This window comes from Rhinoraja longicauda, chromosome 30 (genome assembly GCF_053455715.1).
Source record: "Rhinoraja longicauda isolate Sanriku21f chromosome 30, sRhiLon1.1, whole genome shotgun sequence".
In the NCBI taxonomy this organism is placed as follows: domain Eukaryota; kingdom Metazoa; phylum Chordata; class Chondrichthyes; order Rajiformes; family Arhynchobatidae; genus Rhinoraja; species Rhinoraja longicauda.
The window spans coordinates 27,116,098-27,171,317 of NC_135982.1; the positions used below are offsets into that span (position 1 = coordinate 27,116,098).

General features: G+C 49.7%; 2 protein-coding genes across 6 annotated transcripts; one reads left to right on the forward strand and one right to left on the reverse strand.

The window, feature by feature from the left end:
• Positions 1-4,002: 4,002 nt before the first annotated feature.
• On the reverse strand, positions 4,003-30,752 carry zbtb17 (zinc finger and BTB domain containing 17). 4 transcript variants are annotated; one of them, XM_078425075.1, is made up of 15 exons: positions 30,584-30,752; positions 26,648-26,862; positions 24,361-24,573; positions 22,972-23,133; positions 21,052-21,168; positions 19,967-20,229; positions 18,049-18,191; positions 16,763-17,063; positions 15,923-16,010; positions 14,042-14,158; positions 13,137-13,257; positions 11,377-11,507; positions 9,045-9,269; positions 6,822-6,911; positions 4,003-5,352 (listed from the first exon to the last, which is right to left on the reverse strand). In XM_078425075.1, the coding sequence occupies exons 2-15, from the start codon at positions 26,850-26,852 to the stop codon at positions 5,075-5,077; spliced, it is 2,454 nt and encodes an 817-aa protein (XP_078281201.1). In that variant the 5' UTR covers positions 26,853-26,862; positions 30,584-30,752; the 3' UTR covers positions 4,003-5,074. The 4 variants fall into 4 exon arrangements, with proteins under 4 accessions (XP_078281201.1, XP_078281200.1, XP_078281199.1 ...); XM_078425074.1 differs by lacking the exon at positions 30,584-30,752 and adding an exon at positions 29,742-29,812 and having other exon boundaries at positions 18,049-18,179; XM_078425073.1 differs by lacking the exon at positions 30,584-30,752 and adding an exon at positions 29,742-29,812.
• A 427-nt stretch (positions 30,753-31,179) lies between these two features.
• Positions 31,180-48,992, forward strand: szrd1 (SUZ RNA binding domain containing 1). 2 transcript variants are annotated; one of them, XM_078425043.1, is made up of 4 exons: positions 31,180-31,311; positions 36,532-36,581; positions 42,814-43,062; positions 44,617-48,992. In XM_078425043.1, exons 1-4 carry the CDS (start codon positions 31,261-31,263, stop codon positions 44,717-44,719), a joined length of 453 nt encoding a protein of 150 aa, XP_078281169.1. In that variant the 5' UTR covers positions 31,180-31,260; the 3' UTR covers positions 44,720-48,992. The 2 variants fall into 2 exon arrangements, with proteins under 2 accessions (XP_078281169.1, XP_078281170.1); XM_078425044.1 differs by lacking the exon at positions 31,180-31,311 and adding an exon at positions 31,837-31,968.
• The last annotated feature ends 6,228 nt before the right edge of the window (positions 48,993-55,220 follow it).

A 55,220-nucleotide genomic window follows, 5' to 3' on the forward strand; every position in this document is an offset into this window, starting at 1 on the left:
GTCCTGTTCCCGTGCTGTATGATTATGGAGAAAGTGGCAAAAAGAACACGGTTCTTATCTGTGAACAAGATTCTTCTGATTTTCATAACTGCATAAAATCATAAGTTAAAAAATCCATGTATCCAGACTAGAAACTAAAATGTGGCAGCATCACCCTCATCCACTGAGCTAGTGCCATGACTTTATAGTGCAAGAACTGATAAGTCCCTTTGCTTCCTGACTTGGCCTCCACAGCCATCTGTTGCAATGGATTCCACAGATGGCTCGAAGGGCCGAATGGCCTACTCCTGCACCTATTGTCTATTGACCACCCTCTGACCAAAGAAATTCCTCCTCATCTCCTTCCTAAAGGAACAGCCTTTAATTCTGAGGCTGTGACCTCTAGTCTGAGACTCTCCCACTCGTGGAAACATCCTCTCCACATCCACTCTATCCGGGACTTTCACTATTCTGTAAGTTTCAATGAGGTCCCCCCTCATTCTTCTAAACTCCAGCGAGTACAGGCCCAGTGCCGACAAACGCTCATCATAGGTTAACTTACTAATTCCTGGGACCATTCTTGTAAACCTCCTCTGGACCCTCTCCAGAGCCAGCACATCCTTCCTCAGATATTGCAAGCACTGGTGCAGGATGCCAACCAAGCCTGGACCTTCTGTCTAGTAAGGGGTTTACTCACAGTTCTGGCACTGAAGACCAACAGGTACTGGAGAGCGTTCCACTGGGCTCTGGGCTTGTTCCTTGTAGATGGGGGAGAAGGCAGGAGAATCGAGTTGAGAGGGAAAGATAGATCAGCCATGACTGAATGGTGGATAGGTTCGATGGGCCGAATGGCCTAATCCTGTCCCTAGAACTGATGAACAATAAATCTCCCAGACCGTGAAGGACGTTGCCCATTCGCTTTCGTGATTAAGGGTATCTCGCTCGGTAATTTTCTTCAATAAGCTAATTTGCTGATTAACCTGCCGTCAGATATGTAACATTTGTAAATGTCCTTCTCATCTGTTCCCTGATGGGCAGTCTTCATCTAATATAGACAAAATTGAGGGCGTGCAGCGAAGGTTTACTAGGTTAATTCCCAGAATGGTGGGACTGTCATATGTTGAAAGACTGGAGCGACTAGGCTTGTATACACTGGAATTTAGACGGATGAGAGGGGATCTTATCGAAACGTATAAGATTATTAAGAGGTTGCACACGTTAGAGGCAGGAAACATGTTCCCAATGTTGGGGGAGTCCAGAACAAGGGGCCACAGTTTAAGAATAAGGGGTAGGCCATTTAGAACGGAGATGAGGAAAAACTTTTTCAGTCAGAGTTGTAAATCTGTGGAATTCTCTGCCCCAGAAGGCAGTGGAGGCCAGTTCTCTGAATGCATTCAAGAGAGAGCTAGATAGAGCTCTTAAGGATAGCGGAGTCAGGGGGGTATGGGGAGAAGGCAGGAACGGGGTACTGATTGAGAATGATCAGCCATGATCACATTGAATGGCGGTGCTGGCCTCCTCCTGCACCTATTGCCTATAAAATGCTGGAGTAACCCAGTGGGTCAGGCAGCATCTCTGGGCAGAAGGAAGAGTCGAGATCCTTCTTAAGAAATGTGAAGGGTCTCGACCCGAAACGTTACCCATTCCTTCTCTCCCGAGATGCTGCCTGACCTGCTGAGTTACTCCAGCATTTTGTGTCAATCATCTGTGTAAACCAGTGTAAATCTGCATTTTCTCCCGACAGCTTGCATCCACTATTGTAGATGGCCATAGTTTCTGGCCCTGCCACATCTCAAATGCACTGACAACACCGCCGCCATGGCAGCTTCACAGCCGTGAATTCCGTCATCGTTTCTTGAGTTGAATATGCCCAGAGGCAAGACAAAAACTTCCCATAACCTGGGATATTGGGTTTGCATTGAATGGCTATCCATTCCACAGATCTAGACCATCTGCCCTGACTCTCAGACAAAAGAAGGGTCTCGACACGAAACGTCACCCATTCCTTCTCTCCAGATATGCTGCCTGTCCCGCTGAGTTACTCCAGCATTTTGTGTCAATATTACAGAAATAAACCTCGTAGAATTAATACCTTCAACGTCCCAGATCAAAGGTTCCGATGTGAACAGAAATGTAGCGAGGCGTTTGCTAAAAGTCCCGAGGTATTTGTATAAATAGCATTTGAAGTTAAAAGCCTTGGTGTCAAACAGGGTAAAAGCACCCCCGCTTTAATTATGAGTCAGTTCAGCAGCATCTGATGTTCACAGATGAAGGAAGATCCCTTGTCCTGTACCGCCTACTACTGGCCACGGACAGGCGGTGCAGCAAGATCACTGCACTCACACAAAGAGAACATAGTCATTGTGGACAAACACAACGTGCCGGACTTTATTCCTTTGTAACGCAGGGGGCTGAGGGGAGATCTAATTAGAGATGTAGAGACATAGTAAATAAGTGCATGAGTAGGCCACTCGAGCCAGCCAGCACCGCCATTCAATGTGATCATGGCTGATCATCCAAAATCAATCTGAAGGGTCAGGCAGCATCTCAGGGTGGAAGGAAGAGTCGAGACCCTCCTTCCTTCTCTTCCCCTCCCCAGATCTCCCTCCCAGATTGTCCCCCTCCCTTGACATCAGTCTGAGGAAGGGTCTCGACCCGAAACGTCACCTATTCCTTCTCTCCTAGATGCTGCCTGACTCCAGCATTTTGGGATACCTTCAAAATCAGTTCCCCCTATCCCTCGATTCCTCAGGGAAGGTTCATGGTAAAAGCACAATGGGACAGGCAGCATCTCTGGAGAACATGGGACAGGTGGCAATTCGGGCCGGGCCACTTTTCAGTCTCCCATGTTCTCCAGAGATGCTGCCTGAGCCGCTGAGTTACTCCAGCACTTTGTGTCTTTGAAAACTAGACCTGCAGTTCCTTGTGTCTTGATCAATCACTGCGTTGAGCTGTGGGACACGTTTACAGTTGGGACGTAATCTGGTTGGGACGTCTTCCATAATCCATATAAAGTGACTTGTGCACATAAAAATGTGTGGGATGCTGGTTTACACTGAAGATGGACACAAAATGCTGGAGTAACTCAGCGGGACAGGCAGCATCTCTGGAGAGAAGGAATGGGTGACGTTTCGGTTCGAGACCCAAACGGATCCAAACGTCACCCATTCCTTCTCTCCAGCGTTACTCCAGCACTTTGTGCCTGACTCGTAGTTTTTCGAGTTTATAATGTCTGGACAAAATGTTATTTCTCTTTCCATTCTGCATAAAAGCACCACCGTGTGGCCAGCCAGCGTTTGATTAGGAAAACAATCACAGCACACAGTGCTGGAGTAACTCAGCGGGTCAGGCAGCATCTGTGGAGGGAAATGGACTGACTACGTTTCTGGACCTTTCTCAGTCTGCAGAAGCATCCTGACCTGAAACATTGCCTACCCATCCCCTCCACCGATGCTGCCTGTCTGTTTAATTTTAGTTTAGAGATACAGCGTGGAAACAGGCCCTTCGGCCCACCAAGTCTATGCTGATCAACGATCACCCCGTTCTCTAGCACTATCCTACCCGCTAGGAACAATTTATAATTTAACCAAAGCCAATTTATCTACAAACCTGTATGTTTTTTTGGAGTGTGGGAGGAAACCGGAGCACCCGGAGAAAACCCACGCAGGTCACGGGGAAACCGTACAAACTCCGTACAGACAGCACCGGTCGTCAGGATGGAACCCGGGTCTCCGGCAACTCTACCGCTGCGCCACCGTGACGCCGAGTTCCTCCAGCACTTTGTGTTTTGCTTAAGATTTACAATAGGCCAATTGTCCCACAAACCCGCACGTCTCTGGGATGTGGGAAGGAACCGGAGCACCCGGAGAAAACCCTCGCAGGTAACGGGGAGAAGGTGCAAACTCCACACAGACAGTACCCGAGGTCAGGATTGAACCCGGGACTCCAGCCACGGGGGGCAGCAGCTCTACCCGCTGCACCACTGCGCCGACCCAAGCGAGATACAAACACCTACATAGCACCGGTGGAGCCAGCGTCCACTTTATTACGGGTGGATAGCACCTGCCTTACATAAATAAGTCCTGCTGACCAGATCCCATTAGTGAAGTGCCTGCGTTGGGCCTCCCTGCCACAGGGGCCATTATTAACTGGCCATTGAAGGCTGGGACCCCAGTTTGTGTTGGGTCTGCCTGGAGCAGCAACTTGTCCATCGACTGGGCAGCCCAGCGGTGGCGGCCAGGCTAATGGTCACTGGTCCTCATACGTACGAGGTTCATTCGCTCCTCACTAACAATACATTGGAACGATCCTGTGGAGTGCATAACGTTGGCTTCTAATTCAGACCGATGCGGGGTCAGTCTCGAGAGATCTACAAAGCGTGATTCCACCCTCTCCCCTTGTCCAGCACAATCCTCTGCACTTGGTGCATCCGACCCGGACAGAGCAGACCAGAGGCGATTGTAACAGGCCCATACAGTCAGTGGCGATCTCCACACATCCCACCCGTGTCTTTATCCAGCTCCTCCTCACTGACCGCGTACGATGTAGTTTACGATGCGATTTGATTGTAGAGCCCACGTACAGTCTCCTCGCTCGACCTGTTGTGTTGCCAGCTGTGCAGCATGGAACTGCAGATGCTGGTTTACACCGAAGACAGACACCAGAGTCTGAAGAAAGGTTTGCGACCCGAAACGTCACCCATTCCTTTCCTTCGCTCCAGAGATGCTGCCTGCCTGTCCCGCTGAGTGACTCCAGCACTGTATGTGTGTGTGTGTGGGTGGGTGCGTGCGTGTGTGGTGTGCGTGCGTGTGTGGTGCGTGTGCGTATGTGTGTGCGTGGTGGGTGTGTGGGTGCGTGCGTGTGTGGTGTGTGTGGGTATGTGTGTGGTGTTTGGTGCGTGTGTGTGTGTGTGTGGTGTGTGTGTGTGCGTGTGTGTGTGGTGTGTGTGTGGTATGCGTGTGTGGTACGTGTGTGGTGCGTGTGCGTGTGTGGTGTGTGTGTGCGTGCGTGCGGATGTTGTCAGGCTGGCCGCTCTTGTCATGGGCGGGCAAGTTGTGGGCGTGTGGGGGTGGACAGACCAGACTGTGGCCGGCTCTCACTGCGAAGGGTTCTGGCAGCTCAGTACTTGAGTCTGTTCGGCCGCGGCGATGGGAAGCTCGGCGCCGTCACGGCCCCGGAAGAGCAGCTCCGCCGGCTGGATGACGTGCTCAGCTTGCCAGCTGCCGTTACTGTACTGCTGGTAGAAGTCCGTGTCGGCCTGGAACATGACTAGTGCCTGGGCCGTGTGGATCCGCACGTGCTGGGCCAGGCTGTGGGCGTCCAGGAACTTCTCCCCACAGGAATCACAGGCGTACAGGATGTGGGCATTGGGATCTGGGCAGCAAACACATTGGACAGAAACCGTTAGCTCTAACCTCCACCAGCCTTAACTCTAACCTCCACCAGCCTTAACTCTAACCTCCACCAGCCTTAACTCTAACCTCCACCAGCCTTAACTCTAACCCCCACTACCCAACTAAACAAGTCCCACAGCCCAACTGAACAAGTCCCACAGCTACACACACAACTACAGACACAGTTAACTCTAACCTCCACCAGCCTTAACTCTAACCTTTACCACCCACCTAAACAAGTCCCACAACTACACACACACACACACACACACACCCAACTACAGACGTCCTTAACTCTAACCTCCACCACCCACCTAAACAAGTCCCACAGCTACACACACGATGCAGATGCCATTAACTCTAACCTCCATGATCCAACTAAACCAGTCCCACAGCTACACACATAACTGCAATGCTGCAGTCTTGAGGAAAACACAAAGTGCTGGAGTAACAGCGGTTGCTATTATTATTATTGTGCCGGTCTCGACCCGAAAAGTAAAGAAGGGTCTCGAGCCGAAACGTCACCCATTGCTTCTCTCCAGAGATGCTGCCTGTCCCGCTGAGTTACTCCAGCGTTTTGTGTGTAACAGCGGGTCAGGCAGCATCTCTGGAAAACAGGGATAGGTGACATTTCGGCTTGTAACCCTTCTTCAGACTGAACTATCCATGTTCTCCGGAGATGCTGCCTGACCTGCTGAGTTACTCCAGCACTTCTGCATCTATCTTTGGTTTAAACCAGCGTCTGCAGTTCCTTGTGGTCTGTGTGTATCACCTGTGCTGATTGTGGAAGTTTTACCTTAGTTTAGTTTAGTTCAGAGATACAGCGCGGAAACAGGCCCTTCGGCCCACCGGGTCCGCGCCGACCAGCGATCCCCGCGCACTAACACTATCCTACACACACTAGGGACAATTTACAATCTTCACCAAAGCCAATCAACCTACAAACCTGCACGTCGTTGGAGTGTGGGAGGAAACCGGAGCTCCCGGAGAAAACCCACGCAGGTCATGGGGAGAACGTACAAACTCTGTAAAGATAGCACCTGCAGTCAGGATGGAACCCGGGCCCCTGGCGCTGAGAGGCGGCAACTCTACAGCAGATTTTCTTTCAGCAAATTGAGCTGCGTTGGCCATGTTGGGAGGTGTCGCTGGTGGGGGGTGTATGGGGAGTGTATGGGGGTTGTGGGCAGGTGGGAAGCTGGGATACAACGCAGAGACAGTGGAGGGAGTGGGGGCGGAGGTGGGAGGTGACCATGTTCACTCAACAGCTTGTTCACAAGTGACAGGAGTGGAACTAGGCCATTCGGCCCATCAAGTCTACTCCGCCATTCCACGGTGGCTGACCTACCTCTCCCTCCTAACCCCATTCTCCACCTGACTTAACACCCAACGACACGGCCCTGATCACCCCCCCCCCCTCGCCCCACCACCCCCCACCCCACTGCTGCTCACCTGCTTCCTGAACCTGCTCCACTGCTTTAGTAATCTCTGCCTTCAGGACCTCGGTCTCGTCCGCAGTTACTGCCGCTGCCACCGGCACCACTGCAACAAAACAGCACCGTCAATCTGCAGCTGCACCGCTGCAGCACCACGCAAACAGCCGGCCCCGGCCCCGACCCCGACCCACCAGCTCAGGCTAGTTTATCGTCACCTGTGCCGAGGTACAGTGAAAAGCTTTTGCTGCGTGCTGACCAGTCAGCGGAAAGACAACACAGTGTTCCATGCTCACCAGTGGTGTCAGCACATCCACATCACAGCCTTTCCCAGTGACTGTCTTGTCCAGGTGACTTTAGAGATACAGCACAGACACAGGCCCTTCGGCCCACCGAGTCCGCACTGACCAGCGATCCCCGCATGCTACCATTATCCTGCACACACCAGGGACAACTTACAATATTAGGAGCCAATTAACCTACAAACCTGCACGTCGTTGGAGTGCGGGAGGGAACCAGAGCACCCGGTGAAAACCCACACAGGTCGCAGGGAGAACGTGCAAACTCCGTACAGGCAGCACCCGTGGTCAGGAGTGAAGCCAGGCGCCTGGCGCCGTGAGGCGGCAACTCTACCGCTGCGCCCACTGAGGCGAAAGTTGACTGAAACATTGTAGGAAAGAAAACTGCAGGTGCCGGTTTAAATCGAAGGCAGACACAAAATGCTGGAGTAACTCAGCGGGTCGGGCGGCATCTCTGGAGAGAAGGGATGGGTGACGTTTCGGGTCGAGACCCTTCTTCAGACTGATGTCAGGGGATGGGGCGGGCGAAATGTCACCTGTTCCTTCTCCCCAGAGATGCTGCCTGACCCGCTGAGTTACTCCAGCATTGTGTGTCTATCTTTGGTTTAGACCAGCACTTGCAGTTCCTTCCTGCTGGAACGATAACCTGATTTACTTATTTACAATGCTTGCAACAATGTTCTGAGCTGGGTCAGGTCGCAGCGTCTGATTGTAGCGTGGTTCCTCGCTGCCCGTGACTGTGCGCCTGATCTAGCTACAGGCGCGGTTACGTTGTGCTGTACGGGGCCAGACTGTGCGGCTACAAGCGCGGTTACGTTGTGCTGTACGGCGCCACACTGCGCGGTTACGTTGTGCTGTACGGGGCCAGACTGTGCGGCTACAAGCGCGGTTACGTTGTGTTGTACGGGGCCACACTGTGCGGTTACGTTGTGTTGTACGGGGCCACACTGTGCGGCTACAAGCGCAGTTACGTTGTGCTGTACGGGGCCACACTGTGCGGCTACAGGCGCGGTTACGTTGTGTTGTACGGCGCCACACTGCGCGGTTACGTTGTGCTGTACGGGGCCACACTGTGCGGCTACAGGCGCGGTTACGTTGTGCTGTACGGGGCCACACTGTGCGGCTACAGGCGCGGTTACGTTGTGTTGTACGGGGCCACACTGCGCGGTTACGTTGTGTTGTACGGGGCCACACTGTGCGGTTACGTTGTGTTGTACGGGGCCACACTGTGCGGCTACAAGCGCGGTTACGTTGTGCTGTACGGGGCCACACTGTGCGGCTACAGGCGCGGTTACGTTGTGTTGTACGGCGCCACACTGCGCGGTTACGTTGTGCTGTACGGGGCCACACTGTGCGGCTACAGGCGCGGTTACGTTGTGTTGTACGGGGCCACACTGCGCGGTTACGTTGTGTTGTACGGCGCCACACTGAGCGGTTACGTTGTGCTGTACGGGGCCACACTGCGGGTACAGGCGCGGTTACATTGCGCTGTACGGGGCCACACTGTGCGGTTACGTTGTGCTGTACGGGGCCAGACTGTGCGGGTACAGGCGCGGTTACGTTGTGCTGTACGGGGCCACACTGAGCGGTTACGTTGTGCTGTACGGGGCCACACTGTGCGGGTACAGGCGTGGTTACGTTGTGCTGTACGGGGCCACACTGTGCGGTTACGTTGTGCTGTACGGGGCTACACTGTGCGGGTACAGGCGCGGTTACGTTGTGCTGTACGGCGCCACACTGTGCGGTTACGTTGTGTTGTACGGGGCCACACTGTGCGGTTACGTTGTGCTGTACGGGGCCACACTGTGCGGGTACAGGCGCGGTTACGTTGCGCTGTACGGGGCCACACTGTGCGGGTACAGGCGCGGTTACGTTGTGTTGTACGGGGCCACACTGTGCGGGTACAGGCGCGGTTACATTGTGCTGTACGGCGCCTCACTCACCTGTCAGCTGGGTGACGGCCGTGGCCGCCAGCTCCTCGGTCGCCAGGGTGACCACGGTGTCCGTGGTAACCGTGACCACGCTCCTGTCTTCCTCCTCATCCTCATCTTTGCACTTCAGCTTCTTCAGGCCGGTCTTGCCCTGGTGCACGGTTTTCACGTGCGAGCGCAGATTGTCCACGCGATTGAAGCCCCTCCCACACGTGTCGCACAGGTACGGCTTCTCACCTGCGCCGGAAGGTGGAGGTGCAGAGGAGGGTGGGAGTTAAAGAGTTAATGTCGCGCGCGGTGAGCCTGCTTTACTAAAGTGCAACAGGTTGCTTTGCTGAACTGCAGAGGGTGTTGTGACTAAAGGAGAAAGGCCCGATACAGGCAGCTTTAACAGAAGGTCAGCACTGAACACAGAACAGCACAGGGACAGGCCCTTCGGCCCACACTGTCCGTGCCAGACATGACGGCATGATAGACTAACCCCCCCTGCCTGCAAGTGATCCATATCCCTCCACTCCCTGCATATCCACGTGCCTATCTAAAAACCCCCTAAACACCACTGTGGTACCCCCCTCCACTCCTGGCAGCACGTTCCAGACCCCCACCACCCTCCGTGTAAAGAAAACGTGCCCCCGCACATCTCCTTTAAATGTTACCCGAGCAGACGTGAACAATCGATGGCCACATCAGAGTCCAACACACAGCCGACCTGCAATAGCCCCTCCACCCCTCCCCCACCCTAGTCAGCCTGGCGACTTTCACTGTCTGCAACTGGTTTTCACCCAGCCCACCGCCAACAATAGCCCTATTCCTTTATCGTCATTACCTCTTTGCATGTCTTTCATTTCTTTGTTCTGTATCTCTCTACATCACCGTCTATATCTCTCGTTTCTTTCTGTGAGATGCAAGACTTCTCTCTCACACTTCTCCCCTGACTCTGTCTGAAGAAGGGTCTCGGCCCAAAACCTCACCTAGTCAGTTTCTTCAGAGACGCTGCCTGACCCGCTGAGTTACTCCGGCATTTTGTGTCTATCGTCGGTGTAAACCTGCACCTGCAGTTCCTTCCTGCACATGCCTTCTCTATACTGCACTGGTTTACACAGGCACAATTGAAATAGGTCCCACATTATAACTAATCAGATTACAGACAGCATGCACCGATGTGGTAGGATGGTTCAGTCACCTGATCACAGCCGGGAAGAAACTCTCCCTGAATCTGGAGGTGTGCGTTTTCACACTTCTGTACCTCTTGCCCGATGGGAGAGGGGAGAAGAGGGAGTGGCCGGGGTGAGTCTGGTCCTTGATGATGCTGCTGGCCTTGCCAAGGCAGCGTGAGGTGTGGGTGGAGTCAGTGGAAGGGAGGTTGGTTTGTGTGACGGTCTGGGCTGCGTCCACAAGTCTGTGCGGTTTCCGCGGGTGAGTGGGTGTCTGCGTACTGTGTAGATGATGACGCACCTGTGTGGGTGATGTACCTGTGGGTGCCGTACCTGTGTGGATGATGTAGCTGTGGGTGCCGTGCCTGTGTGGGTGATGTACCTGTGGGTGCCGTACCTGTGTGGGTGATGTACCTGTGGGTGACGCACCTGTGTGGGTGATGACGCACCTGTGTGGGTGATGTACCTGTGGGTGCCGTACCTGTGTGGGTGATGTATCTGTGGGTGCCGTACCTGTGTGGATGATGTAGCTGTGGGTGCCGTACCTGTGTGGATGATGTAGCTGTGGGTGCCGTACCTGTGTGGGTGATGTACCTGTGGGTGACGCACCTGTGTGGGTGATGACGCACCTGTGTGGGTGATGTACCTGTGGGTGCCGTACCTGTGTGGGTGATGTATCTGTGGGTGCCGTACCTGTGTGGGTGATGTCCCTGTAGGTGCCGTACCTGTGTGGGTGATGTACCTGTGGGTGCCGTGCCTTTGTGGGTGATGTACCTGTGGGTGCCGTACCTGTGTGGGTGATGTACCTGTGGGTGCCACGCCTGTGTGGGTGATGTACCTGTGTGGGTGATGTATCTGTGGGTGCCGTACCTGTGTGGGTGATGTACCTGTGGGTGCCGTACCTGTGTGGGTGATGTATCTGTGGGTGCCGTACCTGTGTGGGTGATGTCCCTGTAGGTGCCGTACCTGTGTGGGTGATGTACCTGTGGGTGCCGTGCCTTTGTGGGTGATGTACCTGTGGGTGCCGTACCTGTGTGGGTGATGTACCTGTGGGTGCCACGCCTGTGTGGGTGATGTACCTGTGGGTGCCGTACCTGTGTATGTGATGTATCTGTGGGTGCCGTGGCTTTGTGGGTGATGTACCTGTGGGTGCCGTACCTGTGTGGGTGATGTATCTGTGGGTGCCGTACCTGTGTGGATGATGACGTGCTTGGCCAGGTCGCCGGCGTTGACGAAGGCCTTGTTGCAGATGTGGCACTGGTGTGGCCGGATGTTGTCGTGGTGCCGGATGTGGTTGGCCAGCTGGCTGGACTGTGTGAACCTTAGAGCAGAGAGAGAGAGTGGGTCAGTCACCGTCACTCGCGAACATCGGCCACCGTGGCGCGGCGGTAGAGTCGCTGCCTCACAGCGCCAAGCCCGGGGTCCACCCTGACCACGGGCGCTGTCTGTACGGAGTTTGTACATTCTACCTGTGACCGCGTGGGTTTTCTCCGGGTGCTCTGGTTTCCTCCAAAGACGCGGGTTTCCTCCAAAGAAGCACACATCCTGACCACGGGCGCTGTCTGTACGGAGTTTGCACGTTTTCCCCGTGACCCGCGTGGGTTTTCCCCGGGTGCTCTGGTTTCATCCCACACTCCACAGACGCGCAGGTTTGTAGGTTAATTGGCTTGGTGTAAATGTAAAATTGTCCCTCGTGTGTGTAGGATAGTGTTAGTGCGCGGGGATCGCTGATCACTGGTGCGGAGTCGATGGGCCTAAGGGCCTGTTACCGCGTTGTATCTCTTCCTACAGTGCAGGAACAGGCCCTTCGGCCCACAATGTCCATGCTGAACACGATGCCACATTAAACTAATCTGATCTGCCTGCGTGTGATCCAGGTCCCTCCATATCCATGTGTCTATTTTAGTTTAGTTTAGATTAGAGATGCAGCACTGAAACAGGCCCTTCGGCCCACCGTGTCCGGGCCGCCCAGCGATCCCCACACGTTAACGCTATCCTGCACACACTAGGGACAATTAAAAAATTTACCAAGACAATTAACCTACAAATCTGCACATCTTTGGAGTGTGGGGGGAAACCGGAGCGCCCGGAGAAAACCCACGCAGGTCACGGGGACAACGTGCAAACTGCGTCCAGACAGCGCCCGTGGTCAGGATTGAACCTGGGTATCCGGCGCTGTGAGGCAGCTGCTCTACCCGCTGCGCCGCCGAGCCGCCCTTTGGGCCTTAACCACACTGATCATGGCTGAGATGAATGTTCACACTGCAGGCTCTGGGTCTAGGTATCTCATTGTCATTGCCTGCAATTGGTCCAAAACGCCGCAGCGAGACTCCTGACGGGTCCCGTAAAAGGGACCACATCACCCCGATTCTGGCCTCTCTCCACTGGCTCCCAGTACGGTACAGAATCAACTTCAAGCTCCTCCTATTCACATATAAAGCCCTAAATGGGCTTGCCCCCCCCCCCCCCATATCTAACCCACCACTCTATCTCCAGGTCCCTCAGGTCGGCCGACTTGGAGCTACTGACTATCCCGTGGTCTAGGCTTAAGCTCAGGGGTGATCGCGCTTTTGCAGTTGCAGCTCCTAGACTGTGGAACAGCATCCCTCTCCCCATCAGAACTGCCCCCTCCATCGACTCCTTTAAGTCCAGGCTCAAAACCTATTTTACTCCCCAGCGTTTGAGGCCCTCTGAGGGGGCGCTGTGAACTGTTTATGTATGTGCTGTTATGTTTGTGTGCCATTGTATGTTGGTTTCTTAGTACCTGAACTGATGTACAGCACTTTGGTCAACGTGGTCTTGTGTTTAAATGTGCTGTACAAATAAAATTGACTCGACTTGACTTGTGTACCGAGGGGGGGTGAAGTGCCGTGTCTCACACGCTGCCCACAACGCCACCGTGCCGCCCATGGAGGTTACGGACGGGGGCGAGGAGGGAGCAGCTGCTGACCTTTTACCGCAGCGGTCACAGACGTACGGCTTCTCCCCGGTGTGTTGCCGGATGTGGGCGATCAGCGAGCTGGCCTGCGTGAAGCTCTTCCCACAGATGATGCAGATGCACGGCTTCTCACCTGCAAAACACCACACACTCACAGCAGCCGAGGCAACAGGTAGGGGGGCATCGCGGGCAGCAAGCAACTGCAGGTGCTGCGTTAAACCAAAGACACACAGTGCTGGAGTAACTCAGCGGGTCAGGCAGCAACTCAGGAGAGAAGGAATGGGTGACGTTTCGGGACGAGACCCTTCTTCCAATCGGAGGCCAGGTGCACAGGTAGGGGAGGTTTGTCCGGCTGCCTTGGTCAGTGGTGGGGATGAACATAGAACAGTACAGCACAGGAACAGACCCTTCGGCCCGCATTGTCCGTGCCGAACATCACAAGTTAACCTTGTGAGGGGTGTCAGGAGGTTATGGGGAGAAGGCAGGAGAGCGGGGCTAGGAGGGAGAGATAGATCCGCCATGATTGAACGGCGGAGTGGACTTGATGGGCCGAATGGCCTAATTCTGCTCCTATCACGCCCTGCTACTTTTCTGTTCACCTCGCGAGCGTCACTGTGTGAATCTGATAGAGCTCTTAATGATAGCGGAGTCAGGGGTGTGGGGGGAGAAGGCAGGCACGGGTTACTGATCGTGGATGATCAGCCGTGATCGCGGTAAATGGCGGTGCTGGCTCGAAGGGCCGAATGGCCTCCTCCTGCACCCGTTGTCCATCGAGTTCTGCTTCTGCACCTCACGAACTGATGCATGCCCCTGCAGTTGATGCATGCCCCTGCGGTTGATGCATGCCCCTGCAGCTGATGCATGCCCCTGCGGCCAGCCCCGTGCGGCGGTGCAGCCTGCTGCAGCCGTGCAGGTACCTGTGTGGATGCGTACGTGACGCTGCAGTGCTCCAGGGTCGGAGAACGCTCGCTGGCAGTGCGGGCAGACGTACGGCTTCTCCCCGCTGTGGATCCGCAGGTGCCGCTTCAGGTTCCCTGCAATGAAAGCCCAGGGGCACGAGGGGTTAATTGCCACACACAGCAACAACGGGAAACGGAGAGTCAGAGGAACAGAGACAAGTCTCTGCCATCACACTGAATGGCGGTGCTGGCTCGGAGGGCCGAATGGCCTCCTCCTGCACCCATTGCCTATTGACAATAGGTGCAGGAGGAGGCCATTCGGCCCTTCGAGCCTGTGCGCACTGCCATTCATTGTGATCATGGCTGATCATTCTCAATCAGTACCCCGTTCCTGCCTTCTCCCCATACCCCCTGACTCCGCTATCCTTAAGAGCTCTATCTAGCTCTCTCTTGAATGCATTCAGAGAATTGGCCTCCACTGCCTTCTGAGGCAGTGTATTCCATAGATTCACAACTCTCTGACTGAAAAAGTTTTTCCTCATCTCCATTCTAAATGGCCGACCCCTTATTCTTAAACTGTGGCCCCTGGTTCTGGACTCCCCCAACAATGGGAACATGTTTCCTGCCTCTAACGTGTCCAACCCCTTAATAATCTTATATGTTTCGATAAGATCTCCTCTCATCCTTCTAAATTCCAGTGTATACAAGCCTAGTCGCTCCAGTCTTTCAACATATGACAGTCCCGCCATTCCGGGAATTAATCTGGTGAACCTACGCTGCACGCCCTCAATAGCATAATCCCAATGCTAGTGCAAAAAGCCTGAAGTCCACCGTGCAATCAATGACAGTCCGCAGTACACAGTCGCGGTTCACAAATGATAGTAGAATTAGGCCATTCGGCCCATCGAGTTTACTCCGCCATTCAGTCACGGCTAATCTGTCTCTCCCTCCCAACCCCACTCTCCCCGAAACCCCTGCAGGTTTACAGGTGAATTGGCTTCTGTAAATAGTCAACAGTGGGTCGGTTATAACTACAGATGCTCCACGACGTACGATATTTCGACTTTACGAGGTTGTGAACGCTGGGCAATGGTGGTGAGCCGCAGCGAGCACACGGCCTCGTGGTCAGGTGCATTAAACGCATTTCGACTTACGATATATTCAGTTTACGATGGGGTTTATCGGAACGTGGCCCCATCGTACGTCGAGGACTGGTCAGCACGGACTCGGTGGGCCTGTTTCCGCGCTGTAATCTACGGTTGCCAACTATCTCACTCCCAAATAGGGGACAAGGTGACATCACCGCCCCGCGCAGTCACCGCCCCGCATCACCTCACCCTTTGTGACGTCACCTTGTCCCCTATTTGGGAGTGAGGAAGTTGGCAACCCTACTAATACGGGACAAGGGCAGTCCCGTACGGGACAAACCAATTTAGCCCAAAGTACGGGATGTCCCGGCTAATACGGGACAGTTGGCGACCCCTACTGTCAACGCCACTGCGACTCACAGAGACTTGCTGCTTTGTGCAGTGGGTAGTGTGTGGCTGGCAACTCTGCCCTGACTTGCCCAGTCACAATGCTGGTAGTCACTGACAGAGACAGAAGCTGGGATGTATTATCTGACTCTAGAGATACAGCCAGCGTCGCCAACTGTTCCGTGTTAGCCGGGACATCCCGTACTTTAGGCTAAATTGGTTTGTCCCGTACGGGACCGCCCCAGGTCCCGATTTAGTAGGGTTGCCAAATTCCTCACTCCCGAATACGGGACAAATGGTGACGTCACCGCCCCGCGCGACCTCACCCACAGCCAGCGGCCACGTGCTCCCGCTCCACCAATGGCGGCCGCCATTGGGAGTGAGGAAGTTGGCGTCCCTAGTTGACAGCGAGCCCGACCCTCACCTGACGTGGTGAACTGCTTGCCGCACTCCCTGCACTTCAGCGGCCCGTCCACGATGTGGATCTTCAGGTGGGCTTTCAGGTTCCCCAGCTGCAAGACAGGGAGGGGGTGAGGCTGGGTGGGTGGATGGGTGGTGGGGTGGAGGTGGATGGGTGGGGGGGGGGGTGAGGCTGGGTGGGTGGAGGTGGGGCTGGGTCGGTGGGAGAGGGGGTGAGGCTGGGTCGGGGCCGGGGCGCGCTGAACCACCTGGTTGAAGGGCTTCTCGCAGTGCTGGTATTTGTGCACCTTGTTGGCATTGTGCATCTCCAGGTGGTAGGTGGGGTGAGGTGGTGGGTGGGTGGGGTGAGGTGGTGGGGTTGTGTCGGGTGGAGGGGGGGTGGGTGAGGGGGGCTGGCGCTGACCCACCTGGTTGAAGCGCTTCTTGCAGTGCGGGCACTTGGTGGGTGGGGGAGGGGGGTGAGGTGGTGGGTGGGGGGTGAGGCTGGGTTGGTGAAGGGGGCTAGGTTGGCGCCGGGCAGCGCTGACGCACCTGGTTGAAACGCTTCTCGCAGTGCGGGCACTTGTTGGTGGGTGGGGGAGGGGGGGGTGAGGTGGTGGGTGGGCGGGCGGGGGTGGGGCTAGGCCGGGGGGGGTGAGGCTGGGTGGATGAGGGGGGCCGGGCGGCGCTGACGCACCTGGTTGAAGCGCTTCTCGCAGTGCGGGCACTTGTTGGTGGGTGGGGGAGGGGGATGAGGTGGTGGGTGGGCGGGGGTGGGGCTAGGCCGGGGGGGGTGAGGTGGTGGGTGGGGGGTGAGGCTGGGTTGGTGAAGGGGGCTGGGTTGGCTCCGGCAGCACTGACGCACCTGGTTGAAGCGCTTCTCGCAGTGCGGGCACTTGTGCACCTTGTCTGCGTCGTGCATCTCCAGGTGACGCATCTTGGCGGTGGGGTCGGAGAAGGAGCGCTGGCAGTAGTCGCACTGGTACGGCTTCTCGCCGCTGTGCACCAGCTGGTGGCGTTTGAGGTTGCCCGACGTGGTGAAGGTCTTGCGGCAGTCGTCACACGTGTACTTGGCCTCGCCCGTGTGACGCTTCTTGTGCAGGTTCAGCAAACTGATCAGCCGGTAACTCTTGCCGCACTCCCCGCACGAGTGAGGCTTCACCGGACTGTGGGCACAACACGGACCATCAGAGAGAGGCAAGGCAATGCACCATGACACAGGTACACCACCACACAGGTACGCCACCACACAGGCACGCCACGACACAGGTACGCCACGACACAGGTACGCCACCACACAGGTACGCCACCACACAGGTACGCCACCACACAGGTACGCCACGACACAGGTACACCACCACACAGGTACGCCACCACACAGGCACGCCACGACACAGGTGCGCCATGACACAGGTACACCACCACACAGGTACGCCACCACACAGAGACACCACGACACAGAGACACCACCACACAGACCCCACAACACGGAGACCCCACAGCACACAGATACAGGCAGAGACCCCCACAGCACACAGACCCCACAACAACACAGATACAGGATGATACACCACAACATACAGATACAGGCAGACTGCCGCACGACACAGAGTGACCATTTCAGTCAGACACACCAAGGCCCGCAGGCACGGGATAGATGCAAAAAGCTGGAGTAACTCAGCGGGTGTCTGGAGAAAAGGAATAGGCAACGTTCTGGGTCAAAACAAGATGCTGCCTGCCCCCGCGGAGTTACTCCAGCATTTTGTGTCTGTCGTCAGTTCTGTCTCCAGCATCTGCTGTTCACAGTCACACGGTGATGGGTTCACACTCAGACACCCCACAACAACAGTCACACAGTGATGGGTTCACAGTCAGACACCCCACAACAACAGTCACACAGTGATGGGTTCACACTCAGACACCCCACAACAACAGTCACACAGTGATGGGTTCACACTCAGACACCCCACAACAACAGTCATAGTGATGGGTTCACACTCAGACACCCCACAACAACAGTCACACGGTGATGGTTCACACTCAGACACCCCACACCACACCATCACCACATGCACTGCATTGACAACAGTCACGGATAGCATGGGTGAGTTGGGCCAAAAGGCCTGTTTCTGTGCTGTGCGACTCCAGTACCTGTGTGTTTTCTCGTGAGCTTTGCAGGCGGCCGGGTCAGAGAAGGCCTTGTTGCATTCGTGGCAGGAGAAGGGCTTCTCTCCGGTGTGGATGCGCACGTGCCTCTTGTAGTTGCCCGTGTGCGTGAACTCCTTCCCGCAGTCCTGCAGTCACAGCATGGAGAGGTGGGGGGGGGGGGGCAAAGTGGTCATCACGTGGACAGCTCAGTCCGAAACACAACAAGACCTTTAGTTTTAGAAATACCCCTACCACCCCAGCAACGGACTGTTCCAACTGCCACGGTCAGGCAAACGCCTCCGCTGTCACGCTATGAAAACGGAGAGGATGAGACGGAGTTTCTTCCCACAGGCCATCAGGACTGTTCATTTTTATAACTCCAGGGACTAAATTTTGTCTTCTCTGCATTAACTGTATTTATATGCTGTAACTGTAATTCTTTTTTGTGCACAATCTGCAGGCATTGCCACTTTAATTTCACTGCACATCGTGTGTGTGTGAATGTGACAAATAAACTTGACAGCGCAGAAACGCCGAGTCCGCGCCGCCCAGCGATCCCCGCACATTAACACTATCCTGTACACACTAGGGACAATTTTTACATTTACCAAGCCAATTAACCTACAAACTTGTACATCTTTGGAGTGTGGGAGGAAACCGAAGATCTCAGAGAAAACAGACCACCACTCTGTAACATCAGGCTCAGGACAGAATCCTGGCGGTAGACCCCCAGCGGGTCAGGCAACGTCTCTGGAGAGAAGGAATGGGAAGGAGACCCTTCTTCAACCCAAAACGTCACCTATTCCTTCTCTCCCGCTGAGTTACTCCAGCACTTTGTGCCTGTCTTCGGTGTAAAGCATCGTCTGCAGTTCCTTCCTACGCAATGAATCTTCACATACGTGTGATGCATGACTGTCATCACAGACGTGGGGTCCAGAGTAGGGGTGCCAACTATCTCGCTTCCAAATAAGGGACAAGGTGACGTCACCGCCCCGTGCCCCACCACCCAGCCAGCAGCCACGTGCTCCCGCTCCACCAATGGCGGCTAGGCAACCTCCGCTAGGCGGCGCCCGGGCCTCCAGACCTACACTGTCCAGACCTACACTGTCCGGACCTACACTGTCCGGACCTACACTATCTGGGCCTACACTGTCTGGGCCTACACTGTCCGGGCCTACACTGTCCAGACCTACACTGTCCGGACCTACACTGTCCGGGCCTACACTGTCCGGGCCTACAGCGCCCCCACCGGGCCTAATACGGGACAAGGGCGGTCCCGTACGGGACGAACCAATGTACCCCAATATACGGGATGTCCCGGCTAATTCGGGACAGTTGGTGACCCTAGTTCGTAGCCAAATGACCTGTGCTGGGAAGGGAAAGAAGGTCAAGTGGAAACGAGTCGGCTCCAGCATAGGACGGGGGGGCTGAGGTTGCCAGGGTGAGGCACCAGAAGTTTAAACCTATCTGGTCGTTGAGTTCCACTCAAACCCAAAAGTGCTGGACTCAACAACCAACAGTCTGTGGCCTCCTTTTGCCCTGGTATTTTATTTCACCCGTCGCAAGTTTAAGTTACAGTGTCTCGTTCTTAATTGTTTACTGTCGGTCGTGTTGTTACATGCGAGCAAAGCGGCAAGCACATTCCTTGTGTGTGTACGTCTCTTATACTTCTGCGTTTCAGTGCCTCTTATACTATTTCAGTGTCATTCACCCATGAGTCTTTATCACAAAATTTCCATATGTTTTTTTGGTAATTTTCGGCTTATTCCCCCTTGTGTATAGTTTTATATTTATGAAGTCATTCACCTCTCTAGTTTCATTCACCCTCGGGTGAACCACTCACCAGTTTAAGAAGCGCTGACTTAGCTAATAAAATGCATTCAATCCAGTCTTAAAGGGAGGAGGGGTCTCCCTCCATTACCTTGCACTTGTGCGTTATGGATCCGTACGGCCGTGACTCGGTGCGGTCAATGTAGGGCCCGAAGCGGTGGCGCCTGGTGTCGTTGGCGCTGTCCGGGTCGTCCAGCGTGGTGTCTGACTCGGAGTCCATCCTCTCGCTGCAGTCCGAGTGCCCCTGGCTGTCCCCGCGGCAGTGCGGCAACTCCTCGCCATTCTCCTGCAGCTCGGAGTCGGTGTCATCCTGCCCCTCCAGGTCCGTCTCCTTCAGGTCGCCATTCGCCGGCTCTGTGCAGTGCAACAACAAACTGTTACCGTGAGCCCGTGCGGTGAAAAGAACTGAACGCCGCCGGAGTGTCACAGCGGGACGGGCAGCATCTCTTTTTAATTTATAAAAAATATTTATTCAAATATTAAAATAATATATACAATACAATAAAACCAAAACAGAACCCACCACCAGAATACTATACAAACAAATATACCAATTGAAACTATTATACAATTATATTACAATCCCCATCCAGGATACATCCAATCCCCCGCGGTCCCGGAAATCCCCCAGGGTGCCCGTGGACAGCGCGCGGCCCCTCTCCAACACCTCTCCAACACCACCCGGGCGCGGATGTAACCCCGAAAAAGGGGTAGGCAGCCGGCTCGGGCAGAGCCCTCTTCGCAGACAGCCAGATTGGCCGCGGGCAGCATCTCTGGAGAGAACGAATGGGCGACGTTTCGGGTCGAGACCCTTCTTCAGACTGAAGAATTCTTCAGACAAAATAGCCGGTTCTAAATTCTAAATCTACATAAGAAACACCGCAAAATTCTTCCCAGCTGCTTTCAGGCAAATGAACCCTCCTATCACAAGTAGAGAGCAGAGCTGAGCTACTACCTGCCTGAGTGGAGACCCTCCCACTATCTTTGATCGGACTTTGCTGGCTTTATCTCGCACTGAACGTTATTCCTGTTATCCTTTTATCGCGTACACTGTCGACGGCTCGATTGTAATCATGCACTGTCTTTCCGCTGGTAGACACAAAAGGCTGGGGCAACTCAGCGAGGGTTAGGTCTCCCCACTCAAGAAGACAGCGACTCTTCAGGCTGAGGACTAACCTTCCTTGCGATCCCCTTCAGCGTCGCAGTCTTTGGTTTCACTTGAAGTGCTTCTCCTGGAGGAAAGGTGGCGACGTTCACCGTAGATCTTTGGCACGGCATCTTTCACCATGTCCCCTGGTGAAGCACAAACACAGGCAACCATCACGGCACACCCTACAACAACACAGGCAACCACCACGGCACACCCTACAACAACGCAGGCAACCATCACGGCACACCCTACAACAACACAGGCAACCATCACGGCACACCCTACAACAACACAGGCAACCATCACGGCACACCCTACAACAACACAGGCAACCACCACGGCACACCCTACAACAACGCAGGCAACCATCACGGCACACCCTACAACAACACAGGCAACCATCACGGCACACCCTACAACAACACAGGCAACCATCACGGCACACCCAACAACAACACAGGCAACCATCACGGCACAACCATCACGGCACACCCTACAACAACGCAGGCAACCATCACGGCACACCCTACAACAACACAGGCACCATCACGGCACACCCTACAACAACGCAGGCAACCATCACGGCACACCCTACAACAACACGCAACCACCACGGCACACCCTACAACAACGCAGGCAACCATCACGGCACACCCTACAACAACACAGGCAACCATCACGGCACACCCTACAACACAGGCAACCATCACGGCACACCCTACAACAACACAGGCAACCATCACGGCACACCCTACAACACAGGCAACCATCACGGCGCAACCATCACGGCACACCCTACAACAACACGCAACCACCACGGCACACCCTACAACAACGCAGGCAACCATCACGGCACACCCTACAACACAGGCAACCATCACGGCACACCCTACAACAACACGCAACCACCACGGCACACCCTACAACAACGCAGGCAACCATCACGGCACACCCTACAACAACACAGGCAACCATCACGGCACACCCTACAACACAGGCAACCATCACGGCACACCCTACAACAACACAGGCAACCATCACGGCACACCCTACAACAACACAGGCAACCATCACGGCACGCCCCACAACAACGCAGGCAGCATTTTATCCGGATGCATCAACAACTTGGTTTGGGAACAGCTCCGTCCAAAACCGCATGAAATTACAGAGAATGGTGGACCATCGCACAAACCAACCTCCCTTCTATTCACTCCACCCACACCTCACGCTGCCTCGGCAAGGCCAGCAGCATCACCAGGGACCAGTCTCACCACCGGTCACTCCCTCTACCCTGGGCAAGAGGATACAGAAGTGTGAAAACGCAAAGCTCCAGATTCAGGGGCGGTTATTGGACAACTAAACCATCCTATCGTCCGCTAGAAAGTGGTCCTGATCTCCCATTTACATCACTGGAGACCAACGGACTATCTTTAATCAGACTTTACAGGACTGAATCTCGTACGACACGTTATTCCCTTTGTCCTGCATCTGTGCACTGTGGAGGCTCGATTGTAATCATGTACGGTCTTTCCGCTGACTGGGCAACATGCAACAAAACAGCTTTCCACTGCGACAATAAACTAAACTGAAGGTGAGAAGAAGGAAAAAAAACCTGCAGATGCTGGTTTAAATCAAAGGTAGATACAAAACGCTGGAACAACTCAGCGGGTCAGGCAGCATCTCGGACTGAAGAAGGGTCTCGACCCAAAACGTCGCCCATTCCTTCTCTCCCGAGATGCTGCCTGACCCGCTGAGTTACTCCAGCATCTTGTCCACCAGTGGGCCGAGGGGCCAGTTTCCTCGCTGTACCTCTAAACCAAGGTGTGGTTGAGCCACAGTCAAACGGTGTCCGCCCAGTCTCCAGCTGTCTGTGGGAAAAAGGTTCATGGCAGCAAAAAGGACAAATTTGTAAATCGACAGACCAATCGGTCAGGAAGTCGACTGACCGGGCTTGTAATCTTCATCCTCATCGTCTTCAAACTCCACTGCTGTGTCGTCATCCTCCGACTCCACCCTCACCTCAACCGCAGGGTCCTTCTGCTCCTTCACCGGGGAACCCACGGTCACGTCTTCATCCCGCTTCTCATCGCTGCTCTGCTCCTCCATCTCTGTTTGAGAATCAAGGTTGTCAGTGAGACACCGACTCCATCAACAGCTCCTCCACAACCCCCCCTCCCACCCGCGTGTGTCTCCGTAATTACCCGGTGAGGGCGTGGGAAACTCAGTCAATGGTTGAGTGGAACTCGGTGGGCTTTTCATTGCAAGTGGGATGTGATCGCAAGAATATAGAGTGCAGCAGGATATTTGATTCATCACGAGGGCGGCACGGTGGCGCAGTGGTAGAGTTGCTGCCTCACAGCGCCGGAGACCCGGGTTCCTTCCTGACTACGGGCGCTGTCTGTACGGAGTTTGTACGTTCTCCCCGTGGGTTTTCTCCGAGATCATCCGTTTCCTCCTGCACTCCAAAGACGTGCAGGTTTGCAGGTAAATGTTTTTTTTATATTGTCCCTCGTGTGTGTAGGACAGTGTAAATGTGCGGGGATCACTAGTCGGCATGGACCCAATGGGCCGAAGGGCCTGTTTCCGCACTGTATCTCTAAACTAAACAGATGTCCCACCCCCTCCCCTGACATCAGTCTGAAGAAGGGCCTTGATCCGAAACGTCACCCATTCCTTCTCTCCCGAGATGCTGCCTGACCCGCTGAGTTACTCCAGCATTGTGTGTCTACCTATGGTCCAGAAGAAAATGTTTTCATTCTACACCCAACTCCTGCTCAGATATTAAAGGCAGGAAGTCTTGCTAACTCGGAATAAAGTTTAAATTAGTGTCTCAGTTACGAGGCATTTTGGATACCGATGGATGATTGCCGCAGACCCAGCAAAGTTTGGGAGAACGAACGAACAGGAACTTTTGTTTCTTCCACACCTTGGCACAGTGGTAGAGTCGCTGCCTGACCGTTCCAGAGACCCGGGTTCGATTCTGACTACGGGTACTGTCTGTTTGTATGTTCTCCCCGTGATTAGTCCGGGTGTCAGGGGTCATGTGGAGAAGGCAGGAGAATGGGGTTGAGAGGGAGAGATAGATCAGCCACGATTGAATGGCGGAGTAGACTTGATGGGCCGAATGGCCTAATACTGCTACTATCACTTACGAACCCACGTGGGTTCTCTCCGGGTGCTCCGGTTTCTTCCCACATTCCAAAGACAGACAGGTTTGTAGATTAATTGGCTTGGTGTATGTGTAAATTGTCCCTAGTGTGTGTAGGGCAGGGTCAGCACAGGCTCAGTGGGCCGAAGGGCCTGTTTCCACGCTGTATCTCTACACTAACCCTGACCTTCAGCAAGAGCAGGACGAGCGGGAGAAGGAGGGGGCTCCTCTTTGGTGCTGGCCGCGGGCGGGCTGCAGGACTTGCTCTCGATGAATGTTGTGCATGTGCTCACGATGTTGTGCATCTGAAGGAAGCCCGCCACGGCCTGCACGTCAAAGACATTCGCCTCCGTCAGCTTCAGCTTGGCCGTGTACATGAACTCCAGCATCTGGCCCAGACCTGCGACAAAGGACCTCACATCACCACGCGCCGTCTCCAGCGAGGCCCCTGCCCACCCACTGCGACCATCAACCCCCCCCTCCCATCCACCACCGAGACCACCAACACCCACCCCCTCCCATTCACCCACCCACCCCGACCATCAACTCCCCACCCACCGCGACCATCAACCCCCCCCTCCCATCCACCACCGAGACCATCAACACCCACCACCTCCCATCCACCCACCCACTCCGACCATCAACTCCCCACCCACCCCGATCATCAACCCCCCCCTCCCATCCACCCACCCACCCCGAACAATCAACTCCCCACCCACCCCGATCATCAACCCCCCCCCATCCACCACCGAGACCACCAACCCCCCCCTCCCATCCACCACCGAGACCACCAACAACCCTCCTCCCTCCCATTAACCCACCAAGACCACCAACACCCCCACCCCCCTCCACCACCGAGACCACCAACACCCCACCCCCCTCCCATCCACCATGGCCAATGTCTGCACCAAGCACATTGACAACTAGGGTTGCCAACTGTCCTGTATTAGCCGGGACATCCCAAATTTCGGGCTAAATTGGTTTGTCCCGTACGGGACCGCCCTTGTCCCGCATTAGGCTGGTGGGCCGCTGTCGTCCGGAACGGTGTAGGCTAACGGAGTGTGTTCGGGGAGCGGGGCCGAGTGTATTCACCTGACGGAGGTTGCGTAGCAACCCGCCTCCCGGCCCGGGCGGCCGCCGTTGGTGGAGCGGGAGCTCGTGGCCGCTGGCTGGGTGAGGTCACGTGGGGCATCCCTTGTCCCGTATTTGGGAGTGAGGAAGTTGGCAACCCTTTTGACATGGCCAAAGAGTCACAGTGCGGAAACAGACCATTCGGCCCAACTTCCCCATGCTGACCAACATGCCCCATCGACAGTAGACACAAAATGCTGGAGTAACTCAGCGGGTTAGGTACCATCTTGGGAGAGAAGGAATGGGTGATGTTTCGGGTCGAGACCCTTCTTCAGGTCCAGCCCGCTCCCCTGACATCAGTCTGAAGAAGCTTCTCGACCCAAAACGTCACCCATTCCTTCTCTCCAGAGATGCTGCCTGACCCGCTGAGTTACTCCAGCATTTTGTGTCTACCTTCGATTTAAACCAGCATCTGCAGTTTTCTCCTACACATCTCCTGAGAGGTTGGCATACTCTCAAATCCTGGCAACATCCACGTAAATCTGATATTTATATTCTAAGCACTAACTTTTTTTTGTGATGATACAAAAGGGAAACAAAGAGGCACGGTGGCGCAGCGGTAGAATTGCTGCCTCACAGCGCCAGAGACCCGGGTTCCATCCTGACCACAGGTCCTGTCTGTACGGAGATTGTACGTCCTTCCCGTGACCTGCGTGGGTTTTCTCCGGGTGCTCCGGTTTCAGCTCACACTCCAAAGGCGTGCAGGTTTGTAGGTTACTTGATTTCGGTAAAACTGTAAATCGTCCCTGGTGTGTAAGATAATGCATGTGTGCGGGGATCGCTGGTCGGCGCGGACTCATTGGGCTGAAGGACCGGTTTCTGCGCTGTATCTCTAAACTAAACGATCTCTCACTTGTTTTGATTCTGCCGACCCCCCTGTGTCATAAGTGATAGCGGCAGAATTAGGCCACTCTGCCCATCAAGTCTACTCAGCCACATGGCCGATCTATCTCCCCTCCAAACCCCATTCTCCCGCCTTCTCCCTGTAACCCCTGACACCCATGTTTAGTTTAGAGATACAGCACTGAAACAGGCCCTTCGGCCCACCAGGTCCGGGCCGACCAGTGATCCCCGCACATTCACACTATCCCACACCCACCAGGGACAATTTACACCTACTCCAAGCCAATTAACCTACAAACCAGTACACCTTTGGAGTGTGGGAGGAAACTGAAGATCTCGGAGAAAACCCACGCAGGTCACGGGGAGAACGTACAAACTCCGTACAGACAGCGCCCGTAGTCAGGATGGAACCCGGGTCTCCGGCGCTGCATTCGCTGTCAGGCAGCAACTCCACCGCTGCGCCACCGTGACCGCCCGCGTTGTGGACCAGAGTTGATTACCGGCTGCGTTACTGATGTCCAGGTGCACCACATCCTTCTGATCCAGGAACAAGGTTCTGAAATACTCGCTGCACGCCGCCAGCACGGCCTTGTGGGCCTTGAAGTCAATGCCGTCCACGACAAAGGTGCAGTCACACAGCAGTCCCAGGTGCCGCTGTTGGTTCAGCTGCTCCAGGACCTGGTGACTGTGCTGCGGAAAATCCATCCCTGTCCAACTGGAGGGCAGAGCACAACAAACACATCAGCTGAAGTCGCACTGTGTAGGGAGGAGCCGCAGATGCCGGCTTACACAGAAGACAGGCACGAAATACTGGAGTAACTCAGCGGGACAGGCAGCATCTCTGGAGAGAAGGAATGGGTGACCCTTCTTCACACACAGCTGAAGTCATACTGTGCAGGTAGTAGGAACCGCAGGTGCTGGTCTACACCGAGGATACACACAAAATAGTCTCCTTCAGCTCTGGTATTTTATTTCATTCACATGTTTAAACCATAATGTTTTATTCTTAATGCGTTAATGTTTTTAATGCGTTATTCCTAATTGTTTACTGTATGTTCGTGTTGTTACTTGCGTGCGGAGCACCAAGGCACATTCCTTGGCTGTGTACATACTTGGCCAATAAAACTTATTAATTCATTCAAACACTGGAGTAACTCAGCAGGACAGGCAGCATCCCTGGAGAGAAGGAATGGGTGACCCTTCTTCAGTCTGAAGAAGGGTCTCAACCCGAAACGTCACCCATTCCTTCTCTCCGGGGATGCTGCCTGACCTGCTGAGTTACTCCAGCATTTTGTGAAATGCATACCTTCGATTTGTACCAGAATCTGCAGTTATTTTCTTATACTTCTTCAGACACAGCTGAAGTTATAATACAAGTTCCTGTTGTATTGCAGAATACTATGGACGTGCGGTCACCATTTGCACTGCATCATATCACTGCATTCTTTAGCCAGAGGGCGGTGAATCTATGGAATTCATTGCCAGACTGCTGTGGAGGCCAAGTCAAAAGATATTTTTAAGGCGGAGATCGACAGATTCGGGTGTCAGGGGTTATGGGGTGAAGGAAAGAGAATGGGGTCGGTAGTAAAGAAAGCAAACTCATTTATTTCAAGAGGGCTTGTATACAAAAACAGGGATGTAATGCCGAGGCTCTATAAGGCGCTGGTCAGGCCGCATTTGGAATATTGTGAGCAATTTTGGGCACCATATCTGAGGAAGGATGAGCTGGCTTTGGAGAGGGTCCAGAGGAGTTTTAGAAGAACGATCCCAGGAATGAGTGGGCTAACTCATGATGAGCGTTTGTGCTGTCTGTACGGAGATTGTACGTTCTTCCCCATGACCTGCGTAGATTTACTCCGGGTGCTCCATTTTCTGCTCACACTCGAAAGACGTACAGGTTTGTAGGTTAATTGGCTTGGTAAATGTAAAAAAAAAAAAATTGTCCATAGCCTGTGTAGGTAGGATAGTGTTAGTGCGCAGGGATCGCTGGTCATTACGGACTCGGTGGGCTGAAGGGCCTGTTTCCGCGCTGTATCTCTAAATTAACCATGTTCGGTACAAAGATTGTGGGCCAAAGGCCCCATTTCTGTGCTGTACTTTTCTGTATTCTCTTGGGCATTCACTGAAGAAGGGTCCTGACCCAAAACATTACCGATCTATTTTCTCCAGAGATGCTGCCTGACCGTCTGAGTTACTTCAGCAGTTTGTGCCTTTTTTTGTAACCCAGCCTCTGCTGTTCCTTGTTTCCCTAAAATCTAACAGCTGCTATTTCAGTACACGACAAATGTATTTGCTGTTATGGGTTTTCAAACTCGTGATGTCTGTAATGGCGCTGGATAAGGATTATCATGTTTACAATCATGGATGTATGTACCAGCGGCAAGATTCACATTAGACGGAAATCCAACTTAATCTGAATCTTCTGAAAGAGGAGGCAATGGTTCCTACTACCTTTCGTTCTAACTGAGATCTTCAGCAGTTTATTGAGCAAGAAACAAAGTGCTGGGGAAACTCGTCGGGTCAGGCAGCATCCGTGTAGGGAATGGACAGACCGTGTCTAGGGTTGGGACCCTTCTTCAGCCTGAGTTCCTCCAGCAGTTTGGATTTTGTCCAATATTGCAGTATCTACTGTTCCTTGTCCCTGCATCAGTTTCTTACCTGGATATAATGGAGATTCTGCCCCAGATATTTCTTTTCATAGATACGTTGTGACACTCTGCCCCCCACTGGCAATACTGCAAAGTCCTGAAGACAGACACAAAATGCTGGAGTAACTCAGCGGGTCAGGCAGCATCTCTGAAGAGAAGGAATGGGTGACGTTTTGGGTCAAGACCCTACTTCATCTTTGGAGGACATTGACAGGTGACATTTTGGGTCGAGACCTTTCCTCAGAAGGAACATACAGTAGGAAACTAGACTTAAGGCCCAAGAACTGAATAAATAACCCCTTAAAAGCTTAAGGGATTGTATGGCCTACATAAAAACTATATAAAGTAGGACAAAGTGTAGACAACTTAGACATTTGAGCCAGCTACGACCTTCATTGAAATCAGGGCTGATCTGATCTTGTAGAAACAAAGAACTGCAAATGCTGGTTTAATCCAAAGATAGACACAAAGTGCTGGAGTAACTCAGCGGGTCAGTCAGTATCTCTGGAGAAAAAGCATATGTGACATTTTGGGTCAAGACCCTTCTTCGGTCCAAATCTGAAACGTCACCCATTCCTTCTCTCCAGAGATGCTGCCTGACCCACTGAGTTACTCCAGCACTGTGTCTATCCTCCTCCATTCCAGCTTGCTTTCCACATCCCCACCCCCCCCCTACAATCAGTCTGAAGAAGGGTCCCAACCCAAAACGTAACCTATCATGTTCTCCAGAAATGCTGCCTGACCCGCTGAGTTACTCCAGCACATTGTGTCTATCTTTGGTATGAACCACCATCTGCAGTTCCTTCCTAATACTTTTTTAAATGGTTTGTGTCAAGTCTCTAAACTGTTAAAAATATATTTTCTCAATTACTTTTGTGTCTCAGAGGATAAAGTTGTTATTATTGACCAAACACTCTTCAGCAAGAAACACATTCCACAAACCCACCATCCAGAAAGCAGCATCTTGACAGATTGGCACATTTGTGTTTACTCCAGCTTTGAATGTCTACATTTCCATGATGTGTGGGAACTGCGGTTGCTGGTTTACACCAAAAATAGACATAAAATACTGGAGTTCCTCCAGAATTTTGTGTCCACACTTTCCTTGATCAGTATCTGTTTTGATCTGTCCTTTTCACAACTTGCTCTTCCATGTCTCGACCTGAAACGTCACCTATTCTTTCTCTCCAGAGATGCTGCCTGTCCCGCTGAGTTACTCCAGCATTTTGTGTCTACCTTCCCTGTGTATGAACCTTGTCTCCTGCCATCATATGTCTGTGGATCCCAGTGCTTCCCCCTTCCACTGCCCCAGTGCTCTACCACTGGCACTGCTCCAGTGCTTCCCCCTTCCACTGCCCCAGTACTCTACCACTGGCACTGCTCCAGTGCTTCCCCCTTCCACTGCCCCAGTGCTCTATCACTGGCACTGCCCCAGTGATTCCCTCTTTCACTGCACCAGTGCTCTTCCACTGGCACTGGCACTGGCACCGCCCCCTCCCTCTGCCCCAAAGCTTCTTCTCCCACTGGCCCAGCGCTGCCCAGTGTTGCTGCCTCCACACTGATCACCTCTCCAGCCAGTGATCAGTGTATTGGCGTCTCTGTGCTCCATTGACCGCTCTGCATCCATGGCTCTGCGCGTTGTTTAAGGCGCCTGGAGGACCAGCCTCCTCCAGTGATGGCGGCGGTGGCGGCGGCGCCTCCTCCCCGGCCCAGCCCGCCCCGGCCCCGCTCCCGCCTCACGCTGCCGACCGGCCGGCCGCCCCGTCGCACAGCGCCGCCTACTCTCACCTGCTGTGCCCCCACCGCGGCCCGTGTGGTGCTGGCCGGCCCGGCTCGGCTCTCCCCGCCCTCTTTCGGGCCTGCTATCGAGGTGGGCGGCGCTCGCCGTGCCGCTGCTTCGGGCTAGCTGGGCGCCGCCGCCATCTTGCCGCTCACGGATCGATTGCAATGGCCGGGGCTCCCGCCGCCGCCGCCGCCGCCAGTGCGCATGCGCGTGCGCCGGGATCCCGCCCTTTCCCTCCCCCCACACAACGTCATGGCCCGCTGAACGGGGAAGGAACCGCGCATGTGGGAAGCTCCGGCCCCTCCCACCCCACCTCCCGTCCACGTCATGAGTTTTAACGTCATCGACCCCTTTTGCGTCACGGCACGCTGAGCCGCGCGACTGCGCATGCGGGAGACCTCGGCTCCTCCCAATTACGTCACGGCCCGCTGAGTTAAGACGCGACTGCACATGCGGGTGATCTCGGCCCCCCTCCCTCAATTACGTCACGGCCCGCTGAGACGCGCGACTGCGCATGCGGGAGACCTCGGCCCTTCCCCCATTACGTCACGGCCCGCTGAGCTGAGACGCGACTGCGCATGCGGGAGATCCCCGGGCACCGCCGACTGCGCCTGCGCGCGGATGGGAGCCGGCGCATGCGCTGTGCGGCCGGCGGCGGGGCCCAGGGAGGTGAGCGGCTAAAATGGAAGATGAGGAAATCGCGGATAATTGGGAGGAAGCGGCCGACAGCGGGGTAAGCGAGCAGCGTGGGGTGGACCGGGAGGCCAGGCCACGGGGAGACCGCGGCTGGCTTCAACTCCAGCCTCCCCTCCCCTCAGACAGTCTGTGGAGGCGGTTAGACTGCGGGGCGGGCAGGACAGGCTTGGGCAGGAACAGCGTGGGTGCAACAGGTGAAGGGACGGGCCATGAGTGTGGGGCGGCCGGCCGGGCAGGCAGCGGCGTGGGGGACAGAGGCGGGGCAAGTGGAGGGGGGGGGGGAGAGAGGAGTAAAGGAGGGAGGGAAGAGTAAAGGAGGGAGGGAAGAGTAAAGGAGGGAGGCAAGAGAAGTGGAGGGAGGGGGAGAGATGGGGATAGAGGAGTGAGGGGAGGGGGAGAGAGGAGCAAAGGAGGGAAGGAAGAGAGGAGTAAAGGCGAGGGTGGGAGGGAAATAGAAGTGGAGGGAGGTAAAGGGGGGTGAGGGGAGGGAGGGGTAAGGGAGAGAGAGAGAGAGGGAGCAAGCAAAGCGAAGGCCTGGACACAGGCTCGCAGTCACCGCCTTCTCAGTGGAGAGCGTGTGCTGCCAACGGGAGGGAGACGAGTAAATGCCCTGAAACCAGCATCTGCAGTTCCTTCTTACACATAACCAGAAAAGGCATTGGAAGCGAGTGATGCGGATTCCAGACCAATGGAGGTAACATGTAATGTAATCACTGCAGGCCGGCGGCGCGTACTTTGCCGGCAACTCCCAGCAGTAGACGGACACTTGGGGCAAGGTGAGGGTAGTACAATAATTCTCCTTCACCCCGGTTAGTATAACTGAAATAGAAAGCTGGGCATCTCGCATCCAAATAATGGTTTAAGTTCTGCTGTTTTTGGGTCAGGACAGCGGTGAGTTTGGTTGTTTTAACATTGTAAACTTTATGTAATTTAGCTGATAGCAAATCAATAGACAATAGGTGCAGGAGTAGGCCATTCGGCCCTTCGAGCCAGCACCACCATTCAATGTGATCATGGCTGATCATTCTCGACACCTATTGCTTGAGTTTCTGAAACAAATTAGACTTTTCCACATATTCAGTGTCATTTAATAACTTTAATTAGTTTTGTGTAACCCTATCTGCAACTAGACTTCTGTTCAATTGAAAAGCTAAGTCAACAAACAGTACCTTTTACTTTCCTAGCAAGGGATATGCAAACTTTGAACAGTCAATACAAGTTGTACATTAAAAAAAGCAGTTCTAGGTAGATAAACAATACCTTTTACTTTCCTCAAAAGGGGTTGGCAAAGTTTCAACATTCAATAAAATTTGCACCATAAATCGTGTATTTGAGACGGTTTAGAAACATTAAAGAATAGGTGCAGGAGTAGGCCATTCGGTCCTTCGAGCCAGCCATTCCATATGATCATGGCTGATCATCGAAAATCAGTACCCAGATCCTGTTTTTTCCCCATATCTCTTGATTCCTTTAGTCCTAAGCTCAATCATGGCTGATCATTCTCGACACCTATTGCTTAACTCTCTCTTGAAAACATCCAGTGAATTGGCCTCCACTGCCTTCTGTGGCAGAGGATTCCACAGATTCGCAACTCTTTGGGCGAAATAGTTTTTCCTTGTCTCGGTCTTAAATGTCCTAACCCTTATTCTTAAGAATAATAGATGGATCCTGTAAAATGATCTATTTTTAACTTTGACACCGTTGTAAACAAAGCACAGTAGCATAGCTTATGATCTTTAATTTTTTTCAGAGCAGGCATTTACAGCAAGTACCAGTTGTGTAATAGGATTTAACTATTAATTAAAACATAGACATTTCTTTAATCACACTTTTTTAAAAGCAACATGTCCAAGCTGGCAGAAAGATAGAGAAATTAAGAAAACAAACAGATAAAATTAAAATTGTGATCACTAATCCATTGGCAAATAGAAAAGTTTGATATTGTGTAGCTGTGGAGTTGGACAAAAGTTAAAATCAAGATAGAAAGAACATATTATTTAACACAGTAATCTCAATTATTTGAGAGGTTTTGATCCAACTTTGTAGTGTGTTGCAGTTTCTAGGACCGGTAGATTTGTATTGTAGTACAGTGCCCTCTCGTAACTTGCTGCTATAGTCTGTGTACTTGTTCATGTCCAGAAGATATCACAGCAGATCTGTTGAATGGATTGATCAGCCATGATTGAATGGGTCGATTGGCTTAATTCTGCTCCCATCACTTATGAACTAATGTAGCCCGCATCAGTGTGCTTTCTAAATTGAAGAGCTTGAGTGAATGGCAAAGAGATATGAGGCAGCATGTCACACAAGTGTGGAAATAAATGAAAAGGCTGAACTCGACGAGAGAATATCATGAGCATTATATTGTATGCTCTAACATCATATTGCTTATTCAAGAACACTGGTAATTTGAGAGAATTTTCACAGGAGAAATATTTTGACACGGGACCATTTGGGATGTGACAACTGAGTTCACAGGTCCTTTCGATGGCGATCATGGCATCCATTTACATTGTGTGTGCTCCTCTTCTTTGGTACCCTGTCACCTTGACAGTGACCAGCTTTAAAATGGATAAAACCTACTTGATTAAAGGCATTGTTGATATTACTCCATTTATGTTTTAATATCAATAACGATGGCGCAACCTTTGTGGTATCATGGTTTCCTGCAGCATAATCCTACAGGTTGCAAGAAAATATTAACTGGTTAGCACACAACATGGAATGGAAATGCCTCAACAGACTGAGAGCTGGTATTGGTCGTTGTAAAGCCACTCTCAAGAAGTGGGGTTATAAAGACACTGAAGACGTCATCGATGTATGGCACTGAATTACAAACTATAGAGCACCTATTGAGATGTCCTCTATTGGAGCACCAATGCAAAGCTGAGTACCTTGCACAGAACATTGATGTTGCTAAGAGTTGTGTCCAGTTTTGGCGGAAACACAATATCTAGCATGTGTGGACACGATAAGAAGAAGCGGCACACAACAAGAGCTTTTCACTGTACCTCGGTACATGTGACACGAAACTCAAAAAGATCTATGTTGTTTTGTTTGCAAGACATTCAGTTTTATTCTTTCTGTACATTGAACATTCTCATAAGGGCTCTGGAAGAGTTTGACGTTGTATTATCCAAGTTTTACAGAAACAATATCTGCAGAAGTTGAAGGCTGGTTATAATATAAAACAACGTAGTGAAGTTGAAAATACTTTATGGACTAATACATAAATGTGGCGGTTTGAAATTTTGGGCATTTACACCTATACTTCATTTGTTCTTTCCAGGGATGCTTGCCACTTTGGCACCGATTCCAGCATTTTGTGACTAATAGTATTGGCTTTTTATCATAGCACATCCTTTGATTTCTTCACAGACATTGAAAGGAGCATTGAACATAACAGTTTCCATAAAAATAGAACTGAAATGTCATTATAAAAAGAGAAAGAAATAACACCACTCCTTAGCCATAATTTTTCTTTTATTCCCACTCGACATGGAAGAGAATTGTTAAGGGAGCAATATTTTATTACAGTTGCAAAACGATGCATTTTATAGAATTGGATGACTTGAAATGCCTCAAAGTGCAGTGAGTGCTGTTGAACACATTTGACGGATAGTTTTCATGCAGTAAGATTCTGAAATGGCTATTGGATGAATAGTCAGTCAATTTATTCTGGTGATGTTTGATAATAGAATGATAAAAGGCGTGGACATGGAGAGGATGTTTCCACCAGCAAGAAAACTTCATCCGTGTCTGGCGAAAAAATAAAACGGGAAAGGCGGCACATGCACACGTACCTTAAGCTAGGGGCACAAAATGCTGGAGTAAGTCAACCGGTTAGGCTGCATCTCTGAAGATCATGGATAGGTGATGTTTCGGCCTGAATCATCACCGATTCATGGTCTGCAGAGAGAATACCTGACCACCTGATTTATTCCAGCATTTTGTGTCTCGCCTTTGGTATAAACCAGCATCTGTTGTTCCTTGTATTTCCACCCACAACTTGCTAGGCTTTGTCCAGCCCCTCCTTCCCCAGCTCCCTCCCTCCCTCCACCACAATCAGTCTGAAGAAGAGTCCTGACCCAAAACATTACCTGTCCACATTCTCCAGAGAAGCTGCCTGGCCTGCTGAGTTACTCTAGCATTCTGTCCTTTATTTGTAAACCACCACCTGTAGTTCCTTGTTTTGATCTTTTTGTTTGGTCGTGTCTGAGAGCAGGGGCTTTAAGGGGACATTTACACCATCTGCAGAGTTGTTGAATGTGCAGCCCATTTGTGAGGGCTGGGATGAAGCTTGGAGAGGTTCTTCACTGCAAACGCCATTCAGGTGCCCAGTTGGTGCAATGCGAGGTTACATAGAAACATAGAAAATAGGTGCAGGGGGAGACCCTTCGAGCCAGCACCGCCATTCATTGAGATCACGGCTGATCATCCACAACCAGTAACCTGTGCCTGCCTTCTCCCCATATCCCTTGATTCCGCTAGCTCCTAGAGCTCTATCTAACTCTTTTAAATTCATCCAGTGAATTGGCCTTCACTGCCCTCTGTGGCAGAGAATTGTACAAATTCACAACTCTCTGGGTGAAAAGGTTTTTTTCTCACCTCAATTTTAAATGGCCTCCCCTTTATTCTTAGATTGTGGCCCCTGGTTCTGGACTCCCCCAACATTGGGAACATTTTTCCTGCATCTAGCTTGTCCAGTCCTTTAAGAATTTGATATGTCTCTATAAGATTCCCTCATCCTTCTAAACTCCAGTGAATACAAGTCCAGTCTTTCCAAATTTTCCTCATACGACAGTCCCGCCATCCCAGGGATTAAGCTGAGTATACTTGCAGAGAGAATTCTGCTAAAGGTTTCCAGCAGCAGTCCGGAGATCTGCAGCATTTAACAATACCAGTAGCAAACATTCTATGGAGGTTTTGTTGCTGCCTCCAATACCACTTTCATTTTCCGTTTTAAAATAACTCCAAATCCAAAATGGTTCTATCAAACTATTGCATGGAAGCCCACCTTTGGATGTAGGTGTGTCAATTTTGAGTGGTGGCAGTTTAAATTAGCAGTCGCCTGTTCCTGTCCCCTTGGCTCCGTTTTCAGTTTGGTGTATTTGCTTGACTGGTTAACATTTCTTAATATCCGGCAACTCCTTGCTTGACCAGCCATTTATGTCCATCTATTTGTGCCAGGTGTTCATTGATAGTTGTTATATTGTGCACCTGTGTTCATACCTTGCATCTGATCCCTGTCTTGCAGGAAATCGATCGACGGTTGGAAGCAAAGCTAAAGATCCAGCAGAAGGAAAAGTAAGGACTGTTTCTAAAACAAAATTGCTCCTAATTATTTATTGGCTCCCCCTCCTGGTTTGACTGGTGATTGCCTTGCTCTGTAAAATTTGTGAAAGTACCAGCTTCTGCCTCAGTCATTTCTTCTTAGCTGCCACAGCACTTTTATTAGTTTACTTTGGAGATACAGCGCTGAAACAGGCCCTTCAGCCCACCGAGTCCGCTCCCACCAGCGATCCCCGCACACTACACTATCCTATACACACTAGGAACCATTTACAATTTTACCGAAGTCAATTAACCTACAAACCTCTACATCTTTCGAGAGTGGGAGGAAACCGGAAAACACCGGAGAAAACCCACGCAGGTCACGGGTGGAATGTACAAACTCCCTACAGGCAGAACCCGTGCCTAGAGTCGAGCCTGGGTCGCTGGCATTGTGAGGCAGCAACTCTCCTGCTGTGCCACTGCGGTTCCACCCCCTCCCTTGACATCAGTCTGAAGAAGGATCTCGACCCGAAACGTCACCCATTCCTTCTCTCCAGAGATGCTGCCTGACCTGCTGAGTTACTCCAGCATTTTCTGACTACTCTTCCTAATATTATTTGCCTTTGCTGTTCACCAATTTAAATCCTAATCGTTGGGTGTGAACCATGGTTCAGTTGGTGCCATTATCATCTGAGTGGGAAGACTGTGTAGTTTAAGTGCTTTTCTAGAGACTTGAACGTAAATGTCGTGGCTGATATATCGGTGTGGCAATGAGGGGCTGCTGCTTTGTTGGAGGTGCGATTTTGGGGGCTGGGGCATTAAGCTGAGGTCCCCTGTCCTCAGTTGAACGGGAAAGAGAACTTTGTGGCACTACTGGGTGTCGGGGGTTAAGGGGAGAAGGCAGGAGAATGGGGTTCGGAGGGAGAGATAGATCAGCCATGATTGAATGGCAGAGTAAACTAGATGGGCCGAATGGCCTAATTCTGCTCCTATCACTTGTGACCCTATGACCGTACTCTACAGAACAGAAGTGCTCTCCTTGGTGACCTCTCCAATGTTTATCTGTGTTTGCTTTTGTGATGTTAATTATTGGTGGTCATGGCACTGTGTTGTGTGCACACTTGCTCCACTCAATCGGCATTCATGGTTCATGCATTATAACCTGACTATTCAGAAGTACTTTGTCTGTAAACTGGCTTGGGGTGTAAATTAATGTTCCATTGGCGGTGCTTCACAATGGGGTGTTGGATTATTATCTGCATCATATTTTTTGTGTCGCCGCGCCTTAACTCTGCTTCCTCTTTGTGGGGAGAACTGAAAAGTTGGAGGTAGACACAAAATGCTGGAGTAACTCAGCGGGTCAGGCAGCATCTCGGGAAGAAGGAATGGGTGACGTTTCGGGTCGAGATCCTTCTTCAAACTGGCTTCAGGCAGTCAGCTGAGGTGGCGTCGGCAGCCCGGGTTGATCAAGAATCAAGTGTAACAGAACCCGCAATCCTGATTACATATATATATACTAAAACTCTCGTTTGTTTGTTTGATTGTTCCTGAACTACAGTCAAATCGGTACACAACAACGCAACAATTTTAGGCCCACCTTACTCACCGTCGTCCCTTTGGTGCTAATGGAAGAAGTTTCGTTGAAATCGGTGTTATATTTTTTAAGTTATTCACATTTTAAAGTTTAAATCTATCTCCTAAGGAGGGAGGATAAGGGGGGAGGCTGCACAAATGCTGGGGAGTTTTGGGTCCAGCGGGTCCACTTGGTCTAGTCTAGAAATAAATGCTGCGGCAACATCGCAAATGCGTCACGCAAAGAACTGGTCAATGCTGCCACTGCCCTATTGATTGAGAATGATCAGCCATGATCACATTGAATGGTGGTGCTGTCTCAAAGGGCCGAATGGCCTACTCCCGCACCTATTGTCTATTTATAAAAACACTACGAGGATAATGAAAGAGGGAACATGAAAAATACAGTTTAAAAAACTAAAAGCTTTTCCATTGCCCGAGTGGATCAGTTTACAGAGTAGAAAAGGAGGATGGCTAAATAAATGACATTTTTGGATAACAAAGGCAAGGTGGAGTTGCAGAATCAGGTACGCTGAGGTTAGACACAATGCTGGAGTAACTCAGCGGGTCAGGCAGCATCCAGGAGAGAAGGAATGGGTGATGTTTCAGGTCGAGACCCTTCTTCAGACTGATATCAGGGGAGATTCTATCTTTGTCCTGCTCCCTCCCCTGACATCAGTCTGAAGAAGGGTCTCAACCCGAAACGTCGCCCATTCCTTCTCTCCTGAGATGCTGCCTGACCCGCTGAGTTACTCCAGCATTTTGTGCCTACATTCGATGGAACCAGCATCTGCAGTTTTTCTCCTCCACTGAAAAGTTGGATTTCAGTTGTGTGTTTGCCGGAAACTTTCATCAGAGGTGATGGGATCGGGCTTTAGTGCAATGATTTTTGCTGTGGACATTTTTTTGAAGCTCAAATGAATGGTTATCAAGATTTGGTGGTAAACCCCAGCTATTGTTACCACAAGATAAAGTGGTAGGAAAATCTGATTCAGGTTCTTCGGTTTAGATCCTTGGGAAAATCCACTGGATATTTTCTGTCTTGTGATAGTCTGATGTAAGTGTCTTGGCCTGAAACGTCACCTTTCCCTTTTCTCCAGAAATGCTGCCTGACCCGCTGAGTTTTTTGTGTCTGTAGTCTGATGTAAGTTGGATGCAAGATATTGGTTCTGGTGGTGAGCTGAATTGTGGTTTTTACGCATGCTGGTAGGGAGGATTAAAGAAATCCCTCACAAATATCCCCTTCTGTCACAGCACCTCATATTTCGCTTGGGTAGTTTACACCCCAGTGGTATGAACATTGACTTCGCTAGTTTCAGATAGTCCCTGCTTTCCCTCTCTATCCCCTCCCCCTTCCCAGTTCTCCCACTAGTCTTCCTGTCTACTACTACATTCTATCTTTGTACATCAGTCTCTACATCCCTCCCTTGACATCAGTCTGAAGAAGGGTCTCGACCCGAAACATAACCCATGCCAAAAGACTGGAGCAACTAGGCTTGTACACACTGGAATTTAGAAGGATGAGAGGAGATCTTATCGAAACTTATAAGATTATTAAGGGGTTGGACACGTTAGAGGTAGGAAACATGTTCCCAATGTTGGGGGAGTCCAGAACAAGGGGCCACAGTTTAAGAATAACGGGCAGGCCATTTAGAACTGAGATGAGGAAAAACGTTTTCAGTCAGAGAGTTGTGAATCTGTGGAATTCTCTGCCTCAGAAAGCAGTGGAGGCCAATTCTCTGAATGCATTCAAGAGAGAGGTAGATAGAGCTCTTAAGGATAGTGGAGTCAGGGGGTATGGGGAGAAGGCAGGAACAGGGTACTGATTGAATGGCGGTAATCACATTGAATGGCGGTGCTGGCTCGAAGGGCCGAATGGCCTCCTCCTGCACCTATTGTCTATTGCCTTCTCTCCCGAGATGCTGCCTGACCCGCTGGGTTACTCCAGCACTTTGTGTCTCCCTCTTCTGTCACATCCATGTTGTCCATGAGGCAAGTATCATTTGGCCCAGTTTGAGACAGTAACGCATCTGACGTGTGTATACGGCACCTTCTAGGATTTTATGCTTTGGAGGTTTGCAGAGAATGTGGATAAATAATTATCAATGCTGCATTGGTGTTAGTTGTTTTTGATGTGAAGAATTTTGTGAAACTACTCCAGTGTGGAAAAGAGTTCTTGCACAATCTGGGCCAGTGTTTACAGCCTTTAACCCAAAACAGAAATATCTTCCTTCTCTCCTGAGACGCTGCCTGGCCCGCTGAGTTACTCCAGCATGTTGAGTTTCCCTTCGATTTAAACCAGTTCTTTCCTGCACAGAAATATCTTTGTTGAAAATCAAACTTCTGTAACAGTCGCCTGCTTAAAAAAACAATAGAATCCTGTTCCCCACACCCATAAGGCAGTTTATTCCTGTAACAAATATATTGGTAAATAAGGATACGTTAGCACAATGAATATATATTCCGATGGTTCTGTTGATCCCTTGGGAACCAGAAATTAAAAGAACTTTGTGTTTGGCTGCTCGATCGTTCCTTGGTGGTATAAGTGAAAGGTTTGGTGCTCGACGTGTTTGAGTAGTGACTGTGTGGGACTTTTGGAGGGACTTCCTAAGCTACCAAACTCTCAAAAGTTGTGTTTCTAGCGAGCGCAAGTTATTGCGCTGAAAAAGGTGAAGGATTTGACAGAATACATTCAATGAATTAGAATACTCTGTGCTGCAAATGCTCAGGTAAACATAGCATATTTATACCAGAATTTTTCTGCGGGTAAATAATGTACAAATTAGGTTCTGAAATTAGATTTTCCCCCTAAATCCAGAGTTTTGACCCAAAATGTAACAATTATTTCTCCAGAACAAGGGGCCACAGTGTAAGAATATGGGGTAGGCCATTTAGAACTGAGATGAGGAAAAACTTTTTCAGTCAGAGTTGTAAATCTCTGTGGAAGGCAGAAGGCAGCGGAGGCCAATTCTCTGAATGCATTCAAGAGAGAGCTAGATAGAGCTCTTAAGAATAGCGGAGTCAGGGGGTATGGGGAGAAGGCAGGAACGGGGTACTGATTGAGAATGATCAGCCATGATCACATTGAATGGCGGTGCTGGCTCGAAGGGCTGAATGGCCTCCTCCTGCACCTATTGTCTACTGCTCGAGCTACCTAGTTTCTCCAGCAGGTTGTTTGTTCCTCTAACGAACCCAGTCCTTAAACATGGCCTTTTGATCGAGCTTCTCTCCGCTTGCCTCATGTATTGCGTTTTTGCTAATGTCTTATGGAGTGCCGTAAAGTTTTGTTATGTTGGAGTCCGTAAATGTAGCTGGGGGGGGGGGGATATTGTGTGGGAAGGAGCTGCAGATGTTGGTTAACAACGAGGATGGACACAAAATGCTGAAGTAACTCAGCGGGACAGGCAGGCAGCATCTCTGGAGAGAAGGAATGGGTGAAGTTTCAGGTTGAGGCCCTCCTTCGACTATTGTGATGCAGAAGTGTTGAGGCCGTAGATATTTGGGCTGCCGTCGTTTTCTGCCTATATTCACAAAGTGAGTCACTGCAGTTAGGTTGGAGATAAAAATGTAATGGGCGTCAACAACAGACTTGGATGAGTTTCAGAATCAGATAAACTGAGGCAGTGATATAAATAGCAACATTAAAAAAAATAGAAACTGACAGTTGTAACGAAAGCCCGATTACTTCTCTAAACCTCGTCTTGGTGAGTTATTTGGTGTTACCGTGCCGTTCTCTTTGATTTGTATTGAGGCAACAAAAATGAGAAAGCTGGACATAGAACTAGGCCCTTCAAAATCAATGCCTCAGCTTACCTGTGTAGGAAAAAAACTGCAGATGCTGGTTCAAATCGAAGGTAGACACAAAATGCTGGAGTAACTCAGCGGGACAGGCAGCATCTCGGGGGAGAAGGAATGGGTGACGTTTTGGGTCGAGGCCCTTCTTCAGACTGATGTCAGGACAGGGGGCGGGACATTTGTTGTTGATCGCTGATGTTGGTTTAAAGTTCCCATCTTTGTATTCAGAATGCTACAGAGCTTGGTGCAGCATGAGAAGATTTTTAAGCTGAGTGGGGGTGGGAAGCGTTAAGAGCACATGTACTATGCTGCATGGAATTTAGAAGGATGAGAAGGGATCTTATAGAAACATATAAAATTCTTAAGGGATTGTGCAGGCTAGATGCCATAAACATGTTCCCCATGTTGGGGTTTAAGAATAAGGGGTAGGCCATTTAGGACTGAGATGAGGAAACTTTCTCACCCAGAGAGTTGTGAATCTGTGGAATTCTCTGCCACAGAAGGCAGTGGAGGCCGATTCACTGGATGTTTTCAAGAGAGTTAGATTTAGCTCGTAGGGCTAGTGGAATCAAGGGGTATGGGGAGAAAGCAGGAACGGGGTACTGATTTTGGATGATCAGCCATGATCATATTGAATGGGGGTGCTGGCTTGAAGGGCCGAATGGCCTAGTCCTGCACCTATTTTCTGTGTGCCGATGATCGCCACCACCGACGGCCCACACAGCTTCTTTGGCCGATTCCAGGCCTTGCCTGCAGCCGCCAAGCCTTCCCTGCAGTCCCGCCGCCCACGGGCCGTGACCATTGCTTCTGCCGACCCTCCTGGCTCTCTGTAGCATTTCACGGTGCATTTGAACGGGGTAAATAAATCCACGTGCTTTTTGTTTTCATATTTAAACAGGAAAACGAAGCTGGCACCTAAAGTTCCCATTGTCATCCAGGATGACTTGCACCCGACGACCTGCACCCCACAAATCCGCATCCTGAAGAGACCGACGAGTAACGGAGTTGTGAACACGCCACTCTCTGCCAGCAGGCCCCTGCCCCAGGTCAAGTCACTGGCTCAGAGAGAAGCTGAATATGCAGAGGCACGCAAAAGGATCCTGGGCAGTGCGAGTCCTGAAGAGGAGGATAAAGCCAACCCCGACAGGTAAACAGCAGCCACCTGGAGCATCCCTCAGCCTGCCAGTGTAAAACTCTGCAGAGTTCAACCTTTAGTCATATATTGTTGTGATATTGTCACTGGCAAACGCACAGTGGAAATCTTTTTTTACAAGCAGTCTAGTAGAGTGCAGGTGATCCTCAAATTACGATGGGGTTACATTCCGAGAAACCCATCGGAAACCAGAAATATCGTAAGTCGGAATGCATTGAATGCACGCGATCACGTGGCCGGAAGCGAGCGAAGGCTCGCTGCCGTTTGCACCATCGCAAAGTCGAACTATCGCAAGTCAAAGCATCGTAAGGCGGGGAGCATCTGTATTGCCAAGCCCAAGCACATCCCCGATTAGCAGGTGTACAGCAAGTGTGCAGGTGTTAGTTTAGTTTAGTTTAAAGATACAGCGTGGAAACAGAGCCTTCGGCCCACCAAGTCCGCGGGGAGGACGCAGACAAGCACCCGTGGTCAGGATCTAACCCGGGTCTCTGGCGCTGAGAGGCAGCAACTCCACTGCTGCGCCACCTCCTTTATCGTTGAAACTCCTGCCCCAAGGGGGCACCACGACTACAACACTTCATCACGACCTTTTCAGGGCAACGAGGGATGGGAAATAAACACTGGTCCTGTCAAGATCCTGTAAATGTACGTTTAAAAAAAAAGTGTTTTTCATTTATCAGTCTTTCCTCCGTCCACAATTATTGAGCTCTGAAGATTTTGCCCAAATTCAGCTCTTTGTGTTTTACTCTTAAAATTGGCAGTCTAATCTAGTTTTCTGAATCCTAGTTGCATCAGTGTACAAAAAAATGAGTACCTCATTGAAACTTACTGAATAATGAAAGGCATAGATAGAGTGGACGTTTCCACTGGTGGGAGAGTCTAGGACCAGAGGGCATAGCCTCAGAATTCAAGGGCGCTTTTTTAGAAAGGAGGTGAGGAGGAACTTCTTTAGTCAGAGGGTGCTGAATCTGTGGAACTCATTGCTACAGACGGCTGTGGAGGCCAAGTCAGTGGATATTTTTAAGGCAGAGATAGACAAGTTCTTGATTGGAACGGGTGTCAAGGGTTATGGGGAGAAGGCAGGAAAATGGGATTGGGAGGCAGAGATCAGCCATGATTGAATGGCGGAGTAGACTCAATGGGCCGAATGGCCTAGTTCTAATCCTATACCTTGTGAAGACCAATATTAACACTAACAACCTGACACTACCTCCTAAAGTTTCTTATTGCTCTGGTTTATTTCACTCATGTTTAAACAATAATGTTTTATGCTGTATTCTTAATTGTTTACTGTATGTTCGTGTTGTTATTTGCAAGTGGAGCACCAAGGCACTTTCTTTGTCTGTGTACACACTTAGACAATAGGTGCAGGAGTAGGCCATTCGGCCCTTCGAGCCAGCACCACCATTCAATGTGATCATAGCTGATCATTCTCAATCAGTACCCCGTTCCTGGCTTCTCCCCATACCCCCTGACTCCGCTATCCTTAAGAGCTCGATCTAGCACTTGGCCAATGAACCTCTTCAAGTTTAAATCTTTGCTTTCCAGGCCAACCAGGATCACGCAGCTGGACGAGAGCAGGCAGCAGAGCAGTATAATCCGCCAGCCCCTGGGTCCCGACGGCACGCAAGGCTTCAAGCAACGCAGATAAAACGTGCGCCAGCGAGCCGCTTTGTGAAACGGAGCTCTCCATGACTGAGCGCGCAGTGTTGGACAGAGAGAACGGACTCGAGCGGAGGGCCTTGCTCCACTTCCCTCGCACTGTGATCCCCTTTGCTCCGCCCACTGTGACCTTTCTCCTTGCGCACTGTGACCCCTGTCCCGGCCACTGTGGTTGGCACGCTGCTGTGAGCTCTTCAACGAAACCATGAAGGGGAGGTTTCTTGCAGTCAGACTGGCCAAGAATATATTGTGTGCCATTTCTAATCAGAAAATCTGCTCCAGCAATAATACTGTTTGAGAATGTTCAATAGTTTATCTTTTAATTTCAGAAAAGAATTTGACTATGTATTAGTGATGGGTGCTATGTTTTTTTTTCATACTACACTTCAAAGAATTCTTTTGGGTCTCTTCCTATCTGATCCATTAGTGCAGGATATCTGCTCACGGTTAAGTACCTTGCTGGGCGATTTATCTTCTTTTTAAAAAAAAAAAAAACACCATCAGAAATGCACCCATTTTAAAGTTATTTATTGTAGGTCGTATTTAAAATAAAATGTCTTCAAAACATCTAACTAGAGGAAACGGGACAGGAAGATGAAGCAGTCCACAAGTGGATTGTGGACTGCAGGCTTGGGCTGTTTGGCACAGCGAGCCAGGCGATGCACTATGGGTCACGGCTTCTGTGTCGTAGGGTGACCTGGTCCCTGGCAGGTTCTTGCCCTCCCTTCGAGAGTAGGAGAGACGTCCGTCGTGCAACGGAAAACCGGTCGCAGGGTGAGGGGGGGGAGTGAGGAAAAGAGAGGAGCTCCGATAGAGGCCATGAATGTTACAATATCTCACGCCTGAGAGTGGTCAACTGCTGCATGGAAGTTGCAGCTGACCATTGTTTTTTTTTGCATTGAAAACAAATGCGGTGGTGAGATTGAAATATGGCCGGCTGGGATAGCACTGGAGGTGTTTAGTGCATTACGTTGTAGTCGTGTGATCTTATTCCAACACTGCCTTATGCTCAAATTCACCAGCCATGCTTTATGTGTGTTGGTTTTTTGATATAACCTGCAGGATAGGTATAACTTGCAGTAGTAGAAAAAAAAATTTTGTAAAAAAAAAAAGAGGATGTTTTGGCCCGGGCCGAGCTGACCGTTAACGCCGCTCCTGCCGCGCGGTTCAGCGAAGGGCAGTAACGTCGGCGGAAACTGGGCAGGTCTTCAGAGGTGCTCAGTCTGAAAACCTCCCTAGTTTTGTGCAGACGAGGAAAAGGAGAGGGACAGAAATAAATGGAAACTTTAAAAGAAGGGAAATGAGATGGTTCCGATTAAATGACGTGGTCCTCGGGGAAAGTTGGAAGGCTTTGAGGTCAATTAGTGGAACCCAAGGCTTTGGTACTTAGTCTTCTTTCTCATGCTTGTGTGCAATCTGCACCCTGCTGTAAGACACTAAGGCAAGGCCTTGCAGTCGTGGCCCATCACTAGTACATACTCTTAATATTTTTTTTGTTTCCAAGGCATTGCCTTTATTTTCTACAATTTGAGGAAAACTGTTTCTAGATCCATCTGACGTTAAAAGGGCACGTGTGTGATTTTGTTTTTTGTTTTCCGTTGTGGCGCGCACGCAAGCTGATGCAGCCATGTGTCTCGTTTTGGCGCGCACATGTGCGCATGTGTATGTATTTGTGTACATGTACATTCTGTGTATGTCTGCCTGCGAACAAAAATCTGCTTTGTGTGAGGGTGGGGGGAATGGGGACAAGATGAATGAAATCTGGTACATTTTGCAGCCAGTGCTTTATGGGGGGAGGGGGGGGGGGGGGAAAGAGCAAGCTGTCTCACTCCTAAACAGTTGCTAGCGTAGCCAGCCTTGCAGCCTTACAGCTATCAGTGTATTTGACTGGGGCGTCTAACTCAGCTCAATTGATTTGGTCTGAGGTTGACTAGGCTTCAAATGCTACTAATGGTCATAGTTTAAAAAACTGCAAGATTTCAGGCCCTAGAAGTATTTTTAAATGTTTTAAAGGACAATATTCAGTTATACCCAGGCAATTGTGTTAAATCCCAAACTAATATCTATATATATTTTTTCTGCGTAGCTTCCTACCAGGTTTCGGTTGTTTGTAAATCGGCGAGATATTTTTTTGTGCAAACTGACGTGTCGGTGCACTGCCTAGTTCTGAACTCTGGTATTCCTGAAATTGGCCGAATTGAAATGATTGCCCGGGACTCTCTTCATTTTGTAAATGATAATGTGGCTGAATCCCCACTGGTTCTGTGAGTCAATGCACTAAGTGATGTGGTGTACAAACTGGAAAGGCTGTCGTTTTTAATCTAACGTCGGCTCTCTGCAATGGCCCAAGTGTGCCTGCAGAACAGGTCTGGTTTCTCCATTGAGTGACCATTTAAAAGGGGGCAAGGGGTGGATTATAATCCAGCTGCTTTCATTTCCCACCACCACTCAGTCAGGTAACCTGGTGTTCATTGTTCAGTACATGTCAAGATAGTACAGAGAATGCCATTTCTAGAATGAGTAAATGTCCTTGTGAAAGATGAAGGTAAGTTTTGCATTCCTCCAAGGAGGCGGAAATGGGTTTTTTTTAAAGCACGGGATCAGTTTGAGCAAGTAATATTTTTATAATTCTGACCAGGAAATTTAATCAGGTGACTAGTGTTTTTAAAATCAAGCTCTGGCTTTGTTTCTTGCAGTTATTGATTTCAAAGCCCAAGTGTCTGAAGGTAAACCAAAAAACAAAAGTGTACAGTGAAGTACGTGTGTCCTAGATTCCTTTGGAAAGCCGGCACCGGTGTGACAAACTCATTACGTGTAGGGTCTATTGTCTTTGATGGGCATTGTTGAGGAGAAGTATGTTTTCAAACTGATATTGTACGGGCAAAATAAAGTGACAGTGAAATCTAGCTGTGAAAAGACTGTAAGATGGCATGTTCAGTTTGTCCGGGTTAGAGCAATAGAAAATGGACTTGAAGAACATTGCATGCCACATACACCAGCAAAACTATCTGCAGATTGAATCTAATATGATAAACAAAATCAGGATGCAATCCTGAACAACAGCGAACATTATAATGGTCAATGGTCATCTTCGGCTCAGGAATAGGTCAGTGGGAGTGTGGTCATAGCACAGATTAAATTATGGATTCGGGGAAAAGATTGATATTAAAACTCCATGTGATTTCTAGTGCGATATAAAATAACGGGACTTGCGATGTTTTGTTTTGCCAAAGTATGGGGAAAGTCCTAAATGAACCCTTTAATAAAATTAGGGTTGGCCTGCCTTGTAAAAATTGGTTCAAATCTCAGATCCAGAAGTAAAATTCCACCTCTCCCATTGACTAAAACCTCGTCCACTGTCCGGGACAGTGTTAATGAAATGTGGCACGCGCTAAGTTTGGATTTGTTGACACAAAGCTCGTCCTTGCAGCCTGCGCCATCCAGAATTCTCGGTTGGAATATGCCGCCAGAAAGGGTTTCTTGTTAAAGATTAGAGAGCTGAACAAAACTGCACCCAAAATGGCCAGTGAAATACCTGCAGGAGATACTGAGTGGAAAAATGATCAAGCGATCAAGTCGGCACAGCATTGTGAGAGGGATGGGAGGGGAGAGGAGTTCAATTTGCAGTTAAACCCCCTTGCTTACATCGCACACCTCCAAATCAAATATTGGCTCCCTACATAGGTGCAAAAGTAGCACATCTTGTGGGAGAGACATAGTTGGCAAACACATGGAGGTTGGGGGAGGGAGTTGGAAAAACATGCTTTTAAAAGTTGTGCAGCCTTTCTTCATTCATTTTAAAGTTTTCATTCTTTTTTTGTTGAGTATCTTCTGCAGGGCAACACTGGTGACTGAATAAGAAATTCTACCTTTACGGTGTCCAATTTCTGGGTTTTCTCAGTCTTTTGCAGATCAAATGTCTTTATTGGAACTTTTAAACATGCTCTATTTGCCAAGTTGGTCCGGCGTCTCACTCAGCCAGATTATTTATATACCTGCGTGATTTGGATTTACTCCAGCATCTTGCTAAGGGGATTATTTCCTAGAAGAAAAACACAAACTGTAAAGTCAGCAAAATAAGTGAAAATGGGCCTTGTAAGTCGTTCATGTTGAGTGTCATCATTTACGTTTGAATAGTGCGACACTGGTTTTGGAAGAGGAAAGAAAACTGCAGGTGCTGGTGTAAATCGAAGGTAGACACAAAATGCTGGAGTAACTCAGCGGGTCAGGCAGCATCTCAGGGGAGAAGGAATGGGTGGCGTTTCGGGTCGAGACCCTTCTTCAGAATGTCACCCATTCCTTCTTTCCCAAGATGCTGCCTGACCCGCCTGAGTTACTCCAGCATTTTGTGTCTACCTTCATTTTTTTAAATACTCCCTCATCTCACTTTTTGTAATGAAGAATAAATCACATGTTTGTCATGATATTTGTGAGAATGTAACCTGGAGTTATGCTGGGCAAATGTTAGTGATTCCTAATTATGTTTTAAGTTACATTAAAGTCTACCCTCTTTCCCTGTCACTTGTTGACCCCCCCCAAACCCCCACCTCTGCAATTGGCAATAAGCATGATCTCATAAGGAGTGCGAGGATAGTGCAACCCTTGGAAAATTGCATTTGGAGGAGTCATACTGCAGCATTTATTTGTCTTTTCACACGCGGCAAAGAGTGCTGTAGCCTAGAATTTGAATAGAATTGCCCTGTGTCACATAGCTATTGGGCTCAGAATGCATGTTAGAATGGCTAGTAAGAATACCAAATCTGTCTCTTGAACAAACATGTCGTCAGGATCTGGACTTGTTAGAATGATCTACTTGTTACTTTACCAGCGGGTCACGTTAGAAGTTACCTTCGTTAGCCTGAATGTGATTGATGGTTTCGGCTCGTAAGCCAGCACAAGTTCCTCTTGCATTCCAAAGCAGTGTGTCAGTATGTGTGGCCTTGTGTAAAGAAAAAGACAATCAGCCGAATGTCTTAAGATTCTGAAGCGCTCAGTTCTGACTCTTGATCATGTTGTTTTTATCTAAGGGATGACAAGGCACTTGGATTTAGTCTGACAGATTAACGGGGAAAACCTGCCAGGAGGCCCCATGCCAATCACGTAAACTTGGAATATCTTTGGAGGTGTTGCAGAAGATGCATGTGTCGCTGTACAAATCCAACTAGAGGAGAGAGAGAGAGAGAGAGAGAGACAATAGGAGAAATGGAATGGTAAACATTAGACTGATACAAGAACCTAAACCACTGACTCCTCTTCTTTTTCCATAAAACCTCAAAAGGCTACAAAATGGCATAAATGTACACTTTCGCTAGGTTCACACAATTGCTATTGTGCAATCAAATATCGGGTTTTAGTTTGAAATTTCTCATGGTCCAGACCAATCCCTGCCACACAATGGATTCCCTGATGTAATGCTGTAGAGTGTATTTAAAGCTGAGCGATTAGGCCAATGAAGTAGGTCAAACCAGAACGGTTCAAAAGTGGTATCCTTGTTTCTAAACTTGTATGATGGGTATTTTGAGAATACGCTGCTTTATTCCTGTTGATAGTTCCTCTCCTCGTCGCATAAGCAGAATACATCGTCCTTTCAAAATCATTCCCCTTTCTCTGTTTCTGAGAACAAGACTTGTCTTGGGCTTGCCCTTCCTTACCTGGTTCACTTTACGTTGATTTTTGGTTCGGTCGCCAACCCTAACCGTGGTTGTAAATGTAGGCAAAAACTCAGTATGTCTGCAGGTAGACGCACGATGCTGGAGTAACTCAGCGGGTCAGGCAGCATCTCGGGAGAGAAGGAATGGGGTGACGTTTCAGGTCGAGACCCTTCTTCAGACTGATGACAGGGGAGGGGGTTGGACTTTGTCAGTCTGAACAAGGGTCTCGACCCGAAACGTCACCCATTCCTTCTCTCCCGAGATGCGGCATGACCCATTGAGTTACTCCAGCATTGTGTGTCTACCTTCGATTTTAACCGACATCTGTGGGTTTTTTCCTACTCAGTACGTCTGCAACTTTCACTGCTCCCACGTGGCATTTACATATGCAAAAGAAAAATGGTATCTCTAAGCATGTTCTTTTCCTGAAGGTTTCAATGTCTTGGTAGGTACAGATGGATGTTATTCCATGTCCTGTTCAATGAGTGGTTCCCTGGTAGAGACTGTCCTGCTGGTATGTTGCAAATTATGAGACTTAGAGTTGAGTCTTCAGATCGTATAGATCTCAAAATTTGAGATCTTCAGATTTCCCGACCAGTCATAAACTGACAGTGTACGTCTAGTTGTTTTGACTGGATTGAACTAATTGGGCAGTACTGTTTGGGTTCTTCAAGGATCTCCTTGAAGGAAAAAGAATGTTTGACTATTATTTTGTATGGATGTGATTCACTGCTTTGGCTTGTGACTTTGTTTCAACCAAACCTGGATATCTTGGGGCTCCAGAATCATACGTTTGATCAATTAGCATCTGAAAAAAATATGTTTGAATGGGGCAAGTAATCAGAAGGCCGATGCGTCATCGGATAGTGTTCCTGGGACAAACTGCAGGTTTTTTTAAGCTTGTAAAATTGGGGATTTTGGTGGTCCATCAGGTTGTTGCGTGCAAAAACCTTGTAGACTGCAAAATCTGCAACCTTTAAAGGGTCTGACCCAGTGACATCTTGTGAGTGGTGCATACAGCTGCAAGATGCCTGTCGCCCAGTCTAAGTGGAATTAATTTGTGACCAACATGTTGTTGTCAGGCAAGATGTCTATCACTGTATTATGTCATCACTTACTGACAATGTACGCAATGTAACGTATGGGATTTGGTGTTCATGGCTGCTGTTTTTCGGTTGAATTTATTATAGTTTATTTGCAGGAAGGTTGGGAAAGATGTGCAAATACTGTTTAAATCGCCTGTAAAACATCTGTATCAAAAATAGATGCCTTTGCTACTGCTTTCCTTTTAGAAATTATATTTTATTCTGCGATATCACCTGGACTCCTTTTTAAAGCAGCATTTTCTTACAGCACTCGGCAAAAGGAAAGTTCTGCTCTGTGATCGCTGACTATGATCTGTACAATTTCTGTTTATAACTGACTGGCAGAGTTAACTATATTTTGAGTAAAATTTTATAAGTTTAGTCTCAACAGTTTATTTCTTGTCTTTGGTGTCTTTTCCCCTGACTTGGTGATTTTCTGAAAGAAACTAGTGCCGTTTTTTAAAAATTGCAGAGTATTTTTGTGACGAACATGGACAGAGTAAAAATAAATGCACGCATTATCCTCTAGACTTTCAATGAAAGTCTTATCTACCCTTTTGATGAATTCTTCACTGCATCCATTTTAGCTCCAATTCTTATTGGGTCTGAGGAGAAGGGAAGAAGTAAGATTTAATTTTATTTTTCCAAATTGAACCACTTGTAAAGCTTCCTGTAAAAGGTGAATGAAAAGTTGACCTGTCTTTTCGGATGAAGGGATCAAATACGGATTCTCAAGTTTGGTTTGCCTTAGAAATGTGACTTAAAACTGTTCATGCACTAAAAACTAATTTAAAAAAATAGCATTTTGGTTGATCAAGGACAAATGGATAGCTAAAATGTACAATCTTTGGTCATGTCTCCTGTGATTAGGTCCAAGGTTTAGTTTTACGTAATGGGTGTCCGAGGTTATGGGGAGAAGGCAGGAGAAGGGGTTGAGACGGGAAGATAGATCAGCCATGATTGAATGGCGGAGTAGACTTGATGGGCCGAATGGCCTAATTCTGCTCCTATCTGTTATGAATGCAAAGGAGAACATTTATTGAGAGCCATCTGCTCTTTGAGACCCACTATCACCTTAAGTTGAACAAAGAATAACATACTTCTAATGTAAAGTTTTCACGCATTTACCATGTGACCATACTTCAGGCTTGAGCTAAACATGGTTGTTATACATTATTATGGAGGCACCATCATTCTGACCCATTTGCCGATCAAGCTGAGATCAGCTAATCTGTCACACTATGTAGGAAGGAAATGCAGATACAATACAATACAATATATTGCCATTGTACAATTACAGCGAGATTAAGGATGCCACTTCCATATCGGTGCTATAAAATAAATAAAGGAAACAAGGTAAAGTGCAAAAAAGGTTCATGCAGGGTCAGTTGTGCCAGATGACCCTGGGGGCAGAGACAGATCATGGCGGGCTCTCAGCAGGACCGATTCAGAGCAGCTATAGTTATAGGAATGCTGGTTTATACCAAAGAAAGACACAAAATGCTGGAGTAACTCAACGGGTCAGGCAGCATCTGCATCGAGACTTTGTGGTCTATCACTTATGATAATAACTCATTACCCACATGCCTCTAAACTGAGTGTTTAAAATACATTTTTGCACCCTGACCAGAAAGCATTTTTATAAGGTGCTCACTTGAGAGACTAATTCTGCACAGTCTGTAAAAGGTAAATGCATGAATACATATCTATAAGTTCCTATCTAAGTCTAAGAAAAGTGGCAAGATAGTTGTAAAATAAATCAGGAAAATCACAACATTGAAATCGGGGAAATAAACTTCATAATTGAACCATTATCTGAAGCATTTTGACCAAAACAAACAATACAGGTCTATTTTGAGGCTGAAGGGTCCCAAGCTGAAACGTCCCCTATCCATGTTCTCCAGGGATGCTGCCTGACCCGCTGAGTTACTCCAGCTCACTTTTTTTGTAAATTAATGTCTGCAGTTTTTTCTGCAGGAAGGAACTGCAGATGCTGGTTTAAACCGAAGTTAGACACAAAATGTTGTAGTAACTCAGCAGGACAGCAACATCTCTGGAGAGAAGGGTCTCGACCCGAAACATCACCCATTCCTTCTCTCCAGAGATGCTGCCTGTCCCGCTGAGTTACTCCAGCAGTGTCTATCTGCGGTTCTTTGTTACAGGAGGCCTATTTTAGCATTTGATAGAAAGAAGGCCTATTATTCCCATATAAACAAGTTTGCAAAAAGACACCCCTGCCAATAAACAACAACTTAAACATTTAAAAGGTGACCAATGGTTGGGCAAATCTGACTTTCACAACTCTTAAAACCTGGTACACGAAAACCTTATCAGGAGACTGGAGACCTGATCAGACCTGGGAAGGATGTTTCCACTAGTGGGAGAATCAAGAACCAGAGACCATAGCCTTCGAATAAATGGACATCTTTTGAAAGGAGATGAGGAGGAATTTCTTCAGTCAGAGGGTGGTGAATCTGTGACATTCATTGCGTAGGCCAAGCCAATGGATATTTGTAAGGCAGAGATTGACAGATTTTTGATTAGTACAGGTATCAGGGGTTGTGGGGAGATGGCAGGAGAATGAGGTTGAGGGGAGGGGGATCGATCAGCTATGATTGAATGGCTGAGTAGACTTGATGGACCAAATGGCCTAATTCTGCTCCTGGAAATAATGATCTGGGTGGCCTGAGATTTTGAGAACACAACCCATAAGCAGAATGTATGAACACAGAAAAAAAAAAAGTGACTGAAGCACTTGTGTTCCAAGCCCAAGTTGCTGATCATGTCAGTTTCTGCATAAAGCTCTTGGTGACAGTCAGTCGTGCAGCAAATGTTTAATGTAAGGGGACAAAAATAACCTTGATTATTAAAAAGGAGTGAGCCAGATTGTTTGATAAATCTGTAATTGAATGAAGCAAGGCAGGCCCCTTCTCATTGAGAACGGCAAAAAACACAAGGATTTTGCTGTCCTTGTAATCAAGTTTGAGGAAGACTGCATCAAAAACTAGCACATCAGTATGGAACTTGATGTACCACCATGTGGTGGCATCAAAGCCATTTTACTGTTAACAAAGTTAACAACTTAATATAAACCATGTCCTGAGAAATTACTACTTTACAATTCACTGTCCAGTGGAGGAGCCTGTTAGATTATTTACTTCATACTTAAGACTGTTTGTTTATCTACATTTTAAACTTTGTTTAGTTACTAATCACTAACTCATGCAGTGCCATTTTACTTAGCCCTTGTATTGATAGTGGATAGAAACAAGCCGTTCAGTTCAGGAGTTAAGATAATTATGTACGTTTTGAATGTCATTTGGTAGCTATAATTGATTTATTTAATTTTGATAATACAGCATCAATTTAAGATGGTGAGGTTCAAATAGCAAAATAAAACTTGGATAAGTTTCAAACAAGATTATTGCAACTTTCATTGTTAATAGGTAACATTGCATTAGGGAAATAATTGAACTGATTATGGAGATCACGTTCGTAAAAAGTGACCTGATGCTGAGAAAGCAGGCGTAGAGGACACCTCTAAAACGGCATGGGTGTTCCTTCTGTTGTATCGCCAGTGTTGTACATATACATTCACATATATACATACTGTACATACATGCATATATACATACACGCACATATATATATACACATACACGCACATATACACGCATACACATGCACACAAATATACACACACGTACACACAAATACACACACAAATACACACACGCACACAAATATACACATA

Bases quoted from the DNA above. Each gene is read 5' to 3' on its own strand.
- zbtb17 (XM_078425073.1), bottom strand. From the start codon at position 29,776: ATGTGCCAATCTGTCAAGATGCTGCTTTCTGGATG. The intron at 26,863-29,741 runs GTGGGTTTGTGG...TCTGCCCTCCAG, and splicing joins AAGATGCTGCTTTCTGGATG to TTGGACAGGGATGGATTTTC. The intron at 6,912-9,044 runs GTGAGTGAGGCG...GTTTTGTTGCAG, and splicing joins GGCCGTCACCCAGCTGACAG to TGGTGCCGGTGGCAGCGGCA.
- szrd1 (XM_078425043.1), top strand. From the start codon at position 31,261: ATGGAAGATGAGGAAATCGCGGATAATTGGGAGGAAGCGGCCGACAGC. The intron at 31,312-36,531 runs GTAAGCGAGCAG...CCTGTCTTGCAG, and splicing joins AGGAAGCGGCCGACAGCGGG to GAAATCGATCGACGGTTGGA. The intron at 36,582-42,813 runs GTAAGGACTGTT...ATATTTAAACAG, and splicing joins AAGATCCAGCAGAAGGAAAA to GAAAACGAAGCTGGCACCTA.